General features: G+C 43.6%; 1 protein-coding gene across 2 annotated transcripts; it reads right to left on the bottom strand.

Annotated features, from left to right (window-relative positions):
- Window positions 1-33,380: 33,380 nt before the first annotated feature.
- LOC106577454 (uncharacterized) lies at window positions 33,381-51,633 on the bottom strand. Of its 2 annotated transcripts, XM_014155445.2 has the most exons (6): window positions 51,438-51,633; window positions 51,078-51,146; window positions 49,942-50,971; window positions 48,905-49,728; window positions 46,689-46,865; window positions 33,381-34,322 (listed from the first exon to the last, which is right to left on the bottom strand). In XM_014155445.2, the coding sequence occupies exons 3-6, from the start codon at window positions 50,802-50,804 to the stop codon at window positions 34,072-34,074; spliced, it is 2,115 nt and encodes a 704-aa protein (XP_014010920.2). In that variant the 5' UTR covers window positions 50,805-50,971; window positions 51,078-51,146; window positions 51,438-51,633; the 3' UTR covers window positions 33,381-34,071. The 2 variants fall into 2 exon arrangements, with proteins under 2 accessions (XP_014010920.2, XP_045557217.1); XM_045701261.1 differs by lacking the exon at window positions 51,078-51,146 and having other exon boundaries at window positions 51,438-51,611.
- Window positions 51,634-72,089: the final 20,456 nt, after the last annotated feature.

Below are 72,089 nucleotides of genomic sequence, written 5' to 3'. Positions count from 1 at the left end.
ATGCAGTAGATGGTATAGCGTACAGTATATACATATGAGATGAGTAATGTAGGGTATGTAAGCATTATATAAAGTGGCTAGTGATAAATTGATTTACATACATTTTTCCATTATTGAAGTGGCTGGAGTTGATTCAGTATGCTGGCAGCAGCCACTCAATGTTAGTGATGGCTGTTTAACAGTCTGATGGCCTTGAGATAGAAGCTGTTTTTCAGTCTCTCGGTCCCCGCTTTGATGCACCTGTACTGACCTCGCCTTCTGGATGATAGCGGAGTGAACAGGCAGTGGCTCGGGTGGTTGTTGTCCTCGATGATCTTTTTGGCCTTCCTGTGACATCGGGTGGTGTAGGTGTCCTGAAGGGCAGGTAGTTTGCACCCGGTGATGCGTTGTGCAGACCTCACTACCCTCTGGAGAGACTTACGGTTATTGGCAGAGCAGCTGCCGTACCAGGCGGTGATACAGCCCGACAGGATGCTCTTGATTGTGCATCTGTAAAAGTTTGTGAGTGTTTTTGGTGACAAGCCGAATTTCTTCAGCCTCCTGAGGTTGAAGAGGCGCTGCAGCTGCGCCTTCTTCACCACGCTGTCTATGTGGTTGGACCATTTCAGTTTGTCCGTGATGTGTACGCCGAGGAACTTAAAACTTTCCACCCTCTCCACTACTGTCCCGTCAATGTAGATAGGGGGCTGCGCCCTCTGCTGTTTCCTGAAGTTTACGATCATCTCCTTTGTTTTGTTGACATTGAGTGTGAGGTTATTTTCCTGACACCACACTCCGAGGGCCCTCACCTCCTTGTCGTCTGCAAACTTGATGATTGAGTTGGATGCGTGTATGGCCACGCAGTCGTGGGTGAACAGGGAGTACAGGAGAGGGCTGAGAACGCACCCTTGCGGGGACCCAGTGTTGAGGATCAGCAGGGTGGAGATGTTGTTACCTACCCTCACCACCTTGGGGCAGCCCGTCAGGAAGTCCAGGACCCAGTTGCACAGGGCGGTGTCAAGACCCAGGGTCTCGAGCTTAATGACGAGTTTGGAGGGTACTATGGTGTTAAATGCTGAGCTGTAATCGATGAACAGCATTCTTACATAGGTATTCCTCTTGTCCAGATGGGTTAGGGCAGTGTGCAGTGTGATGGCGATTGCGTTGTCTGTGGACCTATTGGGGTGGTAAGCAAATTGAAGTGGGTCTAGGGTGTTAGGTGATATGGTCCTTGACTAGTCTCTCAAAGCACTTCATGATGACGGAAGTGAGTGCTACAGGGCGGTAGTCTTTTAGCTCAGTTACCTTAGCTTTCTTAGGAACAGGAAAAATGGTGGCCCTCTTGAAGCATGTGGGAACAGCAGACTGGGATAAGGATTGATTGAATATGTCTGTAAACACACCAGCCAGCTGGTCTGCGCATGCTCTGAGGACGCGGCCAGGGATGCCGTCTGGGCCTGCAGCCTTACAAGGGTTAACACGTTTAAATGTTTTACTCACGTTGGCTACAGTGAAGGAGAGCCCACAGGTTTTGGTAGCTGGCCGTGTCAGTGGCACTGTATTGTCCTCAAAGCGAGCAAAAAAGTTGTTTAGTCTGTCTGGGAGCAAGGCATCGTGGTCTGCTACGGTGCTGGTTTTTCTTTTGTAGTTCGTGATTGACTGTAGACCCTCTCGTGTCTGAGCCGTTGAATTGCGACTCCACTTTGTCTCTATACTGACGCTTAGCTTGTTTGATTGCCTTGCAGAGGGAATAGCTACACTGTTTGTATTCGGTCATGTTTCCGGTCACCTTGCCCTGATTAAAAGCAGTGGTTCGTGCTTTCAGTTTTGCGCGAATGCTGCCATCAATCCACATGTTGAGAGGGTACCAAAGGTTTCCAAAGAGAGAAGTAAGACATACATTTGTGATGGGTACAGATGCACCAAGGGTAGCTTTATTATGAAAGTGAAATATTTGAAGTGCTTTTCGGACCTTTTGAAACCAGAAAGGTACTGTTGTTGACAATTCTCCATGTATTTTGCTGTTAGCACACTCGATGGCAGTCTGACTCCATTATACATGGTAATTTCCTTGGGCTACATAGTCGCTCAATCTCAGTTGCTGTGAGTTGCTCAGTTGCTGTGATCTGTCCTCTCTTCCCCTTTATCTGCACTGATTGGACAATACTTGATAGATAAAAAGGTGAAGTGCAATGAAGGAGAGGAGGCAAGGATATTTATTTGTTTTACATAATTGAGAAATAGACACTTGTTCAAATGTGTGTAAAACTCATCCTTCCTTCCTCCCCTCTTTGAGTGATTCACTGATCTGTTTGTTATTGGATTGGTGAAATCCAAGCTTCCAACCTATTGCTGTCACTTACTTGTCAGCATAGTGATTATTTAGAGTGAGGGCAAGGTTGCAATACTGTATTGCTAGACTAAGGTCTAGTCCTTATTCAACTAAGGTCTCAATACAGGCACATTGTCCACGCAGGTTTTGAAGCAAGCCAGCAGTATTTACATTAAAAGCATTGTTTGCAGATATGTAAGGTGAAAGCTCCACCCCTACACTGTTTATACCTACTGTATCTACACCCTTCATATCGGCAAACATGGAAGGGTTAGAACCAAGGGGAAGGGTTTGGGACCAAAATGGAATCTGGGTACAGGAAAAACAGGCCTTATAGTACAAAAGATTAACAATTGGCCATTAGTGTTAGTGGACTAAAAGATAGATAATTTGATATGTGTATTTTGTAGTTAGATGCGGCTGTCCAGTGTCTAGCTCTATAAGGCCAATACAAAGGGCTATCTATCTTCTGGTCCTATGTCCATGTATAGGAAAAGTAATAATTTTGGTAACTGCAAACCATGCGAAGCCAGTGATTTATGAATACAGTACCTGTTGATTATATTCACATTAACCCTAGGAGCCTCTATAAGCCACCCTTTCATCTACAAAAGGTAATGATCTGCCATGTTGTTGAACTTTGCCTACACTCCAATAAAAAAACACACGAATAGTCGATAATTCTGAAAATTGGTCATGGCTCCATAATTCACATGCCGCCATCTTGTCTATTTCAAATCTTCTCTCATTGATTGAGACAGGTGGGTGTCCACCCCAAAATGTTGCATGCCATGATGACACTCACCTGTCTGGATCAATGAGAAGATTTGAAATTGACAAGATTGCGGTGTACACATTGTTGGATTGCTTTATGGAGTAAAACATTTAATTAATTAACTTCTTTGGGGTATCCCCCCCTTCTTCTCAATTTCTGCCTAAAGACATACCCTAATCTAACTGCCTGTAGCTCAGGACCTGAAGCAAGGATATGCATATTCTTGGTATCATTTGAAAGGAAACACTCTGAATCTTGTGGAAATGTGAATTGAATGTAGGAGAATATAACACAATAGATCTGGTAGAAGAAAATACAAGGAAATAAACATACGTTTTCTGTTTTTTGCTGCATCATCTTTCAAATGACCAAGAACAGCCAAACATTCAGATAGGATGCTGGGGATGATTTGAATGAAGAACATAAGATGGCAACAATAGCTGAGCAAAGTTTTAGACAGATAACTTCAAAAATGAGTGAGATACATGACATTGAGCATGAAGTCACCCAGGTGTCCCACACAAATGTACCCAAATGTACCCAAGTGGCCAAATTGGTACAGTGATACATTTTGAAGGAAAGAACTATATACAAAATACATAAATGCCATTTTAATTTTTAAATAACATGGAACTATTTACACATTTTCTATTTACAATATTGTGAAGACCCTCAGTCCGCTACACAATATTGTGCTGCTGGTGCCATGGCCCATAGCAGTCTCTTTCTGCTGTAAAGCAGAGGCTTACTGCGCAGGTGGTGCAGGTGATGGCGCATTTCCTGTGACAAAGGGCACAACGACGCCTCCCTACTGTGCCCTTTTTGCCCTGAGGCACATTCATGCCTGCAGAGATGTATCTGGGCAGGTGAACACCACTGGTTGGAGCAGAAGTGACAGAGGTAGAGGGGACAGAAGGTGCTGCAGTGGACTTGCTGTAGCTAGCAAGCTCCTGGATGAGCAGCTCCCTGAAGGCTAGCTGTGAGATGGGGGGCTGTCCACAGCTCTTGGCCATTTCCTTCTGGAGGATGAAGGAATTCACCACAGCAATGTCAATGAAATGATAGAAAAATGTTTTGTACCATTTCATGGTCTTGTGGACAACATTGTAGTATCCTATCAGTGCATCTGACAGGTCCACACCTCCCATGCCCTTGTTGTAGTCCTTCACAGCAGCTGGAATGGGGACATTTTTTGTGGTCCATGCCCCGTGACCGTCCTTCACTCGCCTGACGACGTGATCGCCACTGAAGGACTTGTGGATACTGGAGCACATGACCACCTCTCTGGTATCCATCCACTTCACAAAGAGCAGGCCATCTTCACGAATCCATCGCATGGTACCCCGCTCAGCCCGCTTAGGCATGTCATTCACCTTTGTCTTTGGAAAGCCCACCCTGTTGGTCCGAATGGTGCCACAAGCCCACACATCCAGCTTCCTATGGTCTGCAAACAGGGTAGGGCTTGTGTAGAAGTTATCCACAAACAGTTTGTAGCCCTTCCCCAGCAGTTGAAAATCGAATAGCTCCATAACAGAATCATAACTCAGTCCATTACCGGTAGCAAAACTGTTTTTCCCCTCATAAACCCCAAAATTACAAGTGTAGGCACACACAGAAGCAGACAAAACAAACAGTTTGTAACCCCACTTGGTTGGTTTGTTCCGCATGTATTGTTTGAGGCTGATTCTGGCCTTTGAGGCTACCATCCTCTCGTCGATGGACAGGTTCTGGGCGGGCTGAAAATAGGTCTTGCAGGCCTCAACGATGTTGGGGTAGAGAAGTTTGATCTTGCAGAGCCTATCAAACCTAGGTGTGCCTCTCTTCTTGTCATTCTCCCCATCAACCTTTGGGCCACTGATGTGAAGCGCCCGTGAGATAGTCAGAAACCTTTTACAAGACATGACAGTCATGGGGAAAGGCAGTTGATAGAGAGCTGATGTCTTCCAGTAGTCCCTCAGAGTTTTCAACTTCACCAGCCCCATGTAAATGACCATTGAAAAGTAGCAGAAAAGGTCTGACATGGAAATGGGCTTCCATGCCTCTTTCTTTCCTGCCTGCTTCTTAGCCCCGTACTTATTGGTGTTCGACACCAGGGAATCAACAACTGACGAGGTGAAAAACAGTTGAAAAAGTTGAAGGGGGCTGTACTTTGCGGTCATGTCGAATTGAGGTTCTGGCTGCCTTTTGGGTCTGAAAACTGGTGGAATTGGTTCCACATCGTCTTCTAACACAGAGTGCCAACGACCCTCTGGCCCTCTGTCTGCAGGTTTCTCTCTTCCCCACCTCCGCTTCTTTGTCACTGACTTCACACCTGTAGATGGCCGGGCAGGTGTGGAGCCGGAGACAGCAGGGGTCCGGCTGGATGAACCAGCTTCAGAGGGGGATGGACACCTAGATATTGGTGGCTCATAATCAGAATCACTGCCACTGTGAACGAAAGACAAAAATCAGTAAGAATACTTTGACGTATGAGCCCTGTATCAACACGTAAAATAAACAGATATGTATTATATAGAGTACAGGGAACATAATCACTATGGTGAAGTGCTGTTCCATTCCACATTTATGTAAATTAAATTAAATATATATATATTACACACACACACACACACACACACACACACACACACACACTACAGCCAATGTGTACTTTACACATTTCATTACTGATGATATTTTTATATATTGCAAATAAAATAAGAAAATCTAAAAAAAATCTCAAATGAATAATATTTCATATTATTTATTTCAAACAATCACATTAGCACTTACCTATCCAGCATGGCATTCTCTCCATGCAGAAACATGTCTTCCACCTGGGAGTCAAAACTAGCTTCGCTGAAAGATTCATCTTCCTCTAGCAACTCGGTCTCACTCTCTATCAATTTCATCTATAATTTGGGTTAAATCTGTATACCTAGACTTTGTTTTAGATTTTCCTGATTTATTAGCCATAATTTCAATATCTAAACTTGCTGAAAATACTATTGATTATGTACTGCTATGCGTAACACTCGTGGCTCCTTCAAGTAGGATTTGCAATGGCGAATGAACCTCTTTTACGCCAGAGTTTACGACAAAGGCTGGTCTTCAAACGTATAACCATTACACATTGTCATTTACCTTAGCTCATTGGCTATCGTCCAAGCTAGATTTCAAGATGATCAGTGGTCATTGGGCCAAAATACAGTCAATCAACGATAGACCGGTCCTACCATTGGTGCGCATTGAGGTCATTGATTGCTGTCTTCAAATCGGTTTGTTTCGGTCAATACGTCCCGGGAAAAGAACCATCAAGTATAGTTGTGTTAGTAACAACCAGAGGATTGCAATGAAGTCAACCATGACTGGATAAACATTTGTTTTGTGTGTGTAATTACCACGAATGTTTCGTCCAAAGTTGAACGAGACGGAAATCACGACGCAAGCGGTTTACAAATGTTTCGTGTTAGGCTATAAAAATGGATTTTATCAAACAAAACGGACATTCACTAAGTAGTTAGGACACTTGGCATTGCCACCAGAGGAAGATCTTCAAAGGTAATTGATTATTTTATTGCTATTTCTGACTTTAGTGAGGCTAATGCTTGGTTGGAAAATGCTAGTAATGCTTGTGTGTGCGGGAGGCTGTCCTCAGATTATTATAATGTATGCTTTCGCCGCAAAGCCTTTTTAAAATCTGACACAGCGGCTGGATTATCAAGATGTTAAGCTTTTAAAAGATGTAAGATACATGTATTTACATAAATGTTTAATATTACGAATGGTGTATTTAGAATTTTAAAGCTATGCATTTTCACCGGATGTTAGCCAAGTGGGACGCTATCGTCCCACCTACCCTAGAGAGGTTAACTTGTTGTTAATCTAGCCAAGGTGTCAGATTTCAGAAAGGCTTTACGGTGAAAGCAAACCATGCGATTATCTGAGGACAGCGCCCAGCGCACAAATGCATAACAAATCATTTTCAACCAGGGAGTTGCGACACGAAAGTCAGAAATAGCGATATTAAAAATGCCTTACCTTTGAAGATCTTCTGTTGGCACTCCTAAAGGTCTCAGTTACAATACAAATGGTCATTTTATTCGATAATGTCCTTCTTTATATCCATAAAAACTCAATTTAGCTGGCGCGCTTCAGTCAATAATCCACTCGGTTTCCCTTCTTCAAAATGCATACAAAATGAATCCAAAACGTTACCAATAAACTTATACAAACAAGTCAATCAACGTTTATAATCCATCCTTAGGTACCCTAATACGCAAATAAATGATACAATTTAAGACGGAGAATCGTTATTGTCTTTACCGGAGAAAAATACCAAAGAACGCGCTCTCAGTCACGCGCTTGGAAACACTACAGCCAAAATGGGAGCCACCTAGAAAAACTACAATTTCTGGCTCATTTTTCCAAAAACCAGCCTGAACCTCTTTCTAAAGACTGTTGACATCTAGTGGAATCCCTAGGAACAGCAATCGGGCACGATTTCACCCTATTATAAAAGTGCCAGCCATTGAAATCAGTGGTGGGATGAATTTCTTTTGGGGGGGGATGGTTTGTCCTCGGGGTTTCACCTGCCATTTTAGTTCTGTTATACTCACAGACATTATTTTAACAGTTTTAGAAACGTTGGAGTGTTTTCTATCCAAATCTACCAATTATATGCATATCCTAGCTTCTGAGCCTGAGCAGCAGGCAGTTTACTTTGGGCACGCTTTTCATCCGGACATCAAAATTTCTACCCCCTATCCCAAAGAAGTTAAGAAAATGACTGTAAAAACTGTTAAATCCCCTTATATTGATGAGGAATTGAAAAATTGCATGATTGAGAGGGATGAGGCAAAAGGTATGGCAATTAAGTCTGGCAGCCCAACTCATTGGCAAATGTACTGCAAATTAAGAAATCATGTGTTGCAATTAAATAAAAACAAACTACACTATGAAACAAACAAAGATAAATTATATAAAGAATGATAGTAAAAAAGCTTAAATGAAATTTTGGGGAAAAAAGCCAACTCTACTCCTTCATTTATTGAATCAGATGGCTCATTCATCACAAAGCCCACTGATATTGCAAACTAACGACTCCTTCATTGGCAAGATAAGCAAACTTAGGGGTGACATGCCAGCAACAAACATGCCAGCTGACACTACACATCCAAGTATATCGGACCAAATTATGAAATACTAGAATTGTACTTTTGAATTCCGTAAAGTCAGTGTGGAAGAGGTGAAAAATGTAACGTTGTCTATCAACAATGACAAGCCACCAGGGTCTGACAATCAAGATGGAAAATGACTGAGGATAATAGCAGACAATATTGCCACATCTTCAATTTAAGCCTACTAGAGAGAGTGTGGCCTCAGGCCTGGAGGGAAGCTAAAGTCATTCCGCTACTCAAGAATAGTAAAGCCCCCTTTACTGGCTCAAATAGCTGACCAATCAGCCTGTTACTAACCCTAGGTAAACTTCTGGAAGAAATTGTGTTTGACCAGATACAATGCTATTTTACAGTAAACAAATTGACATCAGAATTTCAGCATGCTTATAGGGAAGGACACTCAACAAGCACAGCACTTACACAAATGACTGATGATTGGCTGAGAGAAATTGATAAAATGATTGTGGGGGCTGTCTTGTTAAACTTCAGTGCAGGTTTTGACATTATCGATCACAGTCTGCTGATGGAAAAATGTATGTGTTATGGCTTTACACCCCCTGCTATAATGTGGATAAAGAGTTACTTGTCTAACAGAACACAGAGGGTGTTCTTTAATGGAAGCCTCTCAAATATATTCCAGTTAGAGTCAGGAATTCCCCAGGGTAGCTGTTTAGGCCCCTTGCTTTTTTCAATTTTTACTAACGACATGCCACTGACTTTGAGTAAAGCCAGAGTTTCTATGTATGCGGATGACTCAACACTATACATGTCAGCTACTACAGCAACTGAAATGACTGCAACACTCAACAAAGAGCTCCAGTTCGTTTCAGAGTGTGTGGCAAGGAATAAGTTAGCCCTAAATATTTCTAAAACTAAAAGCATTGTATTTGGAACAAAACACTCACTAAACTCTAAACCTCAACTAATAAATAATGTGGAAATTGAGCAAGTTGAGATGACTAAACTGCTTGGAGTATCACTAGATTGTAAACTGTCATGGTCAAAACATATTGATGCAGTAGTAGCTAAGATGGGGAGAAGTTTGTCTATAATAAAGTGATGCTCTGCCTTCTTAACAACACTATCAACAAGGCAGGTCCTACAGGTCCTAGTTTTGTCGCACCCTGACGATTGTTCAGTCGTGTGGTCAGGTGCCACAAAAAAGGACATAGGAAAATTGCAATTGGCTCAGAACAGGGCAGCACAACTGGCCCTTGGATGTACACAGAAAGCTAATATTAATAATATGCAATTCAATCTCTCCTGGCTGGAAGTGGAGGAAAGATTGACTTCATCACTACTTTTATTTATGAGAGGTATTGACATGTTGAATGAAGCGAGCTGTCTGTCTAAACTACTGGCACACAGCTCGGACACCCATGCATACCCCACAAGACATGCCACAAGAGGTCCCTTCACAGTGCCCAAGTCCAGAACAGACTATGGGAGGCACACAGTACTACATAGAGCCATGACTACATGGAATTCTATTCCACATCAAGTAACCGATGCAAGCAGTACAATTTGATTTAAAAAACAGATTAAAAAAAACCACCTTATGGAATAGCGGGGACTGTGAAGCAACACAAACATTGGCACAGACACACACACACACACACGATAACATACGCACTATACATACACATGGATTAAGTAATGTAGATATGTGCTAGTGGTGGAGTCGGGGCCTGAGGGCACACAATGTGTAGTGAAATCTGTGAATGTACTGTAATGTTTTAAAATTGTATAAACTGCCTTAATTTTGCTGGACCCCAGGAAGATGGGGATCCATAATAAATACAAATACATGACTCTGGGACAGAGACACACGGAACTCTGACATAACCTGGGAAATATGAATAAAGGAAACCATAGGACTACATTGAAATGCAGTGCCGTCAGAAAGTATTGATACCCCTTGACTTTTTCCACATTTTGTTGTTACAGCTTTGAGATTTTGTGTGTCTTCACCTACACACAATAACCCATAACATCAAAGTGGAATTATGTTTTTAATTCAATTAATTCTAAATGAAAAGCTGAGAAAAGAAGAAACCCGTACACTGCTGTTGCTAGTATCACTACTCTTTAATAAGCTTTACATACCTTTTCAAGGTATTCGTCAGAGCTTTTGTGAGTTTATTTATTAGCACCCTTATGTAGACATAGCTCCACTCACATCCATTCAATGCATCGAATGGGGTTGGAGTCGAGGGAAAATGTTAATGCAAAAAAAAAAAATGAACTCACAAAAGCTCTGACGAAGGCTTTGAGGCCGATACGTAAAGCTTATTAAAGAGCAGAGATACTAGAAAAATCAGTGTGCAGGTTTCTTCTTTTTTCTCAGCTTTTCATTAGAATTAATTGAATTAAAAACATAATTCCACTTTGACATACTTTGACATAATTCCACTTTGACATCTTGTGCATCTGCAAAAAAAAGATAGCTCAGATGTGCGAGTGCCTTGAATACCCCTTTGAGCATGGTGAAGTTATTAATTACACTTTGGATTGTGTATCATTACACCCAGTCACTACAAAGCTACAGGCGTCTTTCCAAACTCAGTTGCTGGAGAGGAAGGAAATCGCTCAGGGATTTCACCATCAGCCCAATGGTGACTTTAAAACAGAGTTTAATGGCTGTGATAGGAGAAAATCAAGGATGGATCAACAACGTTGTAGTTACTCCATAATACTAACCTAATTGAGAGTGAAAAGAAGGAAGCCTGTACAGAATAAAATATTCCTGTTTGCAACAAGGCACTAAAGTAATACTGCAAAAAAATTGGAAAAGCAATTCACCTTTTGTCCTGAATACAAAGTGTTATGTTTTGATGTGTTGGGTTCTTAGAATATCAAATATACTTATTCATGTCACCGAGGGAGAGAGGGTAATGTATAACATTTACATTATGTTAGGATATGTTATTGTTAGCCATCAGGGATCCTATGGGAGGGATCCACTGGGAGGAGAAGAGACACAGTCTGGTACGAGTCACCATGACAGCCGTGAGTTGGGGAGGAGTGAGCACTTTGGTGCAAAGGTCAGGTCAGATGAAGTGAGGAAGAACAGATATCACTAAGGTTCTGTCTAGCAACAGAGATGCATTGGCTGTTCCGATGTGTAGGAGGAGACTCGGACCAGGAGAAAGGGTTAAATATCAGTGCTTGTGTGAACAATGTATGTGTCTAATGCAGCTGTATTGATCCTCTGGGAAGAATAAACTTGGTTTAAGCTTTCCTAGTGTCCGTCAAGTTTTTACTCTGAGAATTAGATCCTAACAGGGATAAATCCAATACATAGTGGTGGCTGCATCATGTTATTGGTATGCTTGTAATTGTTAAAGACTTGTGGGTTTTTCAGGATAAAAAAATAACTTACTGGGGCTAAGCAAAAGCTAAATCCATTTAGAAAACCTGGTTCAGTCTGCTTTCCATCAGACATTGGGAAATGAATGAACCTTTCAGCAGGACAATAACCTAAAACACAAGGCCAAATATACACTGGAGTTGCTTACCAAGACAACATAGAATGTTCTTGAGTGGCCTAGTTACAGTTTTGACTTAAATTAGCTTGAAAATCTATGGCAAGACCTGAAAAGGGCTGTCTACCAATGATCAAAAACCAACTTGACAGAGCTTGGAAGAATTAAATAAATAATGTGAAAATATTGTACAATCCAGGTATGTCAGAGACTTACCCAGAAAGACTCACAGCTGTAATCACTGCCAAATGTGATTCTAACATGTACTGTGTGAATACCTATGTACATTTCCAATACATTTGCAAAAATTTCAAAAAACATGTTTTCACTTTGCCATTATGGGGTATTGTGACTAGATAGGTGAGATTTAAAATGTAATCAATTTTGAATTCAGGCTGTGTAACAACAAAATGTGGAATAAGTCAAGGGGTATGAATACTTTCTGAAGGCACTGTAAATAAAAATGAGTCTTGCAAATGTTCATGTGCACAATAAACATTGTACCTACTCAGAGGGTAAAAAATGGTAAATCAAAATGTATCGTATTTTAAATTTAACAAGGCAAGTCAGTTAAAAACAAATTCTTACTTACAATGCCAGTCTACCGGGGATTGACTGTCTTGTTCAGGGGCAGAACGACAGATTTTTACCTTGTCAGCTCGGGGATTCGATCAAGCAACCTTTCGGTTACTGGCCCAACGCTCTAACCACTAGGCTACCTGCTGCCCCATATCAGACATGAAACAGAGATGTCTGTGTTGAAAAAAATGGTACGGGATGGAACACTAGCAATTATTATTTTTGTACTTTTTACCCCTTTTTTCGTTATATCCAATTGGTAGTTAGAGTCTTGTCCATCGGGGTATTCCTCAACTGCAGTGTACGATATACAATTTTCTAGCTCTAAGTCTCTACTTTTATCCAAAGTAAAAAATATAATTAAACATTTTGCTACATAAGACTGAATCGAGGTGGTTGTTCACATTTGAGAGAATTAAGCTTTTTGTGCATATGGAACACTTCTGGGATCTTTTCTTTCAGCTCATGAAACGAGCACTTAACATGTTGCATTTTATATTTTTGTTCAGTATATTTGTTTATGAATTAAAGTCAGTCAGTCCATGATATAGCCTAGCTGATATAGTCTGTTTACTAATTTGCCCTGATGCTTAATTAGCCTACTTGGTTGAATTCTGACTCATTTCCCGATACCATCATGTATTCTTGTAGGCTGACTGTATTAGCCTAGTTTACATTTGGTTTGCTATGTATTGCTAATTGTTCTTGTGGTAGTGTGATATGATAGTGTGATACATTCATCCTGTTGGTTTCAGACGTCCAAAAAGCCCCATAAGGGAGTGGATGTTCCACTTGCTGGCATTTTCCACCACAGGGGTTTGGCTTGTCAATGCAGGCAACTGGCCAGCTCCGAGGCAGAAGAGGTGGTATGAGCTCTTTCAGAAGGTATGTATTATGACGAGATAATGGAAAAACATGCATAGGCCTATGACATGTGAAGGTTGTGTTCATCTAGAAACCAAGCCTGTATTACTAGAAATACCTGTCATTAAATGTAGGCCTTTACTGCTAATGAACAGCAACTTTATTATAATATTTAGTCATCAAATTGTCATTGCATATTGTAACAAAGGGAGCATACAAAGTGACATCTGTGCGGCATTAGAAGTTTAAAACGGTGATAGAAAGTGCAGTGCATAATATATGTTCATTTGGATGGGGGGGATTTAAAGCTTATCAGTCTAATCGGGAGTAGGTCCTATAGCCTACAATAGAACATCACACATTCAAGTGTTTGAACCTGTAACATGGCTGCAGGAACTTCTAACGTGGCTGCATGGGATTCGTCGGATATGAAGTTGGGTGATTTCGTGGCATCCAATGGCAGTATAGGCGGTAAGGTAACACAAGGAGCCGCTTGTAGATTTTGAGCACCTCTGACACGCAAAAACAATCTCTATTGATGGTGTCAACCAACACTAATCTGATTGAATCGAGCCCTAGAATGTTCATAATTATATCAGGTAATATGCAGTACACAAGAAACTGCAACAGATGACTGATCATTTAAGATACTAATTGCATAAAACAAGGTAACGGGAGTATAATACAGTAATAAACCAATCTCATTAGAACAACACTTCTATATGTTATGATTATACTACCATAATCATTCCATTAACTCAGGTGATCTTAAATTAACCAATGTGAAATGACACTTTTGGAGACTATAGTGGTTGTTTAGAAATGTTATTTCTGGCTGAGGCAGGATTCGAACTGGGGACGTGTTCCCCTTCATCAAACACAGGAAAAAACAATTATTATTATTTTTTTTTTAAACATTTTATTCATTTAGCAGACGCTCTTATCCAGAGTGACTTACAGTAGTGAATGCATACATTTCATACATTTTTTTTTTCTCCGTACTGGTCCCCCGTGCGAATCGAACCCACAACCCTGGCGTTGCAAACACCATGCTCTACCAACTGAGCCACACAGCTAATCATAATAAATAACGAAGAACCATAAATGTTTCCTGTTTCCTTATTCTTTCTATATTTTTCCCTCCCTTTTCTTCTCCCCCCATTCTATCCTTATTAACATCCTATTGTTCCCCAGCTTTGGCATCTCCTAAGCCATGGATTGTGGGTTTGAGTCTCATCTGTGGTGGCTGAAATCAGAGTGGCGCAGTGGAAGTGTGCTGGGCCCATAACCCAGAGGTCGATGGATCGAAATCCACCTCTTCTATCCAGTTGTCTTTTATATGCGAGGTGAAAACAGGGACGAAAAAATACACTTTTCATGGGCAGGTCTCAGCCCCTTCAATGCTGAATTTCCCACAAGTTTCCCTGCTTCTGTCAGTTCATATAGTCTGACCCTATTTCGCAGAGGCCTAATGGCCTCCTAAGCCATGGATTGTCGGTTTGAGTCATAGACATTAAAACCAGTAGATAGTGGTAGCACTGACGTCATCCACATATTCCTATGGAAAACTTCTGATGGTGACAGAAGTATTTGAATTTGAAGCACGCCATATTGTAGAAAGGCAAAACATTTTATTTTTTATAAATCGGTAAGGACCATGGTGAAAGTGGCAGTAAATACAAAAGGATCATGGTCAATGTAGTCATTTTCATCCTGCCTGAGAGTCAACGATGGAGCCTCCTCTTAGCCTGCTGGCCCGTGATTGGTCTGTGTCAGCACGTGGTCCTGTGTGACGACAAATGTAGCAGTCAGAATGGATCACTATTTAATTAAATATCTTGATTTGTAGCGTAATTTTAAATAATTCACAATGGGGATCAAACTTTTGAGAGACAACATTTGAGACACCAAAATGTCTGTCAAAAACATTTGGGTTTGGCCATTCTGGCTATCGTAAATTACATAGGCTTTCTATGGCAGACCAGGGCTTCAAGCACCGCTAGGTTGCTACGCAGTAGCCGACCAGCAGAGCTCCTGACTTCATGCTCCAGACCGGACACTGTGGGTCTGGGTTGAGTCCCATCTGGGGTGGTTGAAAGCAGATTGTCCCAGCGGAAGTGTACTGGGCCCATAACCCAGCGGTTGATGGATCAAAACCATCTTATGCTGAGAAAGTTTTGCTTCAGCTAGTCCATATAAACATCCATTGAAGAATTTTGACATTATGTGACAACCTTCACTGCTATATGCCTCCTTCCTCAGGAGAAAACAACAGAAGCAGAGAGGTGGAAGTGGAAGCATGCTGGGCCCATTACCCAGAGGTTGATAGATCGAAGCTATCCAGTTGTCCTTTAGCTATGAAGTAACAAACAGGGATGAAAAAAATACACATTTTTGGGGCAGGTCTCAGCCCCTTCAATGCTGAATTTTCCACAATTTTCCCAGCTTCTGTCAGTTCATATAGTCTGACCCTACTTCAAGGAGCCCCAGTGGCCTAATGATTAATGCACTGGCCTCTTAAGCCATGGATTGTGGGTTTGAGTCCCATCTGGAGTGGCTGAAAGCAGTGGCGGAAGAGTGCTGGGTCCATAACCCAGAGGTCGCATTTCGACATTACGCACCCACCATCCCTGCCTCCTTCCTGGAAGGAAGACATGAGACGTGAACCATAGTGGATGTGCTCATAACCCAGAGGTTGATGGATCGAAATCATCCTCTGCTATCTAGTTGGTTTTTAGCTATGAAGTGCAAACAGGAATGAAAAAAAAGTATAGTTTCATGGGCAGGTCTCTGCCCATGAAGTATCCCTTGTTCTGTCAGTTCATATATGTCCCTATTTCACACAGCCCCAGTGGCTTAATGGATTGTGGGTTTGAGTCCCAGCGTGCTAGCCCATAACCCATAGGTTGATAGTTGAAATCCTTCCTCTGCTAAGAAAGTTTTGCTTCAGCTAGTCCAAATAAACATCAATTGAAGCAATTCCACATTACGCACCAAACTTCATTGTATATTTATGTAATCGCCACAGGAGTAGCCTAGGTATCACACCCACTTGGGAGAGGCTTGTGTCGTGGAGGCTGTGTAAGAGAGGAGGCTTTCAACCAGATAGGTGTGTGGTTGAGAAGCTTTCAGCAATGACACCAGAGCGATTGATATCCGTTTGCTTTCTCCGGTATCGCCAAGTAACTTGTTGACTATATCAAAACATTACCAGAGTATTTGGAATGATAAGGAAAAAAACTTGCAAACCAAACAAATAGAAGCGCACGAGACACACGGTGGAAAGTCATGCAGGTTCACCAACATATACAGTTAAAGTCGTAAGTTTACATACACCTTAGCCAAATACATTTAAACTCAGTTTTCACAATTCCTGACATTTAATCTTAGTAAAACTTCCCTGTCTTAGGTCAGTTAGGACCACCACTTTATTTTAAGATTGTGAAATGTCAGAATAATAGTAGAGAGAATTATTTATTTCAGCTTTTATTTCTTTCATCATATTCCCAGTGGGTCAGACGTTTACATACACTCAATTAGTATTTGGTAGCATTGCCTTTAAATTGTTTCGGGTAGCCTTCCACAATCTTCCCACAATAAGTTGGGTGAATTTTGGTCCATTCCTCCTGACAGAGAGCTGGTAAAACTGAGTCAAGTTTGCTCGCACACGCCTTTTCAGTTCTGCCCACACATTTTCTATAGGATTGAGGTCAGGGCTTTGTGATGGCCACTCCAATACCTTGACTTTGTTGTCCTTAAGCCATTTTGCCACAACTTTGGAAGTACGCTTGGGGTCATTGTCCATTTGACAGCACCCCCACAACATGATGCTGCCACCCCCATGCTTCACGATTGGGATGGTGTTTTTCGGCTTGCAAGCCTCCTCCTTTTTCCTCCAAACATAACGATGGTCATTATGGCCAAACAGTTCTATTTTGTTTCATCAGACCAGAGGACATTTCTCCAAAAAGTACAATCTTTGTCACCATGTGCAGTTGCAAACCGTAGTCTGGCTTTTTCATGGCGGTTTTGGAGCAGTGGCTTCTTCCTTGCTGAGCTGCCTTTCAGGTAATGTCGATATAGGACTCGTTTTACTGTGGATATAGATACTTTTGTACCTATTTCCACCAGCATCTTCACAAGGTCCTTTGCTGTTGTTCTGGGATTGATTTGCACTTTTCGCACCAAAATACGTTCATCTCTAGGGGACAGAACGCATCTCCTTCCTGAGCGGTATGACGGCTGCGTGGTCCCATGGTGTTTATACTTGCGTACGATTGTTTGTACAGATAAACGTGGTACCTTCAGGCGCTTGGAAATTGCACCCAAGGATGAACCAGACTTGTGGAGGTCTACAATTCTTTTTTTGAGGTCTTGGCTGATTTCTTTTGATTTTCCCATGATGTCAAGCAAAGAGGCACTGAGTTTGAAGGTAGGCCTTGAAATACATCCACAGGTACACCACCAATTGACTCAAATGATGTCAATTAGCCTATCAGAAGCTTCTAAAGCCATGACATCATTTCTGCAATTTTCCAAGCTGTTTAAAGGCACAGTCAACTTATATATTGTACTTCTATATGTAAACCTCTGACCCACTGGAATAGTGTTACAGTGAGTTAGTTATAAGTGAAATAATCTGTCTGTAAACAATAGTTGGAAAGATGAATTGTGTCATGCACAAAGTAGATGTCTTAACCGACTTGCCAAAACTACAGTTTGTTAAAAACTTTGTGGAGTGGTTGAAAAACGAGTTTTAATGACTCCAACTAACTGTATGTAAACTTCCGACTTCAACTGTACAGTGGGATCAGAAATGATTATTGATACCCTTGATATAGATCAGCAAAAAGGACACTAAAAAAATAATTCAAATGCTGAAAAAAAATTGGAGACTATTTTATACTAATACAATTGCTAAGAGAAAGGGATTTTCTTAAACAAGTAATAATTTTAAAAAAATCTCAAAAAGGTAGGGGTCACAATTATTGTCACCCGTTTTCAATACCTCACCTTGCGAGGATAACAGCACTGTGCCTTTTTTGAGATATTTTATGAGTTGGGGTACGCATTGGGCAGGATCTTAGACCATTCCTCCACAGAATCCTTCCAGATCCTTGATATTCTTTGCGCTTATGGACTGCCCTGATCCAATTCAAACCACAGGTTTTCAATGAGGTGTTGAAGGTACCGAACTGTCTGCCACTAGCACAGTCAGTGTAGTCAGCTCAGCTATCCCCATTCAGACCGTGTCTGTGCCTCGATCTTAGCGATCTCACTGGACTAAAGACCTCCTCCATTCCCGTCATTATTGAAAGAGATTGTGATATCTCATATCTCCAAGGCAGTCCAAGGCAGTCATAGTCAATGAACCAATCACTGATCATAAACTCGATGTGATTGGACTGACTGAAACATGGATCATGAATCAAGCCTGATGAATTTACTGTGTTAAATGAGGGCTCTACTCCTTGATACACTAGTGACCATATCCCCCGCACATCCTGCAAATGTTGCTAACCTCTATGAAAGTATTTTTTTTACATTTTATAAAAACTTTGTCTTTTAAGCTTCTATGCAGCCTACTCAATCACTTTTTATAGCTACTGTTTACAGGCCTCCTGGGCCGTGTACAGCGTTTCTCACTGAGTTCCCTGAATTCCCATCGAACCTTGTAGTCATGGCAGATAATATTTTGGTGACTTCAGTATTCACACGGAGAAGTCTATAGAATATCCCATTCCTCTCAAAATGTTTAGAAAAATCTGTTGCTGACTTCCTGAAGACAAATAATATATATGAAACGCTTCAGTATGGTTTTAGACCCCATCATAGCACTGAGACTGCACCTGTGGCATCAGACCAAGGCTCTGCATCTGTCCTTGTGCTGCATTTGGCACCATCGATCACCACATTCTTTTGGAGAGATTGAAACCCAAATTGGTTTACATGGAAAATATCTTGCCTTGTTTAGATCTTATCTGTCAGGAAGATATCAGTTCGTCTCTGTGGATAGTTTGTCCTCTGACAAATCAATTGTAAGTTCCAGTGTTCCTCAAGGTTCCGTTATAGGACCACTATTGTTTTCACTATATATTCTACCTCTCGGTGATGTCATTCGGAAACACAATGTCAACTTTCTCTGCTATGCGGACGACACACAGCTGCATATTTCGATGAAACACGGTGAAGTCCCAAAATTGCCTACCCTAGAAGTCTGTGTTTCAGACATAAGGAGGTGGATGGTGGCAAATGATTTACTTTTAAACTCTGACAAAACAGAGATGGTAGTTCTAGGTCTCAAGAACCAAAGTGATCTGCTGTTGGATCAGACAATTAATCTTGATGGTTGTACAGTCGACTGACATATAAAAATGTGAAGGACCTCGGCGTTACTCTTGACCCAGATCTCTTTTGACAAAAATATAAAGAAAATTTCAAGGACTGCTTTTTTACATCTGGCTTCCATACACTGGCTTCCTGTTAAGGCTAGGGCTGATTTCAAGGTTTTACTGCTAACCTACAAAGCATTACATGGCCTTGCTCCTACCTACCTCTCCGATTTGGTCCTGCCATACATACCTACACATACGGTACGGTCACAAGATGCAGGCCTCATTTTCCAGCAAACAGCTGGAGGCAAGGCTTTCTCCTATAGAGCTCCATTTTTATGGAATGGTCTGCCTATTCATGTGAGAGACGCAGACTCGGTCTCGACCTTTAAGCCTGTACTGAAGACTCATCTCTTCAGTAGGTCCTATGATTGAGTGTAGTCTGGCCCAGGGGTGCGAAGGTGAACGGCAAGGCACTGGAGCACCGAACCGCCCTTGTTGTCTCTGCCTGGCCAGCTCCCCTCTCCACTGGGATTCTCTACCTGTGAGTTAATAATTCTAGATTACCGGGAATGAGTCACTAGCTTACTAGTGCTCTTCAATGCCCTCCCTAGGAGGGGTATGTCACTTGAGTGGGTTGAGTCACAGACGTGATCTTCCTGTCCGGTTCTGCGCCCACCTCGGGCTCATGCGATGGAGATCTTGGTGGGCTACACTCAGCCTTGTCTTAGGGTAGTAAGTTGGTGGTCTGTGGATATCCCTCTAGTGGTGTGGGCACTGTGCTTTGGCAAAGTGGGTGGGGTTATATCCTGCCTGGTTGGTCCTGTCCGGGGGTATCCTCGGATGGATCCAAATGTTATTATGGATCCTGTATGCTATTAAGCCCCTAAATAAGATCTGGTGCAACCAATTACCTTCAGAAGTCACATAATTAGTTAAGTCTGCCTGTGTGCAATCTTAGTGTCACATGATCTCAGTATATATACACCAGTTATGAAAGGCCCAAGAGTCTGCAACACCACTAAGCAAAGAGCACCAAGCAAGCATAACCATGAAGACCAAGAAGCTCTCCAAACAGGTCAGGGACAAAGTTGTGGAGAAGTACATATCAGGGTTGGGTTATAAAAAAAATATCAGAAACTTTGAACATCCCACAGTGCACCATTAAATCCATTATTAAAAAATGGAAAGAATATGGCACCACAACAAACCTGCCAAGAGAGGGCCTCCCATCAAACTCACAGACAAGGCAAGGAGGGCATTAATCGGAGGCAACAAAGAAACCAAAGATAACCCTGAAGGAGCTGTAAACCTCCACAGCGGAGATTGGAGTGTCTGTCCATGGACCACTTTAAGCCATACACTCCACAGAGCTGGGTTTTACGGAAGAGTGGCCAGAAAAAAGCCATTGCTTCAAGAAAAAATAAGCAAACACATTTGGTGTTCGCCAAAAGGCATGTGGGAGACTCTCCAAACATATGGAAGAAGGTACTCTGGTCAGATGAGACTAAAATTGAGCTTTTTGGCCATCAAGGAAAACGCTATGTCTGGCGTAATAAACATAACACCTCTCATCACCCCGAGAATATCATCCCCACAGTGAAGCATGGTGGTGGCAGCATCATGCTGTGGGGATGTTTTTCATCGGCAAAGACTGGGAAACACGTTCAGAATTGAAGGAATGATGGATGGTGCTAAATACAGGGAAATTCTTGAGGGAAACCTGTTTCAGTCTTCTAGAGATTTGAGACTGGGACAGAGGTTCACATTCCAGCAGGACAATAACTCTAAGCATATTGCTAAAGCAACACTCAAGTGGTTTAAGGGAAAACATTTAAATGTCATGGAATGGCCTAGTCAAAGCCCAGACCTCAATCCAATTGAGAATCTGTGGTATGACTTAAAGATTGCTGTATACCAGTAGAACCCATCCAACTTGAAGGAGCTGGAGCAGTTTAGCCTTGAAGAATGGGAAAAAATCCCAGTGGCTAGATGTGCCAAGCTTATAGAGACATACCCCAAGAGACTTGCAGCTGTAATTGCTGCCAAAGGTGGCTTTACAAAGTAATAGTTATGCACGCTCAAGTAGTTTTGTCTTATTTCTTGTTTGTTTCACAATAAAACACATTTTGCATCTTCAAAGCGGTTGGTGTGTTGTGTAAATCAAATGATACAAACCCCCTTAAAAAAAAAAAAATGTTTTATTCTAGGTTGTAAGGCAACAAAATAAAATGCCAAGGGGGTGAATACTTTTTCAAACCACTAATCTCCAACCCTCAGAGCCTGGTTCCTCTCGAGGTTTCTTCCTAGGTTCCTGCCTTTCTAGGTAGTTTTTCCTAGTTACAGTGCTTCTACATCTGCATTGCTTGCTTCTGCGGTTTTAGGCTGGGTTTCTGTATAGCACTTTGTGACATCTGATGTAAAAAGGGCATTATTAATACATTTGATTGATTGTTCAAGCCTTTGGCACACAGTTCGGACACTCATCGGCATAACACAAGACATGCAACCAGAGGTCTTTTCACAGTCCCCAGAAGAGGCTGGGATACACACAGCATTAAATAGAGAATTGAACTCTGCCACCCCAAGACACTCAAGCTAGCAATAAAACCAGATTAGGAGAGACATTTTTATGCATTTTGTATTATATTATGTGATACATGGCTGGGATATGACTGTAATATGTGATTGTCTCACCTAGCTATCTTAAGATGAATGCACTAGCTTTGAGTCACTCCTAATGGGAGCGTCTTCTGAAAGGCTAAATTGTAATGTAAATGTAGTGCTATGTATGTACAGTTATGCATTTTATTTGTTGTGATGTTTCCTGTTTGGACCGCAGGACGAGTAGCTGTTGCCTCGGCAGCAGCTAATTGGGGATCCTAATACATACTAAATGGATTAGTATTTAGCCCGATAACAAAGATCTACCACCATATTTTACAGTAGTGTTAGGTTCTAAATTAACCTAATGTTCACGGACGATTAGTAAAGCTTAAACCAAGTTTATTCACCCATTAGGTCAATACAGCTGCATAAGACAAAAGACATTCACACAGGCACCTGATATTTAACCCTTTCACCTATGCTGAGTCTCCTCCTACACATCTGAACAGCCAATGCATCTCTGTTGCTAAACATAACCTTAGGGATATCGGTTCTTCCTCACTTCATCTGACCTGACCTTTGCACCAAAGTGCTCACTCCTTCCCAGACTGTCTCTTTTCCTCCCATAGGATCCCCGATGGGTAACAATAATATATCCAAACAGAATGTAAGCGTTATACAGTCCCCCCTCTCTCCCTCGGTGACATGAATAAGTATATTTCATACTTTCAGAACACAACAGTAGGTATGGGGTTATTTTCATACTGTATTACCTGTTCAACCCAGGTAAGACCTTGCTCATTTACTAAAGGCAGAAACCCAACCTAAGATGTTTAATACATTCTTAATATGATAAACACCTTGTGTGACTATGTATTCAAATAATGTATTTGTGACTTAAAGTATTAGAGCTAAGTTTTGTTTTCTTGAAACAGTTTGGAATGTTGTTCTAACACTTATTCTTATTCATTAGACTATTCTGAAATGATTATATTTTGCATTACTGTAGCTAATATAGTGCATTCGGAAAGTATTCAGACCCCTTGACTTTTTCCACATTATTACGTTACAGCCTTAAATAAAAAAAATCTTCAATCTACACACAATACCCCATAATCAAAGCGAAAACAGGTTAAGAAATGTTTGCAAATGTCTAAAAAAATATACCTTTTACAGACCCTTTGCAATGAGACTCGAAATTGAGTTGAGGAGCATCCTGTTTCCAATGATCATCCTTGAAATGTTTCTACAACTTGATTGGAGTCCACCTGTGGTAAAGAGCAGGCCGCCTGGCAAAACTGAGCAATCGGGGGAGAAGGGCCTTGGTCAGGGAGGTGACCGAGAACCTGATGGTCACTGACAGAGCTCCAGAGTTCCTCTGTGGAGATGGGAGAACCTTCCAGAATGACAACCATCTCTGCAGCACTCCACCAATCAGGGCTTTATGGTAGAGTGGCCAGATGGAAGCCACTCCTCAGTAAAAGGCACATGACAGCCCGCTTGGAGTCTGCCAAAAGGCACCTAAAGGACTCAGACCATGAGAAACAAGATTCTCTGGTCTGATGAAACCAAGATTGAACTCTTCGGCCTGAATGCCAAGTGTCACGTCTGGAACAAACCTGGCACCATCCCTACGGTGAAGCATGGTGATGGCAGCATCATGCTGTGGGGATGTTTTTCAGCGGCAGGAACTGGGAGACTAGTCAGGATTGAGGGAAAGATTAACAGAGCAATCCTTGATGAAAACGTGCTCCAGAGCGCTCAGGACCTCAGATTGGGGCGAAGGTTCACCTTCCAACAGGACAACAACCCTAAGCACACAACCAAGAAAACGCAGGAGTGGCTTCGGTACAAGTCTCTGAATGTCCTTGAGTGGCACAGCCAGAGGCCGGACTTGAAACCGATTGAACATCTCTGGAGAGTCCTGAAAATAGCTGTGAAGCGACGGCCCCCATTAAAATGACAAAGCTTGAGATTATCTGCAGAGAAGAATGGGAGAAACTCCCCAAATACAGGTGTGCCAAGCTTGTAGAGTCATACCCAAGAAGACTCGGCACTGTTATTGCTGCCAAAGATGCTTCAACAAAGTACTGTGTAAAGGGTCTTATGAAAACTTATGTAAATGTGATAAGTATATATATTTTTTAATAAATGTGCAAAACTTCTAAAAACCTGTTTTGCTTTGTCATTATGGGGTATTGTGTGTAGATTGATGCAGAGAATAAACAATTTAATCAATTGTAGAATAAGGCTGAAACTTAAAGTGGAAAAAGTCAAGGGGTCTGAATCCTTTACGAATGCACTGTATGTTTTGTGTTGCATCTGTTACCGTAGCGCAAAATCTCACTTTGCAATTGTGGTTAAGAAAACACTTCAAAATGTGATACACTTTAATAAGTAGTATTTACATTATGTACACCAAAGCACAATAAGACCTTAATAACCCCTACTATGTTAGTACGCATTTACATTTGTTACTAATAAGACCATATGATAGTTGAATAAAATCTAAATCAAATGAAAAACATGATAAACAATTTGAACAATGAGTGCCATGTTTCATACTAGTTTGACTAAGACCGGGGTACAAAGGTTCATGTGAACAAGTTCACTGGTGCATCACGGTCCAATACTTTGTTCAATACAGTTGACCATGAAAGCAATGGTTGGGGTACACGCCAGTCAGTTATCGATACCAAACATAAAAACTTTACAGTTCATAGGTGTCCCAGTCCATATGACATGTAGGCTAATTCTAGGGTGGTTCTTATGGGTTAAAACCATAATGTTTCTTCTTCCATCTTTGTAAAGACAACCTAACATTCACGTTTCGTCTTCAGCTTTCAGTGGAGGTGGATGTTAGACTTCCAAACATTCTCCAATCCTGAACTCACTCACTTTCTCAGTTCTTTCTCCGTCATGTCCCATCACATTGAAATTGGGTCTTTAAAACTCGGATACTCTTCCGCACTTCTAGGACCAATGATTCCCAATCCAGGGCCCGTATCCATAAAGCGTCAGAGTAGAAAATTGGCCTTAAGTGTCGAAAATAGAGACATTTTACTCCTACTCTTATGGGGTCGTTCCATATAATCTCAATCACTTTCTGACTGCATCCCTTTTGATTGGAATGAAACCCTCCATACAAGCTTGCCCATTGTAGAAGTGGTCAGAAAGTGATTTTTGGGACCTGAATGACAAAACATTCTGGAGATAGAGGTGTTCAAAGTTGACCCATTTTGCATACCCGACCATGAAAACATCCATGTCATCACTGAAAATGATAAATGGTTGAATTTGAAAGCTTATAAAAAGGGTTGTCAAACTAATTATTTGTATCAACATATTTTTCGAGAAATTATGTATGTTTTTACCTTTAGGTTAAAGGTAAACAAATACCTTTGTATTAAGGTATTTTTCCAGAAATTATTAGTTTGACACTTTCTGACCACTAATACCATGGGCAAGCATGTATGGAAGGCTGTATACATCTTTCAGGTAGTAACTTGATAAATGCAATTTCAATTTCAATTGTGTATCAGCTAAATGGCAGTGAACTATTCTATGAATCCTGGTTATGATTGAAATTACACCCACCCTGTATTCATAAGAATGATGTGTCTCAAACAATTTAGCGCACAACAAACACTCAGACTATGTAACATAGGAGGGTCTAAGCAACAACATGTGAAAATGAAAAAAATGAGTTTACACATTTTTAGATAATTGACATTAAAGGATAAGTTTACCCAAAATACAGAAACTCCCAAGTGATTCCATACATTCAAACTAGTTCAGTAGAGTTTGCTCTCTCCCCAGCTCTCTCGGCGGAGAAGTGAAGACAGCGTTACATATTAGTTATACAAAGTAAACAGCAATCTACAAATATGTATGACGACGAAATAATCGCTAGTGATGAAGAAAACAACGGGGGGGGGTCAATGGTGTCGTCTAACAGTATTTATTTGAGCCCGAGTATTCGGACAAAGAATTAAGGCAAATTGAACTTCAGATGGCCACCTCCGCTCTAGCCACTGAAGCCGTAGCAGTAGCTGGACCACAACCCCAACCCATCCAGAGAATCAAAACAGACTGGTGGTGCAGTTGTGGCAATTGCGCGCCAATGCCGTGAATGAGAAATGTTTGTGCTGCCGAGAATGAGAATATGTGTCTACAATTCGTACAGTAATGGAGTAACGTAATGAGGAACAGTTAGATTGCTTTTGCGACCTGATGGGTTCTGACTTCTAAACTTGAAAATACTAAATATTCTTATTCATATCACAGAGGGAGAGAGGGGAATGTAGAACATTTACATTCTGTCAGAATATGTAATTGTTGGACATCAGGGATCCTATGGGGAGGAGTGAGGAATTTGGGGCCGAGGTCAGGTCATATATATATTTTTTTTTTCACCTTTATTTAACCAGGTAGGCTAGTTGAGAAGTTCTCAATTGCAACTGCGACCTGGCCAAGATAAAGCATAGCAATTCGACACATTCAACAACACAGAGTTACACATGGAATAAACAAAACATACAGTCAATAATACAGTACAACAAAAGAAAACAAAAAGTCTATATACAGTGAGCGCAAATGAGGTAGGATAATGGAGTTAAGGCAATAAATAGGCCATGGTGGTGAAGTAATTACAAAACAGAAATTAAACACTGGAATGGCAGATGTGCAGAAGATGAATGTGCAAGTAGGGATACTGGGGTGCAAAGGAGCAAGATAAATAAATAAATACAGTATGGGGATGAGGTAGGTAGATAGATGGGCTGTTTACAGATGGGCTATGTACAGGTGCAGTGATCTGTGAGCTGCTCTGACAGCTGGTGCTTAAAGCTATTGAGGGAGATATGAGTCTCCAGCTTCAGAGATTTTTGCAGTTCGTTCCAGTCATTGGCAGCAGAGAACTGGAAGGAAAGGCGACCAAAGGAAGAATTGGCTTTGGGGGTGACCAGTGAGATATACCTGCTGGAGCGCGTGCTACGAGTGGGTGCTGCTATGGTGACCAGTGAGTTGAGATAAGGCGGGGCTTTACCTAGCAGAGACTTGTAGATAACCTGTAGCCAGTGGGTTTGGCGACGAGTATGAAGCGAGGGCCAACCAACGAGAGCGTACCGGTCGCAATGGATGGCACTGTGATAGACTGCATCCAATTTGTTGAGTAGAGTGTTTGAGGCTATTTTATAGATGACATAACCAAAGTCGAGGATCGGTAGGATGGTCAGTTTTACGAGGGTGTGTTTGGCAGCATGAGTGAAGGATGCTTTTGTTGCGATATAGGAAGCCGATTCTAGATTTAATTTTGGATTGGAGATGCTTAATGTGAGTCTGGAAGGAGAGTTTACAGTCTAACCAGACACCTAGGTATTTGTAGTTGTCCACGTATTCCAAGTCAGAGCCGTCCAGAGTAGTGATGCTGGACGGGCGAGCAGGTGCGGGCAGTGATCGATTGAACAGCATGCATTTAGTTTTACTTGCGTTTAAGAGCAGTTGGAGGCCACGGAAGGAGAGTTGTATGGCATTGAAGCTCGTCTGGAGGTTAGTTAACACAGTGTCCAAAGAGGGGCCAGAAGTATACAGAATGGTGTCGTCTGCGTAGAGGTGGATCAGAGAATCACCAGCAGCAAGAGCAACATCATTGATGTATACAGAGAAGAGAGTCGGCCCGAGAATTGAACCCTGTGGCACCCCCATAGAGACTGCCAGAAGTCCGGACAACAGGCCCTCCGATTTGACACACTGAACTCTATCACAGAAGTAGTTGGTAAACCAGGCAGGGCAATCATTTGAGAAACCAAGGCTGTCGAGTTTGCCAATAAGAATGTGGTGATTGACAGAGTCGAAAGCCTTCGCCAGGTCGATGAATGCGGCTGCACAGTAATGTCTCTTATCGATGGCGGTTATGATGTCGTTTAGGACCTTGAGCGTGGCTGAGGTGCACCCATGACCAGCCCTGAAACCAGATTGCATAGCGGAGAAGGTACGGTGGGATTCGAAATGGTCGGTAATCTGTTTGTTAACTTGGCTTTCGAAGACCTTAGAAAGACAGGGTAGAATAGATATAGGTCTGTAGCAGTTTGGGTCTAGTGTCACGTTCGGAACAGAGAGTAAAAGGAGCAGGTTTCTAGGCACGATAGCATCGATTCAAGGCATAGTGTACAGACAAAGGTAAGGTAGGATGTGAGTACATTGGAGGTAAACCTATGCATTGAGTAATGATGAGAGAGATATAGTCTCTAGAGACGTTTAAACCAGGTGATGTCATTGCATATGTAGGAGGTGGAACAACATGGTTGGTTAAGGCATATTGAGCAGGGCTAGAGGCTCTACAGAGAAATAAGACAGTAATCACTAACCAGGACAGTAATGGACGAGGCATATTGATATTAGAGAGAGGCATGCGTAGCCAAGTGAACATATGGGCCCAGTGAGTGATTGGGCTGACTGGGGACACGGCGATTCAGACAGTTAGCAGGCCGATGCGAACAAGCTAACAGTTAGCAGACCGGGGCTGGCGAGCTAGCAGACCGGGGCTGGCGAGCTAGCAGACCGGGGCTGGCGAGCTAGCAGACCGGGGCTGGCGAGCTAGCAGACCGGGGCTGGCGAGCTAGCAGTTAGCAGACCGTGGCAAACGAGCTAGCAGTTAGCAGACCGTGGCAAACGAGCTAGCAGTTAGCAGACCGTGGCAAACGAGCTAGCAGTTAGCAGACCGTGGCAAACGAGCTAGCAGTTAGCAGACCGGGGCAAACGAGCTAGCAGTTAGCAGACCGGGGCAAACGAGCTAGCAGTTAGCAGACCGGGGCTAGCAAGTTAGCCTTTGGGGAACGTCGCGATGGGGGTAAGTCTGTTTTTTTTGCCTCTTCGTGCGGTGACATTGATAGACCAGTCTTGGAATTAGTAGGGTTCCAAGTAGCTCTAGGTAGCTAGCAGGCCACGGTTAGTAGAATGGGCCTTCAGCGGACGTCGCGCCTAAGGGGCCTGTTGGAATCCTCGGGCAGATTATGTCGGTATTCCAGTCATAGAGGATCGGCAGGGTTCCGTGCCCCATACCGGCAGTAGAAGGGGTCCGGAAATTGTAGCCCAGGTGTGGGCTTCGGTGGTAGCACAGGAGCCCTGGCCCGGGCTAGCTTCAGGCTAATTGGTGCTTGCTCCGGGATGGAAACGCTAGCCAGGAGTAGTCACCCGGGATTGCGGTTAGCTAGTTGCGAAGATCCAAATTAGTTCAGAGTTTGTGGTAGAAATCCGGGGATATGGGAGAAAAAAAAAGATTTTTTTTATATATATATATATATATATATATATATATATATATATATATATATATATATATCCGTTATGCTCTGGTTTGAGTCACGTTGTTCGAACTGGCGAGAGCTTTCCGAGCTAAAGGTTAGCTGATCACCGCTAGCAATGGTTTGCTGACTGATGGCTGGTAGGTAGTTAGCTGGTTAGCTTCAGTTGAGGGATTCCAGATTCGAAGTAAATAGAAATACTTTAGAAAAAAAAACATCCATGCCACATTGGGTGAGGCGGGTTGCAGGAGAGTATTTCGAACTTGAGGTTTAGGAAAATATTTTTAAAAGATACGCGAATAAAAAGATGTAAAAATATATATACAAGGGACACGACAGGACAAAGATGTCTGACTGCTACGCCATCTTGGAAGAAAGATGAAGTGAGGAAGAACAGATATCACCAAGGTTCTGTCTAGCAACAGAGATGTATTGGCTGTTCAGATGTGTAGGAGGATACTCAACATAGCAGAAAGAGTTAAATAACAGTACTTGTGTGAATAGGTTGTTTTATGCAGCTGTTTGACCAAGTGGGTGAATAAACTTGGTTTGAGCTTTACTAAGCATCCGCGAGTTTTACTCGGTTCATTTAGAACCTAACAGACCACAGGGCTTTTGCTGCCCACATACACTCTGGTGTCCTGGAAAGTTTCTCAATTTTGGGTAAGCTTCTCCTTGAACGATAAAAATACGAACATAAAAATATACAGTGCCTTCGAAAAGTATTCAGACCCCTTGACTTTTTCCACATTTTGTTACGTTACAGCCTTAATAAAAAATGTATTAAATAAAATAAATTCCTCAATGTGTACACAATACCCCATAATGACAACCAGAAGGAAGCCACTTGTCAGTAAAATGCACATGACAGCATGCTTAGAGTTTGCCAAAAGGCACCTAAAGACTCTCAGACCATGAGAAACAAGATTCTCTGTTCTGATGAAACCAAGACCAAACTCTTTGGCCTGAATGCCAAGCGTCATGTCTGGAGGAAACCTGGCACCATTCCTACGGTGAAGCATGGTGGTGGCAGCATCATGCTGATGGGATGTTTTTCAGCGCCAGGGACTTGGAGACTAGTCAGGATAGAGGGAAAGATGAGCAGAGCAAAGTACAGAGAGATCGCTCTGGAGCAGGTTTTCATCAACGCTCAAAACCACCTTCCAACAGGACAACGACCCTAAGCACACAGCCAAGACAACGCAGTAGTGGCTTCGGGACAAGTCTCTGAATGTCCTTGAGTGGCCCCGACACTCCCCATTCAACATGACAGGCTTGTAGAGTCATACCCAAGAAGACACAACGCTGTAATCGCTGCCAAAGGTGCTTCAACAAAGTACTGCGTAAAGGGTCTGAAAACGTATGTAAATGTGATAAGTATATATATTTATTTTTATATAAACGTGCAAAGTTTCTAAAAACCTGTTTTGCTTTGTCATTATGGGGTATTGTGCGTAGATTGATGAGGGGGAAAAAACTATTTAATCCTTTTTAGAATAAGGCTGTAACTTAACAAAATGTGTAAAAAGTTGAGGGGTCTGAATACTTTCCCGAATGCACTGTATATATACAGTACCAGTCAAAAGTTGGGACACACATACTCATTGAGAGAATACCAAGAGTGTGCAAAGCTGTCATCAAGGCAACTTTGAAGAATATCAAATATACTGCTCAAAAAAATAAAGGGAACACTTAAACAACACATCCTAGATCTGAATGAAAGAAATAATCTTATTAAATACTTTTTTCTTTACATAGTTGAATGTGTTGACAACAAAATCACACAAAAATAATCAATGGAAATCCAATTTATCAACCCATGGAGGTCTGGATTTGGAGTCACACTCAAAATTAAAGTGGAAAACCACACTACAGGCTGATCCAACTTTGATGTAATGTCCTTAAAGCAAGTCAAAATGAGGCTCAGTAGTGTGTGTGGCCTCCACGTGCCTGTATGACCTCCCTACAACGCCTGGGCATGCTCCTGATGAGGTGGCGGATGGTCTCCTGAGGGATCTCCTCCGAGACCTGGACTAAAGCATCCGCCAACTCCTGGACAGTCTGTGGTGCAACGTGGCGTTGGTGGATGGAGCGAGACATGATGTCCCAGATGTGCTCAATTGGATTCAGGTCTGGGGAACGGGCAGGCCAGTCCGTAGCATCAATACCTTCCTCTTGCAGGAACTGCTGACACACTCCAGCCACATGAGGTCTAGCATTGTCTTGCATTAGGAGGAACCCAGGGCCAACCGCACCAGCATATGGTCTCACAAGGGGTCTGAGGATCTCATCTCGGTACCTAATGGCAGTCAGGCTACCTCTGGCGAGCACATGGAGGGCTGTGCGGCCCCCCAAAGAAATGCCACCCCACACCATGACTGACCCACCACCAAACTGGTCATGCTGGAGGATGTTGCAGGCAGCAGAACGTTCTCCACGGCGTCTCCAGACTCTGTCACGTCTGTCACGTGCTCAGTGTGAAGCTGCTTTCATCTGTGAAGAGCACAGGGCACCAGTGGCGAATTTGCCAATCTTGGTGTTCTCTGGCAAATGCCAAACGTCCTGCACGGTGTTGGGCTGTAAGCACAACCCCCACCTGTGGACGTCGGGCCCTCATACCACCCTCATGGAGTCTGTTTCTGACCATTTGAGCAGACACATGCACATTTGTGGCCTGCTGGAGGTCATTTTGCAGGGCTCTGGCAGTGCTTCTCCTGCTCCTCCTTGCACAAAGGCGGAGGTAGCGGTCCTGCTGCTGGGTTGTTGCCCTCTTACGGCCTCCTCCACGTCTCCTGATGTACTGGCCTGTCTCCTGGTAGCGCCTCCATGCTCTGGACACTACGCTGACAGACACAGCAAACCTTCTTGCCACAGCTCGCATTGATGTGCCATCCTGGATGAGCTGCACTACCTGAGCCACTTATGTGGGTTGTAGACTCCGTCTCATGCTACCACTAGAGTGAAAGCACTGCCAGCATTCAAAAGTGACCAAAACATCAGCCAGGAAGCATAGGAACTGAGAAGTGGTCTGTGGTCCCCACCTGCAGAACCACTCCTTTATTGGGGGTGTCTTGCTAATTGCCTATAATTTCCACCTGTTGTCTATTCCATTTGCACAACAGCATGTGAAATGTATTGTCAGTCAGTGTTGCTTCCTAAGTGAACAGTTTGATTTCACAGAAGTGTGATTGACTTGGAGTTACATTGTGTTGTTTAAGTGTTCCCTTTATTTTTTTGAGCAGTGTATATTTTGATTTGATTAACACTTTCTTGGTTACTACATGATTCCAAATATGTTATTTCATAGTTTTGATGTCTTCACCTTTATTCTACAATGTAGAAAATAGTAAAAATAAATAAAAACCCTTGAATGAGCAGGTGTCCAAACTTTTGACTGGTACTGTGTGTGTGTACATATATATATGTATATTGGAAAAAATTATCAAATAGTTTGGCAACCCTGTTTGAAAGCTTTCAAATTATATCAAACTCAACAGTTAGATTTTTCAGTCATAAAGACATGGATGTCTTACGGTAGGGGGGGAAATGCAAAATGGGTCAACTTTGCGCAACTCTATCTCCTGAATGTTTTGGCATTCAGGTTCAAAAAATCACTTTCAGACAACTTCTACCATTGACAAACATGTTTGGAAGGTTTCGTTCAAATCTAAAGGGGTGCAGAAAGTGAATTCATATGGAACGACCGTACGGGTAAAAATAAAAGCTTTGCATGAAGCCTCTTTAGTAATGAGTCGCACCTAAAATCGACATGGGGGGGTCATAATACTCTACAGACGTTTGTGAGAAGACCGACTTTCGGAATGTCTCATGGCCTGACATACACCGCTTTAGCTCTGCCACCTTTCACTGCAAATGTAGAAGGGCGACATCGTAGGATGCGGTGGATTGAGACACAGCCTATGCCAAAAACTGCTCCTTACCATAAAAAAAACAATAGACGGAATTTGATGGGTATTTTTTTATTATGCTAATTGGATTTGAAGAACCACCAGAATTGGTAAAAAAATATATATATTTCGCATGCCAACATATTAGGCAAGAATTAAGAGAAGGCTGATCGTGTCAGGCAAAAATTATGTCAAACACTACACTATTGCAACATACAGTCACGTCTGAAGCGTGCTATAGAGTTCACAGCTGGCAACGCCTCATAACAATTAATCATTTGCAACAATGTCAAAAAGCGCCATCACTATCTTTCCTTTGCAGTACCTCAAACTGTCGTGATAACAAGATAAGACATTGAGTTTGTCGGAGCAGTGACTTAACATCCTAAAACCTACTCTGAGCTAGGAGTTTTCTTACAACAGGTTTTAACAGGATTTCTCGGGCCTTTTCTGAGATGCTTTGTGGATATGGCCCCGGGTTACAGGAGACATTTCAACTAATCTCAATTAATTATCGTTTTGACTCTTGATGAAGTCAACACTGCATTACAGATAAGGACTAATATTTTACTCCTAGTCCCAGGTACGAGTCTTTAAAATGAATTCAGAGGTCAGGTTAATTCAGTAGAAAACCAGTAGACTGCACTTACTTCGCCAGGACCAGAATCAGGTCACTCCAGATCGTAGCAGTTGGTTCTCGACCTCTCCCATCTCTCACTTCCTTTCTCTCTCTCTCCCCATCCCTATCTAACAGAGTGCCCCTTGTCCTGCACTCTCCTTCCGGCCTTGTTTCTTCAGTAGCTGGATGCGGTTGTGGCAGTAAAACTTGATGGCCCTCCAGTCGCGCTGGTTGCTGACCAGAAGAGGACAGAGGTGCAAGCAGCGCTCGCAGTCTGCCTTGGCTGGCACACGCAGCTCCATGATGTTCCTCTTCAGGTGCGTCTCCACGGCGACTCGCTCCGCCTCCGACCAGGGCCGCTTCAGCACCCCACGCTTCCCTGGGAACACAGGACAGACTCATATGTATCAATTACCCAATTCCAAATCCATCCCCACAGAGCACCAAACCCCTAATCTATACAGTGCCTTCAGCAAGTATACACACCCCTTTACTTTTTCCACATTTTGTTGTGTTACAGCCTGAATGTAAAATTGATTAGTTAGATTTTTTGTCACTGGCCTAAACACAACACCACATATGTCAAAGCAGATTTAATTATTATTAAAAAAATAATAATAATACGTTTACAAATTAATTACAAATGAAAAGCTTAAATGACTTGCGTTAATAAGTATTCAACCACTTTGTTATGGCAAGCCTAAATAAGTTCAGGAGTACAAATGTGTCTAACAAGTCACATAATAAGTTGCATGGACTCACTCTGTGTGCAGTAAAGAAATCTAATCTTATCGGTCGCATACACATTTAGCAGATGTTCCCTGTGGCTCAGTTCGTAGAGCATGGTGTTTGCAACGTCAGGGTTGTGGGTTCGATTCCCACGGGGGCCAGTACAAAAAATTAATTTAAAAAAGAAAAAAATGCATGAAATGAAATGTATGAAATGTATGCATTCACTACTGTAAGTCGCTCTGGATAAGAGCGTCTGCTAAATGACTAAAATGTAAAATGTAAAAATCGAAATGTTATTGCAGGTGTAGCGATATGATTGTGTTCCTATCTCCAACAGTGCAGGAATATCTAACAATATACACAAAAAAAATTATAAAATCTATTCTAATAATACATTCTATATACAGTTGAAGTCTGAAGATACATACACCTTAGCGAAATAATTTTAAACTCAGTTCACAATTCCTGACATTAATCCTTGTAAAACGGTCATTAAGACACTAACAGCTTACAGACGACAGGCAATTAAGGTCACAGTTATGAAAACTTAGGACATTAAAGAGGCCTTTCTACTGACTCTGAACGTTCCTTAGGCATGCTGCAAGGAGGCATGAGGACTGCAGATGTGGCCAGGGCAATAAATTGCAATGTTCGTACTGTGAGACGCCTAAGACAGAGCTACAGGGAGACAGGACGGACAGCTGATCGTCCTCGCAGTGGCAGACCACGTGTAACAACACCTGCACAGGATCGGTATATCCGAACATCACACCTGCGGGACAAGTACAGAAAGGCAACAACAACTGCCCGCAATAGGCTGAGAGAGGCTGGACTGAGGGCTTGTGGGCCTGTTGTAAGGCAAGTCCTCACCAAACATCACCGGCAATGGGCACAAACCCACCAAACGCTGGACCAGACAGGACTGGCAAAAAGTGCTCTTCACTGACGAGTCAAGGTTTTGTCTCACCAGGGGTGATGGTCGGATTCGCGTTTATCTTCGAAGGAATGAAGGTTACACCAAGGCCTGTACTCTGGAGAGGGATCGATTTGGAGGTGGAGGGTCCATCATGGTCTGGGGCGGTGTGTCACAGCATCATCGGACTGAGCTTGTTGTCATTGCAGGCAATCAACACTGTGTGTTACAGGGAAGACATCCTCCTCCCTCATGTGGTACCCTTCCTGCAGGCTCATCCTGACATGACCCTCCAGCATGACAATGCCACCAGCCTTACTGCCACCAGCCACACTGCTAGTTCTGTGCGTGATTTCCTGCAAGACAGGAATGTCAGTGTTCTGCCATGGCCAGAAAAGAGCCCGGATCTCAATCCCATTGAGCACGTCTGGGACCTGTTGAGCACGTCTGGGACCTGTTGGATCGGAGGATGAGGGCTAGGGCCATTCCCCCCCAGAAATGTCAGGGAGCTTGCAGGTGCCTTGGTGGAAGAGTGGGGTAACATATCACAGCAAGAACTGGAAAATCTGAAGCAGTCCATGAGGAGGAGATGCACTGCAGTACTTAATGCAGCTGGTGGCCACACCAGATACTGACTGTTATTTTAGATTTTGACCCCCCCCCCCCCTTTGCTCAGGGACACATTATTCAATTTCTGTTAGTCACGTGTCTGTGGATCTTGTTCAGTTTGTCTCAGTTGTTAAATCTGATCTTCATACAAATATTTACACATGTTAAGTTTGCTGAAAATAAACAGTTGACAATGAGAGGTTACGTTTTTTTGCTGATATATAATATACACACACATTCTGTTTTTGGGAAAGTATTCAGACCCCTCCACTTTTTTCACATTATGAAGCGTTAGACTTATTCTAAAATGTAATTGTTCGTTTTTGTCCCCTCAATCTAGTCACAATACACCATAATGACAATGCAAAAATGTTTTGTTAATATATTTATTATAAAAAAATGAAATATTACATAAGTATTCAGACCCTTTACTCAGTACTTTGTTGAAGCACCTTTGGCAGCGATTATAGCATCGAGTCTTCTTGGGTATGACGCTACAGCTTGGCACATCTGTATTTGGGGAGTTTCTCCCATCCTTCACTGCAGATCCTCTTAAGCTCTGTCATGTTGGATGGGGAGCGTTGCTGCACAGCTATTTTCAGGTCTCTGCCGAGATGTTAGATCAGGTTCAAGTCTATGCTCTGTCTGGGCCAGTCAAGGCCATTCAGAGACTTGTCCCGAAGCCAGGGGTCGTAGTCCTGTTGGAAGGTGAAGCTGCACCCCAGTTTGGTGGTCCTGAGCGCTCTGGAGCAGGTTTAAAATCAAGGATCGCTCTGTACTTTCCTCCGTTCATCTTTGCCTCGATCCTGACAGGTCTCCCAGTCCCTGCCACTGAAAAACATCCCCACAGCATGATGCTGCGATGATACCACCATTCTTCATTGTAGGGATAGTGCCAGGTTTCCTCCAGACTTGACGCTTGGCATTCAGGCCTAAGAGTTCAATTTTGGTTTGATCAGACCAGAGAATCTTGTTTCTCATGGTCTGAGAGTCTTTAGGTGCCTTTTATGCTGCAATAGTTTGTGTCGGGGGCTAGGGTCAGTCTGTTATATCTGGAGTATTTTTTCTGTCTTATCCGGTGTCCTGTGTGAATTTAAGTATGCTCTCTCTTTCTCTCGGAGGACCTGAGCCCTAGGACCATGCCTCAGGACTACCTGGCATGATGACTCCTTGCTGTCCCCAGTCCACCTGGCCATGCTGCTGCTCCAGTTTCAACTGTTCTGCCTGCGGCTATGGAACTCTGACCTGTTCACCGTACATGCTACCTGTCCCAGACCTGCTGTTTTCAACTCTCTAGAGACAGCAGGAGCGGTAGAGATACTCTCAATGATCGGCTATGAAAAGCCAACTGACATTTACTCGAGGTGCTGACTTGTTGCACCCTCGACAACTACTGTGATTATTATTTGACCATGCTGGTCATTTATGAACATTTGAGCATCTTGGCCATGTTCTCTTATAATAATCTCCACCCAGCACAGCCAGAAGAGGACTGGCCACCCCTCATAGCCTGGTTCCTCTCTAGGTTTCTTCCTAGGTTTTGGCCTTTCTAGGGAGTTTTTCCTAGCCCCCGTGCTTCTACACCTGCATTGCTTGTTGTTTGGGGTTTTAGGCTGGGTTTCTATACAGCACTGAGATATCAGCTGATGTAAGGGCTACATAAATACATTTGATTTTTGGCAAACTACAAGCGGGCTGTCATGTGCCTTTTACTGAGGAGTGGCTTCCATCCAGTGGAGTGCTGCAGAGATGGTTGTCCTTCTGGAAGGTTCTCCCATCTCCACAGAGGAACTCTAGAGCTCTGTCAGAGTGACCATCAGGTTCTTGGTCACCTACCTGACCAAAGCCCTTCTCCGCCAATTGCTCAGTTTGGCTGGGCGGCCAGCTTTAGGAAGTCTTTGTGATTCCAAACTTTTTCCATTTAAGAATGATGGAGGCCATTGTGTTCTTGGGGACCTTAAATACTGCAGAAATTATTTGGTACCCTTCCCCAGATACGTGCTTCGACACAATCCTGTCTCAGAGCTCTACGGACAATTCCTTCGACCTCATGGCTTGGTTTTTGCGCTAAACATACACTGTCAACTGTGGGACCTTATATAGACAGGTGTGTGGCTTTCCAAATCATGTCCAATCAATTGAATTTACCACAGGTGGACTCCAAAGAAGTTGTAAAAACATCAAGGATGATCAATGTAAACAGGATGCACCTGAGCTCAATATTGAGTCTCATAGTCAAGGGTCTGAATATTTATGTAAATACATTTCTAAAAACCTGTTTTCGCTTTGCCATTATGAGGTAGTGTGTGTAGATTGCTGAAGAATGTTTTATTTAATACATTTCAGAATAAGGCTGTAACGTAACAAAATTAGGGAAAAGTCAAGGGGTCTGAATACAATATGGACAGTATATGGATATAATATGTAGTATATCTGAAGAATAGTGTATGTACAGCAATAGTTAAATAGGGTAGGCTTTGACTAGAATACAGTATATACACATATGGAACGGGTAAAACAGTATGCAAACATTAAAATGACCAGTGTTCCATGACTATGTACATAGGGCAGCTGCCTCTAAAGTGCATGGTAGAGTAACCGGGTGGTAGCCCGCTAGTGACCGTGACTAAACTTCAGGGCAGGGTACTGGGCGGAGGCTGGCTAGTGGTGACTATTTAACAGTCTGATGGCCTTGATGTAGAAGCTAGTTTTTCAGTCTTTCGGTCCCAGTTTTGATGCACCTATACTGACCTCGCCTTCTAGATGGTAGCGGGGTGAACAGGCCGTGGCTCAGGTGGTTGTCCTTGATGATCTTCTTTGCCTTCCTATGACACCGGGTGCTGTAGATGTCCTGGAGGGCAGTGCATCCCTGGTGATGCATTGGGAAGACCGCACCACCCACTGGAGAGCCCAGCGGTTGCGGACAGTGCAGTTGCCATACCACGCGGTGATAAAGCCCGACAGAAAGCTCTCAACGGTGCATCTGTAAAAGTTTGTGAGGGTCTTAGGGGCCAAGCTGAATTTCTTCAGCCTGCTGAGGTTGAAGAGGCGCTGTTGCGCCGCCATCACCACAGTATCTGTGTGGGTGGAGCATTTGTCAGTGATGTGTACGCCGAGGAGCTTGAAGCTTTTCACCTTCTCCACTGTGGCCCGTCGATGTGGATGGGGGCGTGCTCCATCTGTTGAAGTCCACGATCAACTCCTTCATTTTGTTGGCATTGAGAGACGTTATTTTCCTGTCACCACTTCGCCAGGGCCCTCACCTCCTCCCTGTAGGATTTCTCGTAGTCGTTTGTAATCAGGACTACCACTGCTGTGTTGTCTGCAAACTTGATGATCGAGTTGGAGACAACCGTGGCCATGTAGTTATGGGTGAACGGAGTAGACGGGGCTGAGCATGTGGGGCCCCAGTGTTGAGGATCAGCGAAGTGGAGATGTTGTTTCCTACCTTCACAACCTGGGGGCAGCCCGTCAGGAACTCCAGGACTCAGTTGCACAGAGAGTTGTTCAGAACCATAACCTTAATAATGAGCTTGGAGGGTACTATGGTGTTGAAGGCTGAGCTGTAGTCAAAGAACAGCATTCTTATAGGTATTCCTCTTGTCCAGATGGGATAGGGCAGTGTGCAGTGCGATGGTGACATCGGTGGATCTATTGGGGTGGTATGCAAATTGCAGTGGGTCTAGGGCCGGGTAAGGTGGAGGTGATATGATCTGAGCTTCTCAAAGCACATAATGATGACAGAGGTGAGTGCTACAGGGCGATAGTAATTTTGTTCAGTTACCTTCACTTTCTTGGAACAGGAACAATGGTGGACATCTTGAAGCAAGTGTGGATAACAGAGAGGCAGTGGTAGAAAACGTACTCAATTGTCCTAATTGAGTAAAAGTAAAGATACCTTAATAGAAATTGACTCAAGTAAAAGTCAACCAGTAAAATACTACTTGACTAAAAGTATTTGGTTTTAAATATACTTAAGTATCAACAGTACCGTAATTTCCGGACTATTAAGCGCATCCATATAAGCCGCACCCACTGAATTAAAAAATAAATATTATTTTGAACATAAATAAGCCGCACGTCTATAAGCCGCAGGTGCCTATCGGTACATTGAAACAAATGAACTTTAACGAAACACGGCTTGTAACAAAAATAAATAGGCTTTAACGAAACACGGCTTGTAACAAAAAAAAAAAATTAGCAGTAAGCTTTAGTTGTCTTTTTGCAGAGTCAATTCCTCACGCTGCTGTTTCCAACGTCTTATCATCGACTCATTAAGAACAAGCTCCCGTGCAGCAGCTCTATTTCCTTTTCCAACAGCCAGATCAATCGCCTTCAACTTGAAAGCTGCATCATATGCATTTCTCCGTGTCTTTGCCATGACAAAATAACTTTGCCGTGACAAAATAACTACCGTAATGATGGGAAGTTTGAGAGCGCTCGATTTAATCTAAACAGTAAACAAAAAAGTTGTTTGACCTTAACCCGTTCGGCAATTTCATTGGTCTAATGAAAGCTTCATGCCGCCAAAAAACTGAGCATGTCACAGAATGTGTTTTTTTTGGAGAAAAAAAATTGAAAGCGGGAAAAATCCATATATTAGCCGCGTCATTGTTTAAGCCGCGAGGTTCAAAGCCTGGGAAAAAAGTTGCGGCTTATAGTCCGGAATTTACGGTAAATGGAATTGCTAAAATGTACTTAAGTATCAAAAGTATAAAACATTACACATTCCTTATATTAAGCAAATCAGATGGCAGAATTTTCTTGTTTTTCTATTGACGGATAGCCAGGGGCACACTCCAAAACAGACATTTACAAACTAAGCATTTGTGTTTAGTGAGTCAGCCAGATCAGAGGCAGTAGGGATGACCAGGGATGTTCTCTTGATAAGTGTGTGAATTAGACAATTTTCCTGTCAAAATGTAACGAGTACTTTTGGGTGTCAGGGAAAATGTATGGAGTGAAATGTACATTATTTTCTTTAGGAATGTAGTTAAGTAAAAGTTGGCAAAAATATAAATAGTAAAGTAAAGTACAGATACCCCAAAAAACAACTTAAGTAGTACTTTACTCCACTGCAGACAGGGATAGGGAGAGATTGAATATGTCCGTAAACACTCCTGCCAACTGGTCTGCGCATGCACTGAGGACGCGGCTAGGGAATCTGTCTGGTCTGGCAGCCTTGCGAGGGTTAACACGCTTAAATGTCCTACTCACGTCGGCCACGGAGAACGAGAGCTAATAGCCCACGTCAGCAGCACTTTGTTTTCCTCGAAGCGGGCGAATAAGGTGTTTAGCTTGTCCGGGAGCAAGACATCTGTGTCCGCAACGTGACGGATTTTTCCTTTATAATCTGTAATTGTCTGAAGTCCCTGCCACATACTCACGACTAAGCCGTTGAATTGCGACTCCACTTTGTCTCTGTACTGATGTTATACCAGTTTCATTGCCTATCGAAGGGCATAACTGGACTGTTGGTACTCAACCATATTCCCAGTCACCTTGCCGTAGTTAAATGCAGTGGTTTGAGCTTTCAGTTGTGTGCAAATGCTGCCATCTATCCACGGTTTTTGGTTTGGATAGGTTTTCATAGTCACAGTGGGCACAACATCCCCTATACACTTCCTGATGAACTCAGTCACGGTGTCAGTGTATACGTCAATGTTATTCTCAGAGGCATCCCAGTCCACGTGATCAAAACAATCTTGAAGCATGGATTCCAATTTGTCAGACCACCGTTGAACAGTCCTTACTACGGGTACTTCCTGTTTGAGGTTCTGCCTAATAGTGTTTAACATGATTTTTGAATGACTACCTCATCTCTGTACCCCACACATACAGATAATTGTAAGGTACCTCAGTCAAACATTGAATTCAACCACAAAGACCTGGGAGGTTTTCCAATGCCTTGCAAAGAAGGGCACCTATTGGTAGATGGGTCAAAATAAAAAAAGCAGACATTGAATACCCCTTTGAGCTTGGTGAAGTTAACTACACTTTGGATGGAGTATCAATACACACAGTCACTACAAAGATACAGGCGTCCTTCATAACTCAGTTGCCAGAGAGGAAGGAAAATGCTCAGGGATTTCACCATGAGGCCAAGGGTGACTTTAAAACAGTTAGTGTTTAATGGCTGTGATGGGAGAAAAACTGAGGACGGATCAACAACAGTGTAGTTACTCTACAATACTAACATAATTGACAGAATGAAAAGGAAGCCTGTACAGAATAAAAATATTCCAAAACATGCATCCTGTTTACAACAAGGCACTAAAGTAATATTGCAAAGAATGTGTCAAAACAATTTACTTTTTGTACTGAATACAAAGGGGTATGTTTGGGGCAAATCCAACACACCACATTACTGAGTACCACTCTCCATATTTTCAAATATAGTGTTGGCTGCATCATGTTATGGGTATGCTTGTACTCATTAAGGACTTGAGAGTTCTTAAAAAAAAAATAAAAAAAAATACATGGAATTGAGCTAAGCACAGGCAAAATCCTAGAGGAAAAGCTGGTTCAGTCTGCTTTCCACCAGAAAGTAGGAGATTAAAATAATCTAAAACAAGGCAAAATCAACAATGAAATGTCAATAAATATAACAAAATGTCTAAAAACATGTTTTCACTCATGGGGTATTGTGTATCGATGGGGGAGATTTTGAATTCAGGCTGTAACAACAAAAATGTGGAATACGTCAAGGGGTATGAATAGTGTATATATATATTTTTTTTTTTTTGGGGGGGGGGGGGAGAAGGCCCATATCCACAAAGCATATCTGAAAAGGTCCTGGGAATCCTGTTAAAAAAGGGTTTGAAGACAACAAAAAACTCCCAGCTTAGAGTAGGTTTTAGGATGATAAGACATTTCCCAGACAAACCCTGGAGTGCCAGGAGCAAATGAAAAGGTGCAGCTCAGCTGGTAATCACAACAGTTCGAGGCACCTCAAAGGAAAGAAAGTTATGACGCTCATTGACATTGTAGCAAATGATGGGGAATAACCAATCGCAATGAGGCATTGCCAGTTGTGAACTCTGTAGCACACTACAGACAATTCTAGTGAATGTGACTGTACATCTTAATGTTGTAATGGTAAAATATTTCATATACAGTAATATCGCCTGACGAACAATTTTCTTAAATCACATAATACAGTGCCTTCGGAAAGTATTCAGACCCCTTGACTTTTACCACAATTTGTTACGTTACAGCCTTATTCTAAAACAGATTAAAAAAAATTAAAAAATCCTCAATCCACACACAATGACAAAGAAAAAAGTTTGGGTAAATATTGCTAATTTATATATATTTTTTAAATGACACCTTATTTACATAAGTATTCAGACCCTTTGCTATGAGACTCAATATTGAGCTCAGGTGCATCCTGTTGATGGTGACTATTGATCATCCTTGAGACATTTCTACAACTTGATTGGAGTCCACCTGTGGTAAATTCAATTGATTGGACATGATTTGGAAGGGCACACACCTCTCTATATAAGCTCCCACAGTTGACAGTGCATGTCAGAGCAAAAACCAAGCCATGATGTCGAAGGAATTGTCCGTAGAGCTCCGAGACAGGATTGTGTCGAGGCACAGATCTGGGAAAGGGTACCAAAACATTTCTGCAGCATTGAAGGTCCCCAAGAACACAGTGGCCTCCATCATTCCAAAATGGAAGTTTGGAAACACCATGACTCCTCCAAGAGCTGGTCTCACCAGCCAAACTGAGCAATCGGGGGAGAAGGACTTTGGCCAGGGAGGTCACCAAGAATCTGCTGGTCACTCTGACAAAGCTCCAGAGTTCCTCTTTGGAGATGGGAGAACCTTCCAGAAGGACAACCATCTCTGCAGCACTCCACCAATGAGGCCTTTATGGTAGAGTGGCCAGACGGAAGCCACTCCTCAGTAAAAGGCACATGACAGCCAGCTTGGAGTCTGCCAAAAGGTACCTAAAGGACTCTCAGACCATGAGAAACAAGATTCCCTGGTCTGATGAAACCAAGATTGGACTCTTTGGCCGGAATGCTAAGTGTCACATCTGAAGGAAACCTGGCACCATCCCTACGGTGAAGCATGGTGGTGGCAGCATCATGTGGTGGGGATGTTTTTCAGCGGCAGGGACTGGGAGACTAGTCAGGATAGAGGGAAAGGTGAACAGAGCAAAGTACAGAGAGATCCTTGATGAAAACCTGCTCCAGAGCGCTCAGGACCTCAGACTGGGGCGAAGGCTCACCTTCCAACAGGACAAATGACCCTAAGCACACAGCCAAGACAAAGCAGGAGTGGCTTCAGGACAATTCTATGAATGTCCCAGCCAGAGCCCGGACTTGATCGAAACATCTCTGAAGAGACCTGAAAATAGCTGTGCAATGACGCTCCCCATCCAACCTGACAGAGCTTGAGAGGATCTGCAGAGAGGAATGAGAGAAACTCCCCAAATACAGGTGTGCCAAGCTTGTAAAGTCACACCCAAGAAGACTCAATGCTGTAATCGCTGCCAAAGGTGCTTCAACAAAGTATTGAGTAAAGGGTCTGAATAGTTACGTAAATGTGTTTTCAGTTTTTTTTAATAAATTAGCCAAATTTGCTAAAAAATACATTTCTTTGTCATTATGGGGTATTGTGTTTAGGTTGATGAGGGGGGGAACTATTTAATACATTTTAGAATAAAGGCTGTAAAGTAACAAAATGTGGAAAAAGTCAAGGGGTCTGAATACTTTCCGAATGCACTGTATGTTGGCATGCATGAAACAATTTATGGTCGTTAAAAGCTGAATTCTGACAATATTACTGTTATATCAACCCACTAGTCACTCCCATTTAACAACTAAATCGCTTTGGCACAGTCGGCCTCAAGTCACTTGACGATAATGTTGCAAACAACGCTGCATACAATGTTTGAAAGGTCTCTCATTTTCATCAAACACAAACAAAGTTAACATAAGTTCTTGATGCCTTCAAATGCCCAACTTACAGACATGCCCGATCTCTGCATTTTTTTAACAATGTGATATTGCTCTCCAATAATACAATGTAGGTAATTCAATAAACCAATAGAAAAACATCTTTATTTGTTAGCTCATTTGTTATAAGTATTTAGGCATATCATGTGAATTAAGCCTTGTGAAATTATTGTGAAAGGCACAAGAGACACTGCTGCATGTTATATGATATGAATTATATGATCAATCCATAAATTATCGAAACATTTTTTTAACAACTCCATAGAAATCGCTTGTGGCGCAGGAACCACTGATTCCCTGCATTTTTCTATTATCAAGACAGCTGCTGGTAACTCTTAACTGGTTAGGGAAGCTCATGAGGTGTCCTAAATATCTGTCAAATGTGTGTGACTTCTGACTAAAGAGGTTCATGCACAGCTTTTATGATGAAAAATATTCAACAATATCTTTTTCCTGACAAACTATTGACGATAACGAGACGCCCTGGGGGAAAAAAACGATAACTATTACAAATTACTTTTCATTTTAGTGTACAAAAATGTGACCAGATGAGAATTCCATGTGACATTTAATTTGACATGCAGCTCCTTCTCAATTGTTTTGTCCAACCATAAGCATGCATGCAAAATATTTTATGCAATCCTCTAATTGGCAGAATTTACATCTTTCAGTTGCGTGGTCTGATTGAGCTGATCTGCCCGGCTCTCCCACACAGCTCCCAGGCGGTCACTTCAGTCATTCATCAATCTTTTGAACTGATGCAAAGCCAGGACACTTCACTTGTAACTAACCTCAATTATGTTTACTCTCTCACTTTCATGTGGGCTATTTTTGCTTTGAACACAATGTGCTCTATTATTCATTAATCTGTGTTGCCACTCTCGCACCACGGTCCTCAAATGAGTTGCAGTTAACTTTTTCCAATTGGAAAAACATATGAAAAACAATATTAGGAGTGAAGTAATACTCGGAAAGCTCCCCTTTTCAAGGAAACCACTGTTATTTCCCCCCTTCGTGGTTATGATGGGAAGAAAATCAGAGCTGTAAATTGTTTAACCTGTAGCCAAGGCTTTATAGCCTATATGCTTAATTATGTCTGGCATTACCATCTGCCACAATATCAATGTTGCCAGCTAAGGTATAAGAGGGAATAGTAGGCCTAGTTGGACAAGGCACATGATGGAAGTTAGAGGTTGCCTAAACATTCATTATTTACACTATTATGTGACCAAAACGGCTGTGACTAAAACAAGACAAAAATTGTCCAGAGTTTTAGTCGACTGAAAACAAAAACTAACGAAGGATGAAATGACTAAAATGTGACTAAGATTTCTAGATTTAAAAAGATCAATAGGTGTTAGGAAGTAATCGAGTCGCTTGTCGAATCCCTTGTTGATCAAACTTGTCTGACGCTAGCACACACTGGCTCACAAAAATAGGCTATTGTTCAAAACAATTCACCAAAATATGCATTAATACATAAAGCATTGGGTAGGCCGAAAAATACAACGGTACATACCGGACTTGGGCTGGATGCTTCTCCTTTTGTGGGCACCAGGGAGTGGAGGGTTGACAGAGAGAGGGGGTCCTTTTTTCTTGTGGGGGGGTCGACCTGGTCGCTTCTTCACCACCTCCACCTTCTCTGCCTCCCCGTCCGAGTCACCTGAGAAGGAGTCTGCAGAGTTACCCGACATCACTGTTGGATAAGGATAGAAGAGGGAGAGGGCACATATGTCAACAGGAATATAACATACAACATGCTTTGTTCATTCACCAACACCTGCTTTACAAAAAAGAAAAAAATAATTGTCCTCTCACTGTCAACTGCATTCATTTTCAGCAAACTTAACAACTGTAAATATTTGTATAAACATAGCAAGAGTCAACAACTGAGACATAAACTGAACAAGTTCCACAGACTTGCTGTGAGATGTTACCCCACTCTTCCACCAAGCCACCTGCAAGCTCCCGGACATTTCTGGGGGGAATGGCCCTAGCCCTCACCCTCCAATCCAACAGGTCCCAGACTTGCTCAATGGGATTGAGATCCGAGCTCTTTGCTGGCCATGGCAGAACACTGACATTCCTGTCTTGCGGGAAATCACGCAAAGAACGAGCAGTGTGGCTGGTGGTATTGCCATGCTAGAGGGTCATATCAGGATGAGCCTGCAGGAAGGGTACCACATGAGGGAGGCGGATGTCTTCCCTGTAACGCACAGCGTTGAGATTGCCTGTAATGACAACAAGCTCCGTCCGATGATGCTGTGACACACCGCCCCAGACCATGATCGACCCTCCACCTCCAAATCGATCCTGCTCCAGGGTACAGCCCTCAGTGTAACGCTCATTGCTTCGACAATAAACGTGAATCCGACCATCACCCCTGGTGAGACAAAACCTTGACTCGTCAGTGAAGAGCACTTTTGCCAGTCCTGTCTGGTCCAGCGACGGTGGGTTTGTGCCCATAAGCGACATTGTTGCCGGTGATGTCTGGTGAGGACCTGCCTTACAACAGGCCCACAAGCCCTCAGTCCAGCCTCTCAGCCTATTGCGGACAGTCTGGGCACTGATGGAGGGATTGTGCGTTCCTGGTGTAACTTGGGCAGTTGTTGTTGCCATCCTGTGCCTGTCCCGCAGGTGTGATCTTCGGATGTACCGATCTGTGCAGGTGTTGTTGTTACACGTGGTCTGCCACTGTGAGGAAGATCAACTGTCCGTCCTGTCTCCCTGTAGCGCCGTCTTAGGCGTCTCACAGTACGGACATTGCAATTTATTGCCCTGGCCACATCTGCAGTCCTCATGCCTCCTTGCAGCATGCCTAGGGCACGTTCATAGAGATGAGCAGGGACCCTGGGCATCTTTCTTTTGGTGTTTTTCCAGAGTCAGAAAGGCCTCTTTAGTGTCCTAAGTTTTCATAACTGTGACCTTAATTGCCTACTGTCTGTAAGCTGTTAGTGTCTTAACGACCGTTCCACAGGTGCATGTTCATTAATTGTTTATGGGTCATTGAACAAGCATTGGAAACAGTGTTTAAACCCTTTACAATGAAGATCTGTGAAGTTATTTGGATTTTTACGAATTATCTTTGAAAGACAGGGTCCTGAAAAAGGGACATTTCTTTTTTTGCTGAGTTTACAATGTAAAGAACTTGGAGACTCAGGGAAACGTTTTCTTCTGGAATTTACACACTTGTAATGAGCAAACAGCAACATATCACATAGTCCGTTAACAATGTCTGATGAGGACAGATTGTTGTACTGCAGGCAATGGAATCGCAAGGTGCAGTATTCAGAGCTCCCATCTATTTAAAATGTTATGATTAGTTTGCTCACAGCTGTGTCATAGCGAGAGAAGAGTCACCCTTGTGTCACCTCCCTCAGTGTAAAGCCTCCCTTATTACTGCTTTATTAACAACTTACACAAGTAAACATACCCCTAGTGAGCATGACAAGCATACTCATATTAAACAAAGCTATCAATTACTCTACTGCTGATCCATCTCAGAACCTCGTTTCCTCCTCTCCTCCATCATCACAATGAGAGAAAATTGGGGAAATTAATAGTTCACACCTAAATGCAATTCAACTTTTCTCTTGTATTCCCTCCTGAAGGTAACTGGTGCAAACCCTTCATGAACAGAAACTTTCTTTTTTTAGGGATGGCGTTCTGTCATGAATTCGAAGTGAGTGCTAGTTTCGTCATAACAGAGCCAAGTTCCCGGCAGTGTCTCCTTACCATCAAGCTCCAGACAAATGTGCTGCAGGCTCATACCCCTGAACAGCATGCCCTGCCGCTCCCCATAAAGCACCACCCTGCCCACATGTCCCATCAACGCAGGGTCTCGGCCTATCGTGGTGCAGCTCTGGGTTACGTGGTACTCCCGCTGCAGGAAGTCTTCCAGGCGCTTGCCAGCCGCCCCGCCCGGCAGGCCCTGCCCCTCACCTTCCTCCAGGAGCAGTAACTGGGTAAGGATGGCCACCTGCCGGCGCACTCGCGTTTGGGTCAGAACTCCGGGGTTCTTGGCGCCGCTGGCACGTGCCAGGTTGCGCAGCAGGTCGGTGCCCCGGAGCGGGGTGGCGGGCGAATGGAAGGGCCGGGAGAAGACGTAGGGGCTGTGGGGGTCCACGCCCACATTGGCAGAGGTCTGAAGGAGCAGCTCCATGCAGGGCTCGCAGTGCGGGGGCAGGATGAGGGGCTGGATACGCCCCCGCTTACCCAGCACACCTGCCCGGGGGAGGTGGCAAAGTACCTGGCGCTCGAAGGGGGAGAGGATGGCCTCTAGGCCAGTGGGGGGGTCGTTGGCCAAGTTAGCCTGGGTCGGGCTCGGTGTGGTGGTGCGATTGTGGTAGTCCTGGGTGGTGAGCTTGGCCACTTCGCACTCACGATGCCGGTTGTAGAGGATAAGTAGCGCCAGGCTGGAGTGGCAAAGTAGGCGCCAGGCCTCGGCCGAACTGGGGGAGCGAGATAGGGACAAGAAGGAAGAGTGCTGCTGCCGGCGGAGGAAGAGCACCAGGCAGGAGAGGGAGGATAGGAGAGGGGGCATGTGATGTCTGTGAGAGCTAGAAAAAGGAGAGAGGCAGAGAGAGAGGGAGAGAGAAAGTAAAAACAATAACATGTCAAAAAGTAATATTTTTACTTTATCACAATAATGATAGATTTGCAGAATATGCTGTCATTTCTCAAGCAGTTTTGATTCAGAACTTCATATTTCACATTTCATTTAGGCCCGACTTTCTTTCCAATGCAGCAGAACCATATTATCCATCACATACCTAGCCATCTTGGCACTCTTATTCTCAGGACTCTCCCCTTCCCCAGCTCCACACAGCTCCAGTTCCTCACCCGGCTCTTCTTCCTCCGGCTCGGGGGTAGAACGTGGAGGGATCGCTTCCTCCTTGCTCCTGAAGCACCCCTCTGTTTTCTGCTGCTCCTCCTTTGCTCTCTTCGGCCTGTGGCCCCTCCTGGCTGGTGTGGGCAGACTTTTAACCGGTGCCACTGCAGGGGCGAAGCATTGCTTTGGCGTCTGCACCGATAAGTTGGAGCCTTTCTTGGCCACGGCCGACTGTGCAGACAGTGAGAGCGAAAAGGAGACCGCCGCCGAGGAACTTCGAGTGGCCGGCGCATCCCTCTCTCTCTCCCTGGAGAAATGAGGGGGAGGGGCGGGAGCGGAGGATGAGGAGGGCTGGGGGGAGGCGAAGGTGTGGCCATGAGAGGAGGTGGTGGAGGAGGAGTGAGGATGGGAGGAGGTAGAGGAGGAGTGTGTGTGGCGTGTGGCTAGATCCATGGCCGCCCTGACCTTTGGCTGGTTGGCATGGTGTTTCTCCAGGTGGCGCGCCAGCGAACGGTAGTGGCGGCCGCAGTAGGAACAGTGCTGCCGTCGGCTGACCGTAGCCCCGCTGGAGCTGCCAATGTTTATGTTGATGTTGTTGTTGATATTGGTGGTGGGGGGCACTAGGGTCATGGCGGGCTGAGACTGGTTCTGGGCAGGGGAGGCGGCCAGTCGGGAGGACGACAACAAGCAGGGGTGGCCGGGTCCCGCTCTGGGGTTAGCGGCGCTGTTCTTCTTGGTGGTGACCGTGACAGCTATCTTGCGCTTCTTTCGGCGACGGAGCATACGGCCCCTCAGCTCCTCCATCTCTCTTCTTCATAGTCATCATCATCGTCGTCGTCTTCCTCCTCATCTTCTTCTCGGTCCGAGTCGCTGGGCTCAGAGTGGGTGAGCGGGGAGGAGGAAGGGGAGAGGGACCAGGAGGGGGTGAGGTAGTCAGAGAGAGACAGAGGGTGGGGGCCGGGCTCTTCCTCCTGTTTGGAGACAAACCCCAAAACAAGACAAAAGAGACTTTGTAAATACCCTCTGTAAACAATAGATTAAATGAACTTGAGGTAGGGTCACGACCGTTTTGATTACCTTCTTAATGTTATTGTCTGGGTTAAAGCTGCAGTCAAACCCTCGCGAAGACACAGAGCTATGGAATCCCTAGAATATTCATAACACAACCAACAGGCTTCAATATGGATTCAGAGCATTATTATCTGAGTGCCACAACAATTACACTGGGCATTGCAATGTTTTTTCTTAGAACAAGGAGACAACATGAATACAACTAGTAATGCCTACAGATGAACAACGTCAATTTTGATGTGTATAAGGTTGCTGTTAGTCAGACGCCATGACCTCTAACAACACTCATTCCCCAAGTATATTTAAGAATGGCTGAAATGGGTTTGCGATGAGGAAAGCTGGTGATGTTATCAGCAAGTCAATCACCATGGCGTTCTCTCCCCAGTCCGTCAGGCTGTAGTCCACCGTGATCTCCTCCCCTTTGGTGATGTCGTGGATCGCTATAACGACCAGTCGCACCTGGCTTCCACAGTGCACTTCTCGGATTCTGCAGTTGGGCGGGGGGTGGAAGAGCACTGGCCCCCGGACCCCACTCGCCCCCTCCTCACCCAGCTCCGACACGCTGTACAGAGAAACACAGTAACGTTACATTGGATTGGTCGTCACCAAGCCTGGTCCTGGAGAGATACACGGTGTGCCGCCTTTTGCTCTACTCCAGCACTGACACACCGGATTTTACTGATCAAGGTCTTGGTGAGGTGTGGGCTATTCTACGGTAACGGATTTGCGCTTTGACTCAGTTTTTTTACTTAAAAAATGTATGCCAAACAAAAAATATTGATTTCAAAAGTTGAACAAACCATATAATGCTATGCAAAAGGACAAATTGTGACAATTTCCACTGAACATTTTTCTAAAACGAATTTAGTGGAAGAATTGTGCAGGTGCAAACTTTAATAATGGAATTAATGTAAAATCTCCTTCAGGTTTATGCGACCACATTTCCAAAAACTCCTAAATATCTGCTCCGAATTAAAATATGTAAGCTATTTTTTGGATCTCCATTAGCTGCTGCCAAGCCATCACACCAATACATATCCACAGCACAAAATGTACCATACCACCATACAACAATATTAAAACGTACAGTGTGTGGGCTAGCGTGTGTGTATCCTGTGCTGTACTCAGTACTGTATTGTACTGCTAGCCGAAAATCTCATTCCAAAATCATGGGCATTAATATGGAGTCGGTCCCCCCTTTGATGCTATAACAGCCTCCGCTGTTCTGGGAAGGCTTGCCACTAGATGTTGGAACATTTCTGCGGGGACTTGCTTCCATTCAACCACAAGAGCATTAGTGAGGTCAGGCACTAATGTTGGGCAAATAGGCCTGGCTCGCAGTCAGCGTTCCAATTCATCTATAGGTGGTTGAAGGGGTTGAGGCCAGTCAAGATCTTCCACACTGATCACGACAAAGCATTTCTGTACTGACCTTGCTATGTGCACGAGGGCAGTGTCATGCTGAAACAGGAAAGGGACTTCCCCAAACTGTTGCCACGAAGTTGGAAGCACAGAATCATGTAGAATGTCATTGTATGCTGTGGTGTTAAGATTTTCATTCATTGGAACGAAGGGACCTAGCCCGAACAATAGACAAATAGCTCCAGACCATTATTTCTCCTCCACCAAACTTTACATATGGCACTATACATTCGGACAAGTAGCGTTCTCCTGGCATCAGCCAAACCCAGAGTTGTTTGTCGGACTGCTGGATGGTGAAGCATGATTCATCACTCCAGAGAATGTATTTCCACCCTTTCCAGAGTCCAACGGCGGCGAGCTTTACACCACTCCAGCCGATGCTTGGCATTGTGCATGATCTTAGGCTTGTGTAAGGATGCTCGGCCATGGAAAAAACTATTTCATTAAGCTTTTGTGGTGACGTTGCTTCCAGAGGCAGTGTGGAACTCGGTAGTGAGTTTTGCAACCGAGAACAAAAATGTTTACGCACTACGTGCTTCAGCACTCGCCGGTCTCGTTCTATGAGATTGTGTGGCCTACCACCTTGCAGCTGAGGACATTGTTGCTCCGAGCCATTTCCACTTCACAATAACAGCACTTACAGTTGACTGCGGCAGCTCTGGCAGGGCAGAAATTTTACGAACTGACTTGTTGGAAAGGTGGCATCCATTGACGGTGACACATTGAAAGTCACTGAGCTCTTCAGTATGGCCATTCTACTGCGAATGTGTGTCTATGGAGATTGCATGGCTGTGTGCTCTATTTTATAATCTTTCAATAAGCAAAAATATTGGATATATTATTGAAGCTGGTGTACAAAACCGAAAGTAAAAGATGCAAAAATGTAACTTAACACGATGCCTAGAAATAGCGCGCATAGAAAATATCTACAGCATCTCAGACCTGCATTCAATGAGAACAACAAATCTATAACTCACATTTCTATGTGAATTTGGTTGGGTCGGCAAAAAATACATTTTGCAGCGTTAATCCCTTTTAATGCAGAAAAAGTAAAGGAGTGTGAATAATTTCTGAAGGCACTGTAATAAATCCAATGTGAAATTTGATAACTATAGTATCTATAACTAGCACTGAAAAACTTAACCCATTATTCTATCTAAAAATCTCTCCCTAATTTCTGAATCATGCTTGTAATGTCTGTAGGCTACAGTAGCCTATGCTTCGGAGGTGGGATGAGCAGGTAGCCTACAGAAAGATTTTCAGCTGGCAGGCAGACACTGGAATACGTTTGAGTGACATATTGAGGGCTTTGCATAGGTGCCTTGTAATGTTTTTTGTGGAACTGAAGAAAAAAAAAAAGAGTCCCGGAACGTAAAATAACGATATTAACCAGTTCCCATGCTTTTAAAATAACAGTACACTTTCGTTCCCGGTTCTGTTCCTAAAACCCAACCCCTGGTTATGTGTAACCCAAGTATGCCTACTAGGCTAGGTGTACTGTGTAGCCTAGGCCTACTTATGTATGTGTTTATGTTTGTAAATTTTTTTACCATTTATTTATACTGAACAAAATTATAAGACGCAACATGTAGTGTTGTTCCCATGTTTCATGAAGCCGAAAAAAAGTCCCCGAAACGTTCAATACACACAAAAAGCTTCTCTCAGGAAGCGGCGCAGGTCCTAATCCAGGCACTTGTCATCTCCTGTCTGGATTACTGCAACTCGCTGTTGGCGGGGCTCCCTGCCTGTGCCATTAAACCCCTACAACTCATCCAGAACGCCGCAGCCCATCTGGTGTTCAACCTTCCCAAGTTCTCTCACGTCACCCCGCTCCTCCGCACACTCCACTGGCTTCCAGTTGAAGCTCGCATCTGCTACAAGACCATGGTGCTTGCTTACGGAGCTGTGAGGGGAACGGCACCTCCGTACCTTCAGGCTCTGATCAGTCCCTACACCCAAAGAAGGGCACTGCGTTCATCCACCTCTGGCCTGCTCGCCTCCCTACCTCTAAGGAAGCACAGTTCCCGCTCAGCCCAGTCAAAACTGTTCGCTGCTCTGGCACCCCAATGGTGGAACAAGCTCCCTCACGACGCCAGGACAGCGGAGTCAATCACCACCTTCCGGAGACACCTGAAACCCCACCTCTTTAAGGAATACCTGGGATAGGATTAAGTAATCCTTCTAACCCTTTAATGTTAATTTCTCTACCATTAGCCGAAGTAGAGAACTTTGGCAGTACCTCCAACCGGCCTCACAACGTGTAACCACACCAGCCCAGGACCTCCAATTCCGTCTTCTTCACCAGCGGGATCGTCTGAGGCCAGCCACCGGACAGCTGACGAAACTGTGGGTTTGCACAATCGAAGGATTTCTGCATAAACTGTCAGAAACCGTCTCAGGGAAGTTCTTCTGCGTGCTCGTCGTCCTCACCAGGATCTTGATCTGACTGCAGTACAGGGTCGTTAACCGACTTCAGTGGGCAAATGCTCACCTTCGATGGCCACTGGCACGCTGAAGTGTGCTCTTCACAGATGAATGCCGGTTTCAACTGTACTGGGTAGATTGTGTCGTGTGGGCGAGCAATTTGCTGATGTCAACGTTGTGAACACAGTGCCCCATTGTGGCGGTGAGGTTATAGTATGTGCAGGCATAAGCTACGGGCAATTAATACAATTGCACTTTATTGATGGCAATTGAATGTGGGGGCTTTCGATACAGTGACAAGATCCTGAGATCCTGATCCCATTGTCACGCCATTCACCCACCGCCATCACCTGATGTTTCAGCATGATAATGCACGGCTCCTGTCGAATGGATTTGTACACAATTCCTGGAAGCTGAAAATGTCCCAGTTCTTCCATGGCCTGCATACTCACCAGACATGTCACCCATTGAGCATGTGTGGTATGCTCTGGATTGACATGTAAAACAGTGTGTTGCAGTTCACGCCAATATTCAGCAACTACGCACAGCCATTGAAGGAGTGGGACAAAATTCCACAATAAACAGCCTGGTCAACAGTGTCCGAAGGAGATGTGTCGCGCTGCATGAGGCAAATGGTGACCACACCAGAAACTGACCGGTTTTCTGATCCACTTTTTTTTTTGTGACCAACAGATGCATATCTGTATTCCCAGTCATGTGAAATTCATAGATTATGGCCTAATAAATGTATTTCAATTGACTAATTTCCTTACACGAAATGTAAACTCAGTAAAATCTTTGAAATTGTTGCATGTTGCCTTTATATTTTCAGGACCAAAATGAGGTTTTCAAACTGTGTCATACTCACGATTTTAAATGCATTATCCACGTGTGGTTGTTTGAGTTTTTTTTTAATCGTCAAATAAATCAAAACAAAAAATGCAACTACAAAAAAAATGGAATTGCATCAACATTTCATTGAGCAATTTCTAGATAAGATCAGAAACATTGAATTTATTTCTCATCAAGCTTGATATCCTCTACCTCTCATTATGAGACTTTAGCTGTCTGTTTCAGAAGAACACATTTTTTAAAGTGTAATTGAGTAATCCTATTGTCTCTCTCACCAGAGCTGGGAGGGGTCAGCAAGGTAGTAAGGGCTTCCGGGTGGAGGCAGTCTGTCCTCCGCTCCCTCTGGGTACTCCCCACCACCTAGGAGAGTTACACACAGGTAATAACAACAGCACACATTTAACCCAATGTATACAGTGCCTTGCGAAAGTATTCCCCCCCCTGGCATTTATACTATTTTGTTACCTTACAACCTGGAATTAAAATGGATTTTGGGGGGGTTTGTATCATTTGATTTACACAAAATGCCTACCACTTAGAAGATGCTAAATATTTTTTTATTGCGAAACAAACAAGAAATAAGACAAAAAAACAGAAAACTTCAGTGTGCGTAACTATTCACCCCCCCCCCCCAAAAGTCAATACTTTGCAGAGGCACCTTTTGCAGCAATTACAGCTGCAAGTCTCTTGGGGTATGTCTCTATAAGCTTGGCACATCTAGCCACTGGGATTGTTGCCCATTATTCAAGGAAAAACTGCTCCAGCTCCTTCAAGCTGGATGGGTTCTGCTGCTGTACAGCAATCTTTAAATCATACCACAGATCCTCAATTGGATTGAGGTCTGGGCTTTGCCTAAGCCATTCCAAGACATTCAAATATTTTCCCTTAAACAACGCGAGTGTTGCTTTAGCAGTATGCTTAGGGTCATTGTCCTGCTGGTAGGTGAACCTCTGTCTCAGTCTCAAATCTCTAGAAGACTGAAACAGGTTTCCCTCAAGAATTTCCCTGTATTTAGCACCATCCATCATTCCTTCAATTCTGACCAGTTTCCCAGTTCTTGCCGATGAAAAACATCTCCACAGCATGATGCTGCTACCGCCATGCTTCACTGTGGGCACAGTGTTCCCAGGGTGATGAGTGGTGTTGGGTTTCCACCAGACATAGTGTTTTCCTTTTTGGTGTATGGTCCTATGGACACATACACCAATCTCCGCTGTGGAGCTTTGCAGCTCCTTCAGGATTATCTTTGGTCTATTTATTGCCTCTCTGATTAATGCCCTCCTTGCCTGGCACGTGAGTTTTGGTGGGTGGCCCTCTCTTGGCAGGTTGTGGTGCCATATTATTTCCATTTTTTAATAATGGATTTTATGGTGCTCCATGGGATGTTCAACATTTAGGATATTTTTTTATAACCCAACCCTGATCTGTACTACTCCACAACTTTTTCCCTGACTTGATTGGAAAGCTTCTTGGTCTTCATGGTGCCGCTTGCTTGGTGGTGTTACAGATTCTGGGGCCTTTCAGAACAGGTGTATCATCTGACAGATCATGTCACACTTAAATAAAGTCCACCTGTGTGCAATCTAACTAATTATGTGACTTCTGAAGGTAATAGGTTACACCAGATCTTATTTAGGGGCTTCATAGCTAAGGGGATGAATACATATGCACGCACCACTTTTCCGTTTTTTATTTTAGAGAAGTAATTTTTTTCATTTCACTTCACCAATATCTCCATAATATGTATGTAATACTATAATATTATATGTCTATTACATGCCCATAATATGTAATATAATATGTCCATTACATGAAATCCAAATAAAAATCAATTTAAATTACAGGTTGTAATGCAACAAAATAGGAAAAAACGCCAAGGGGGTTGAATACTTTTGCAAGGCACTGTACTTGCACATACATTTTTGCTCACCCATCTACACACAACACCCCATAATGACAAAGTGAAAACATGTTTAGACATTTTTGCACATTCATTGAAAATGAAATAAAGAAATATGTAATTTACCTAAGCATTGACATGCAGAGTCAGTACTTTGTAAAAGCACCTTTGGCAGTGATTACAGCAGCGTGTCTTTCTGGTTAAGTCTCAAATATTATTTTTTATTTATTTAAATGTAACCTTTATTTAACTAGGCAAGTCAGTTAAGAAGAATTTGTTCTTTACAATGACGGCCTACCCTGGCCAAACCTGGACGGCGCTGGGCCAATTGTGCACCGCCCTACGGGACTCCCAATCACGGCCGGATGTGATACAGTCTGGATTCGAACTAGGGACTGTAGTGACGTCTCTTGCACTGAGATGCACTGCTTTACACCGCTGTGCCACTCGGGAGCCCCCTCTAAGGGTGTTCCATACCTGGATTTTGCAACATTTGGCCATTGATCTTTTCAAAATTCTTTAAGCTCTGTCAAATTGGTTGTTGATAATTGCTAGACAACCATTGTTCAGGTCTTGCCATAGATTTACGAGTAGATTTAAGTCAAAACTAACTTGGCCACTCAGGAACATTCACTGCCTTTATTGGTAAGCAACTCCAGTGTAGATTTAGCCTTATGTTTAAGGTTATTGTCTTGCTGAAAGGAACCAGGTTTTCCTCTAGGATTTTGTCTGTGCTGAGCTCCATTCCGTTTGTTTCTATCCTGAAAAACTCCCCAGTCCTAGTGATGCATCCACCACTATCCTTGAAAATATGGGGAGCGGTACTCAGTAATGTGTTGTATTGGATTTGCCCCAAACAAAACACTTCGTAATCAGGACAAAAAGTTAAATTGCTTTGACACATTTTTTTTTGCAGTATTACAGTAGAGCCTTGTTGTAAACAGGATGCATGTTTTGGAATATTTTTATTCTGTACAGGCTTCCTTCTATTCACTCTGTCAATTAGGTTAGTATTGCGGAGTAACTACAAAGTTGATGCATCCTCAGTTTTTCTCCCATCACAGCCATGAAACACTAACTGTTTTAAAGCCACCAATGGCCTGATGGTGAAATCCCTGAGTGGTTTCCTTCCTCTCCGGAAACTGTGTTAGGAAGGACGCCTGTATCTTTGTAGTGATTGGGTGTATTGATACCATCCAAAGTGTAATTAATAACTTCACCATGCTAATTAATAACTTCACCATGCTCAAAGGGATATTCAATGTCTGCTTTCTTTTAACCATCTATCAATAGGTGCCCTTCTTTGCAAAGCATTGGAAAACCTCCCAGGTCTTTTTGGTTGAATCTGTGTTTGAAATTCACTGCAACACTAAGGGACCTTACAGATAATTATGTGTGGGGTACAGAGATGAGGTAGTCATTCAAAAATCATGTTAAACACTATTGTTGCAACTTGTGACTTGTTAAGCAAATTTCTAATCCTGAACTTATTTAGGCTTGTCATAACATAGGGGTTGAATACTTACTGACTCAAGATATTCCAGCTTCACATTTGTTTTATGAGTTTGTAAAAACTTCAAAAACATAATTCCAGTTTGACATTATGGGGTACTGTGTGTAGGCCAGTAACAAAGTCATACTGTAATACAACATTTAGAAAAAGTCTAGGGGTGCGAATACTTTCTCATGGCACATGATAGGGTGTCTGTCTGTGCGTGTGTCTGTGCGTGTGTCTGTGCGTGCGTGCGCGGTCTTCCCTATGGCTCAGTTGGTAGAGCATGGTGTTTGCAACGCCAGCATGGTGTGTGCAACGCCAGGGTTGTGGGTTCGATTCCCACGGGGGGCCAGTACAAAAAATATAAAAATATAAAAAAATAAAGAAATAAAGAATTTCTTTTTAAAAATGCATGAAATGAAATGTATGCATTCACTACTGTAAGTCGCTCTGGATAAGAGCGTCTGCTAAATGACTAAAATGTAATGTAAATGTGTTTACCAGGACTGTAGCTGTGTTCAGACAGACTTTCCTCCTCTTCATCCTCGGTCACGTAGGCCCGGTCACACACCTTCACAGGTGTACCCTTCCTTTTTCTCTCACACACCCGACTACAAAACACACGCAGGGTTCCTTTAGCCCTTGTCCATGACTCTCAGTTCCATTACACATAAGAGTCATAGGACAAAGGAGTCTTCTGTACGTGGGAGTTTTGTTAAGTGCCCAAACGCTCAGTCTGAATATTAACATGCATCGCTTGCGGTACAGGTTTTGGGAGCATAAGGACCTTATCTTTCATATCAGCGAGAAATAATAAATAAAAGGTTGCATTGATCACACCTTTATAGGGTTACCGTTCCCATATCGCCATTACAGCGAGTGTTTATGGCAGACAGATGGAAGACAGAGGGACCACCTGTGCTAATTATCTACGTAGCATGCACCGAACACCTGTGTGTAACTGAAAAAGGTCCCCAGAAACGTGTCGTCACTGAAAAATACTGTCGGACGCAACTGTGATAAAGCCGGTTAAAACAGTGTACAGTAAGTGTATATTTTGCATTTGTGAAATTACTTTTGATGTGATATAAAATGGGCTTTGTTTCTAGAACTGTATCGCAATTTAGAATCCATTCACGTTTAGCTTGAGTATTTGGCTGCCAGAGAAAGTCTACCTCTGAAGATATCGTATAAGGTCCTTGGACCTTAAGGAGTAACTTAAGAGTACATCTTGGGCTAGGGTTCCCTTCAGATTAAGAACATTTCAGCTTAAAAATGTACTGCATAGAGCAGACAGATTTATGTTGTGCATGACAATAATTACATTTCTAGATAGAGGTAGCGTTCTCCTGGCATCCGCCAAACCCAGATTCGTCCGTCGGACTGCCAGATGGTGAAGCGGGATTCATCACTCCAGAGAATGCATTTCCACTGCTCCAGCGTCCAATGGCTGCGAGCTTTACACCACTCCAGCCGACACATGGCATTGCGCATGGTGATCTTAGGCTTGTGTGCGGCTTCTCGGGCATGGAAAACCATTTAATGAAACTCCCAACGAAAAGTTATTGTGCTGATGTTGCTTCCAGAAGCAGTTTGGAACTCGGTAGTAAGTGTTGCAACCGAGGACAGATGATTTTTATGTGCTACATGCTTCAGCGGTCCCGTACTGTGAGCTTGTGCGGCCTACCACTTCACCGCTGAGCCGTTGTTGCTCCTAGACATTTCTACTTCACAATAACAGTACTTAGAGTTGACCGGGGCAGCTCTAGCAGGACAGATATTGTATTAACTGTCTTGTTGGAAAGGTGGAATCCTATGACGGTGCCACATTGAAAGTAACTGAGCTCCTCAGTACCAGCCATTCTACTGCCAATGTTTGTCTATGGAGATTGCATGGCTGTGTGCTCGATTTAATACACCTGTCAGCAACAGGTGTGGCTGAAATAGCCGAATCCACTAATTTGAAGGGGTGTTCACATACTTTTGGCCATGTAAAGTAACTTGCATTTACATCTGCCACATTATGAATAGGCAATTTCTTGCTATCAAACAACCCCAATAAAGGTCTACAGCCACTCGTAGTAAGGCATTGTCTACTACCATATTGAATAATTTAATCACAATGTTATTCTAATATTGTTTCTAAAGTTAAATTCAAACAGCAACAAAATAGATATGGCATTAACAATTGGGGTGACAAGACAGATGTTAAAATTATATTGGTACTATCAACAAATTGAATCAAATCCATAAATAATCTAAATGATCTGATAAAGACACTTTATAGCTTTATAAAATAAACATTTGACAAACCCTAATAGCAGACCTATATAAAATGCGCCCCACTCCACACACCTGAGATACCTTTGCATCCCTCATTCGCTCTCTCTAATACAGTAGACCACAAGTCAGTCAGATCATCAACACAGTGAAAATGATGCCTACATTTATTTAACTGGGGCTTTTCCCCCCAACATCAGTTTAAGTAAAGATGATCTAGCTAGCTACCAAAACATCTGGTATACAGGTGTGGTTCTAATGAAATATTCACAAATAATGAATCATATATGAATAATGTATCTCGCTAGTTAGCAAACGTTAGTTATCATAATCAAGTAAGGCATATCCTAAATGCAATTAAATCTAGATAGCTAGTCAGTTAGCGAAGACTACTGTTCTGCCGATATAACTAACATAACGCGTTAGCTGGCCGGACAAGCTAAAATGGCTAGCTGGCTGTCTGGCTGGCTATTGAAATAACAGACAACGCATTACAGCTGGCTAGCTTCCAAACGAAAGAGAAAACTCATACGGCTTAATCAGCGTTAAGAGAAGTGGGTGACCGTAATTGTGGATGCTTGCACATACTAAACTAGTTAGCGATCCCGAAGCGAAAAAGCACTTCTGCTGTGTTTCATTTTTGTCAGCAGAATCATCACGCGGATGGAAGCCTGGAACTAAACAAACACACGCTCAGGCAGGGCTTGCGTTCTACTTCACTTTCGAACAAAGTAACGTTAGCAAGTGATCAGATACACAACAAAAATGTATTTCCCAATAAGCTATTTATCTCACCCCCGGGGCGGCGGCGGTGGCGGCGGCGGCTTGCTCCCATCCCCGTCACTGTCGAGGGTCGGTGGCTCCCGGTAGTCAAAAGGCGACTGTACGTTCTCCGCCATTAGGACTGCTGTGGTAGATTGCCCAACGCGCATGTGCGAGTATGCAGAGGTTTATATATGGCAAAATGGGGGTAGAATAGCACAATTACAATGGGTAGGCCTGTACTTTTTTTCTCCAATTTCTTTAATAAAAGGTATGCCTATGGCATACTGTCTTGAATTGACAGACAAATCTATGGATATAGCAGCCCATAGCCTAATTTCGTCTGTCAAACTTAAATAGGAAGAAATAGGCTCCAACACAAGCCCACTTGTTGTTAGTAAAGTCTAATGAAAATGAAGACTGTTGAAATGAATTATGCCTACTTTCAGCACCATGAACTGGTTACTATAGGACGTCAATAAATTCCCAATAATTCAATTATTGATTTGTTATACTGATGTAAAGCCTTGTCAATTCGTAATCACATCCCTTCTTTTTGTTAGGTTAATATTTAAGAAAATAAAATGGATTCGATAATGCTACAGAAAAAGCTGTAAAATACCCAGAAAAGACGTGAATCCGATACATATGAGGATATGTTTCATTTCTTTGGTTGAGCAACAACCTTCTATAGCGGAGGCGACAAAACATAGGCTTTGCTTGGGAAGTAATCTAATTCTGTCACTATCAATTGATTGAGCTTTCACTTTGATTCATAAACTTAGATTTCCAGGTCATATTTACATTTGGGCTTTGTAGTCAGACCACAACAACCGACGAGTTCCACATTGCTGGGGGCTAGCTGAGAACAAGGAAGAACGCCAGCAGCTTTAAGTCTCAACCCTTCCTCTTCACTGATTTGTGCATGACATAGAGCCTGAGTCCAACATTCCATTCAACGTTAACTGGCCACTAACTATTACTGGGGCACTAACTAGTACTGGTGCATAAATACATTGACCCAGAGTGTGAGCAGTTCCTCAAGCTCCTGAGCGGTTTCTCAGGCAGGGCAGGCCCCAAGTCGACAAGCAAGATTGGCACGGATAAAGCTTAGGCCAATTGTTACTCTCCTTTCACAGAAGGAGTACCTCGTATGGGGGAAGTGCCAAACGGTGCTCGTGTTTCATCTGGGAGCACTGTCATTGTTGAGCCCACCTCCGCATGCTCAGCCCTTAAGGACATTCTGTTAGGGAAAGTTCTAACGCCCATGTGGGGAGATCGCTGGGTCCCAAAGAAAGTCCTGAACGCATCACTGAACCCGGTCACACTAAGCCGAAACGCCAAGCTAGTGGATGTCGCCCCTTGCCTAGCAGTGGAGAACCTGCCCGTCACTCAGGGGCTGCAATGCTGACCCTACACAGCTGTTGAAGGACTATGGTTAGAGCGATGTGAATATCGAGACGTGAAGTATCTGCTGATTGGAAAGCTAAGCTGGCCGAGATCTTAGTGAAGTACCAAGATGTCTTCTTGAAGGACATGCTGGAATGAGGAGAGGCGAGGGACTTTGTGCACCGCATCCACCTTTCCGACGACAGCCGCGTCCCTCAGCCGCAGTAAAGCTAACTACCCTGCACACAGACTGGAGTTCCTTGCCCTCAAGTGGTCTGTGTCTGACAAGTTTAGTCATTGGCTAAAGGTCACAAGTTCAGTGTGGACTGAAGCTTGATGCATGTGAGCAAGCTTGATGCATGTGAGCAGCGCTAGGTCTCCAAGTTTGCACCATACTGCTTCGAGATCATTCAGGTTCCCTTTGAACGTGCTGGTTGTGGCCGAAGCTCTGAGCAAGGACCCGTTCGTGAAGCTACTGAGTCATTGACTCGTCTGAGACATATTTGGAGCTGCTTAGGAACGTGTGTGTTGTGGAAGATGGATGTGTGTAGGATGCATTCTGCTTGATGTGTCAGCCGCAAGTCCTAGATAACTCCTCCCTGCGTGTGTCAGCGGATGTGTCCTTGTCTGAGGATGATGTGTCAGCTTTCCTCTCCTCTCATGAAGATTGGGAGTCTGCTTCTTGTCAGAAAGCTGCTTTGTTTGTGGACCACATGAGCACGTTAGCCCCAGATGGCCAAGAAACACTCCCCACCTTGTCCATAGAAGAGCTCAAGTCCCACCAACAACATGATGCCGCCATCTCCAGAGTGATCCACTATGTTGAGAGGAACTGCAGATCATCCAAACGTGAGCGTCACAATGAGAACCAGCTTGCTCTAAAGATTCTGAAGCAATGGGAGAAACTCACACTGCTGAATGATATCCTGTACAGTTTCTAAAGATCTGCTGACAAGGAGCAACGTCCTGCCTGAGACTCAGAGGAAGGAGGCTTTGTCTGGTATTGATGACCTGTTTGGTCACCAGGGTCAGCCACGCACCCTCTCCCTCGCCCGTCAGAGGTTTTTCTGGCACGACATGTAGAAAGACATCCGCAACTATACTGAACAAAAATATAAACACAACAAGTCTAGGTCCTATGCTTCATGAGCTGAAATAAAAGATAAATAAAAGATAGTGAGCATTTCTCCTTTACCAAGATAATCCATCCACCTGACAGGTGTGGCATATCAAGAAGCTGATTAAACAGCATGATCATTACACAGGTACACCTTGTGCTGGGGACAATAAAATGCCACTCTAACGTGCAGTTTTGTCACACAACATAATACCACAGATGTCTCAAGTTTTGAGGGAGCGTGCAGTTGGCATGGTGACTGCAGGAATGTCCACCAGAGCTGTTGCTAGAGAATGGAATGTTCATTTAGCTACCATAAGCCGCCTCCAACGTCATTTTAGAGAATTTGACAGTACGTCCAACCGGCCTCACAACTGCAGACCAGGTGTAACCACGCCAGTACAGAACCCCCTCATTCGGCTTGTTCACCTGCAGGATAGTCTGAGACCAGCCCACTCGGACAGCTGATAAAACTGAGGAGTATTTCTGTCTGTTATAAAGCCCTTTTGTGGGGAAAAAATAATTCTGATTGGCTGGGCCTGGCTCCCCAGTGGGTGGAGCTGGCTCCCAAGTGACTCCACCCATCGCTGCACCCCTGCCCAGTCATTTGAAATCCATAGATTACTGACTAATTCATTTATTTCAATTGACTGATTTCCTTATATGAACTGTAACTCAGGAAAATCGTAGACATTTTTGCATGTTGCGTTTATATTTTTGTTCAGTATACACTACCGTTCAAAAGTTTGGGGTCACTTAGAAATGTGAGGCTGAAAACTGAGTCTCAGGACAACAGTTTTCAGCTGTGCTTACATAATCGCAAAAGGGTTTTCTAATGATCAATTAGCCTTTTAATATGATAAACTTGGATTAGCTAACACAATGTGCCATTGGAACACAGGAGTGACGGTTGCTGATAATAGGGCTCTGTACGCCTAAGTAGATATAAAAAAAATGTCTACACTGTATTTCTGATCAACTTGATGTTATTTTAATGGACAAAAAAATTGCTTTTCTTTAAAAAAAATGACATTTCTAAGTGACCTCAAACTTTTGAACGGTAGTGTCGGTCAAAACCTGTCAAAGGTGTGTCCTAAGCAAGACCCCAGAGGTCGCAGCAAGAGCCCCACTGGAGAGCATCAAGACCGCTGCCCCACTGGAGAGCATCAAGACCACTGCCCCACTGGAACTTGTATGCATCGACTTCTGGTCTGCTGAAGACAACAGGAACAATTCTTTGAATTTCCTAGTGATTAATGATTACTTCACCAAGTTGGCACCAAAGAAGCTTTGGTACAACTTCTTCTGTGTCCACTCGGATCAGGGAGCGAAATTCCAAAGTGAACTCATCGCCGAACTCCTGGAGTTGGCCAGTGTCGAGAAGTGTTGAACCTCCCCCTATGGGGAACGATTCAACAGGACACTCGGAAACATGCTGAGATCCTTGACCCCAAAGTCAAAACAGAAGTGGCCCCAGATGATCCAGAACATGATCTTTGTGTACAGTTGTACTGCTCACTGGCTTCAAACCCTTCTACTTGATGTTTGGTAGAGTACTTAGGCTGCCTGTTGACCTGTTGTTCAAGAACGTCTTCCATGACCAGACTGTCTATGGCTACGAAGTCTATCTGAAGTCTCTGTTGAGCGACCTCCAGTCTGCCATGCTCCAAGCTCAGAAGAACTCTGCAGTGGAACAGAGACACCAGTCTGACCTGTACAACAAGTAAGTTAGGGGCCAGTCTCGTTCCATTGGTGACCAAGTTCTAGGAAGGAATGCAGAGGAAAACACAAGCTCGCTGACAAGTGGGGATCAGATGTGTACACTGTCATGGCTTCAAAGCCTGCACTCAACATCTACAAGATCTGGGGTCGTGCTGGAAATGAGAGGGTGGTGCACAGAAACCTTCTGCTCCCAGTAAACCTCCTCCCCTTGGATGACACACAGGATGTGTCTGATCCCAGCTTCCAGAGTGACAACAGTATGATGAGTGACACCAATGTGACGGATGTGCCTGAGACTGAAGCTTCTGGATTGGAGTTCAACAGTGCAGCAGCTGAACCTTCCATGGAGGATGCTAGATGAATGTGCTGAGGATAGCACTACTTCCTGGATCCAAGAACAGTCTTGGGCTGAAGACACTGATGAAGACACTGGCAGCCTCAACCCACAAATGAACATTCATTCAGATGAGCTTCCAGTGGCTGGTGCCCCTATATCCCCCTCCCTTATCCATGCCACTAAATGCCCCCACCCCAGGAAAACTCAAAAAGGGCCCCAATGCAGGCAATCCCCCCACTTCTAGGTTTGGGAGGGTTATCAAGCCAGTGTGTAGACTGATAGAGTCTATGGTACAACAAATTGTAGACACTAAATTACATTGATAGGACAGAGTCCCCCGTTATTCATAAGGAAATCAACTTAGATGTTGATAAGTTTTAGTTCACAACAGTAGCAGAAGTAATGGTCTATGTCCGTGTGATGTAAAAGGCACCTCATTTTTCCATAGGGCGCTCTGATATCTGATCAATCTCTATTCTCTCTTAACCAGTGGTGAAAAAAGTACCCAAATGTCATACTTCAGTAAAAGTAAAGATACCTTAACAGAAAATGACTCATGTAAAAGTGAAAGTCACCCAGTAAAATACTACTTGAGTAAAAGTTAAAAAGTATTTGGTGTTAAATATACTTACGTATCAAAAGTAAATGTAGTTGCTAAAATATACTTACATATCAAAAGAAAAAGTGTAAATAATTTCAAATTCTTTATATAAATTGTATTTTTATGTATTTTATTTAACCTTTATTTAACTAGGCAAGTCAGTTAAGAACAAATTCTTATTTACAATGACGGCCTACCAAAAAGCAAAAGGCATCCTGCAGGGACGGGGGCTGGGATTAAACATAAAAATTAATTAAATAAAAATATATGACAAAACACATCACAACAAGAGAGACAACACTGCACTACATAAAGAGAGTCCTAAGATAACAACATAGCATGGCAACAACATATGACAACACAACATGGTAGCAACATAACATGACAACAACATGGTAGCAACACAACATGGCAGCAGTACAACATGGAAGCAGCACAAAACAGGCTATAAACGTTATTGGGCACAGACAACAGCACAAAGGGCAAGAAGGTAGAGACAACAATACATCACGCAAAGCAGCCACAACTGTCAGTAAGAGTGTTCATGATTGAGTCTTTGAATGAAGAGATTGAGATAAAACTGTCCAGTTTGAGTGTTTGTTGCAGCTTGTTCCAGTCGCAAGCTGCAGCGAACTGAAAAGACGAGCGACCAAGGGATGTGTGTGCTTTGGGGACCTTTAACAGAATGTGACTGCCAGAACGGGTGTTGTATGAGAGCTGCAGTAGATATCTCAGATAGGGGGGAGGGGGGAGTGAGGCCTAAGAGGGTTTTATAAATAAGCATGCAACCAGTGGGTCTTGCGACGGGTATACAGAGATGACCAGTTTACAGAGGAGTATAGATTGCAGTGATGTGTTCTATAAGGAGCAATGGTGGCAAATCTGATGGCCAAATGGTAAAGAACATCTAGCCGCTCGAGAGCACCCTTACCTGACAATCTATAAATTACGTCTTCGTAATCTGAATCAGGTTTAGTTTGGCAGCTGGGGTGAAAGAGAAGCGATTACGATAGAGGAAACAAGTCTAGATTTAACTTTAGCCTGCAGATTTGATATGTGCTGAGAGAAGGACAGTGTACCGTCTAGCCATACTCCCAAGTTGTATGAGGTGACTACCTCAAGCTCCAAACCCTCAGAGGTAGTTATCACATCTGTGGGGAGAGGGGCAGTCCTTCTTACCAAACCACATGACCTTTGTTTTGGAGGTGTTCAGAACAAGGTTAAGGGCAGAGAAAGCTTGTTGGACACTAAGAAAACTTTGTTGTAGAGTATTTAACACAAAATCCGGGGATGGGCCAGCTGATTATAAGACTGTATCATCTGCATATAAATGGATGAGAGAGCTTCCTATGTTGTTGATGTAAATTGAGAAGTGCGTGGGGCCTAAGATCGAGCCTTGGGGTACACCCTTAATGACAGGTAGTGGCTGAGACAGCAGATGTTCTGACTTTATACACTGCACTCTTTGAGAGAGGTAGTTAGCAAACCAGGCCAAAGACCTCTCAGAGACACCAATGCTCCTTAGCCAGCTCACAAGAATTGAATGGTCTACCGTGTCAAAAGCCTTGGTCAAGTCAATAAAAATAGCAGCACAACATTGCTTAGAATCAAGGGCAATGGTGACATCATTGAGGACCTTTAAAATTGCAGTGACACATCCATAACCTGAGCGGAAACCAGATTGCATTTTCCAACACTTTGATAGATGGGGCAAAATAGAAATAGGCCTATTGTCACGCTCGTCGTTAGAAATGGCGGACCAAAACGCAGCAGGTATGTGTATACTCATCTTCTTTAATTACGGAAAAGAAGGAAAAAAAACAAACAAACACGTATACAAAAATAACAAAACGATGAACGACAAAATAACAGTCTTGAAGGCAACACAGCAATCCAAGAACAATCTCCCACAAATACAAGACAAACACACCCAACTAATATAGGACTTCCAATCAAAGGCAACACCAAACAGCTGCCTTCAATTGGAAGTCCACCCAAATTAACTCAACATAGAAACACACTCACTAGACTACACATAGAAATACATAAACATAGACCATAACTCAAAACCCGGAAATAATAAATCAAACACCCTCCTAACTGACACACCACCCTGAACCACATAAAACAAATACCCTCTGCCACGTCCTGACCAAACTACCATAACAATTAACCCTTATACTGGCCAGGACGTGACACCTATAACAGTTAGGATCAGTTTGATCTCCCCCTTTAAATAAAGGATGAACTGTGGCTGCCTTCCAAGCAATGGGAACCTCCCCAGAGAGGAGAGACAGGTTAAAAAGGTCAGAGATAGGCTTGGCGATGATAGGGGCAGCAACAGAAATGGTCTAAACCATCTGACCAAGATGTTTTTTGGGGGTTAAGTTTAAGGAGCTCCTTTAGCACCTCGGACTCAGTGACCGCCTGCAGGGTGAAACTTTGTAGCAGGGAAGGGAAAAAGAGGGAGGAAAGCAGCAGTTTAGCGGAATGCCAGTGAGCCCCCATAATGCTTTGCTCTTTAAAGTACTGTACTTTAATATAGAATTACAGTAGCTTACTGTGAAAGTTGTGGTGTAAATTTACAGCAATTTGTTAGTGTAATCGACCCCCCAAAAAATGAAGGCAGTAATACATAATATAATAACATTTTTAAACATTCTAATACATTTTACAACAGATTTCACAATATGTTAAATGTGTGCCCTCCGGCCATTACTCTACTACAACACACAATCCAGGTATAAGTGTGTGTATAGTGTGTATGTTGTGTGTGTCTGTATGTGTGTGTGACTCGTCACAGTCCTCGCTATTCCATAAGGTGTATTTTTATCTGTTTTTTAAATCTGATTTTATTGCTTGCATAAGTTACTTGATGTGGAATAGAGTTCCATGTACCCATAGCTCTATGTAGTACTGTGCGCCTCCCATTGTCTGTTCTGGACTTGGACACTGTGAAGAGACCTCTGGTGGCATGTCTTGTGGGGTATGCATGGGTATCTGTGCTGTGTGCTAGTTGTCTAAACAGTCAGCTCGGTGCATTCAACATGTTAATACTTCTTACAAAAACAAGTAGTGATGAAGTCAATCTCTCCTCTACTTTGAGCCACGAGAGATTGACATGTATATGATCAATGTATGCTCTATGTGTACATTTAAGGGCCAGCCATGCTGTCCTGTTCTGGGCCAGTTGTAATTTTTTCAAGTCCCTCTTTGTGGCACCTGACCACACGACTGGGCAGTAGTCCAGGTATGAAAAACTAGGGCCTGTAGGACCTGCCTTGTTGATTTTGTTGTTAACCTGTTGGGGATAGGGGGCAGTATTGACACGGCTGGATAAAAAACGTACCCGATTTAATCTGGTTACTACTCCTGCCCAGTAACTAGAATATGCATATAATTATTGGCTTTGGATAGAAAACACACTAAAGTTTCTAAAACTGTTGTCACGGGCTGGCTCGAGGAACAACAGGAGAGGTAGAGTCAGGCGCAGGAGACAGAGAGAGTTCGTGACCACACTTCTTTATTGGAAGCACTGTACGTGGTCGACAAAGTATAGGGGCGCAGCCCTGAAAGATTCTGCGGTGGTGTACACAAACAAAATAAACCACTGGCAGAAGGAAAAAAACTCAGTACACGTTCTTTTCGAACACAAAAAACCCGGACAAGCAACACAATCACGTACAACCACATACATCCTACGCTAACCTAAATAACCCCCCCCTTACTAATGACTAACCCAAAACAGGTGCGTGCCTACCTAGACCTAACCAAACGAAAGTGAAACAAAAAGGGATCGATGGTAGCTAGTAGGCCGGCGACGACGACCGCCGAGCTCCTCCCGGCCGAGGAGGGGCGCCACCATCCATCACTGTCGTGACAGTACTCCCCCCCTGACGCGCGGCTCCCGCAGCGCGCCGACGCCGGCCTCGAGGACGCCCCGGAGGGCGAGGCGCACGGCGATCCGGATGGAGGCTGTGGAACTCCCGGATGAGCGCTGGGTCCAGTATGTCCTCCACCGGTACCCAGCACCTCTCCTCCGGGCCGTACCCCTCCCAGTCCACGAGGTACTGCAGGCCCCTCGCCCGGCGTCTGGAGTCCAAGATGGACCGGACTGTGTACGCCGGGGGCCCCCCGATGTCCAGGGGGGGTGGAGGGACCTCCCGTACCTCATTTTCCTGCAGCGGACCAGCTACCACCGGCCTGAGGAGAGACACATGAAACGAGGGGTTAATGCGATAATAAGAAGAAAGTTGTAATCTGTAACACACCTCGTTTATTCTCCTCAGGACTTTAAATGGTGCCACAAACCGCAGACCCAGCTTCCGGCAGGGCAGGCGGAGGGGCAGGTTCCGGGTCGAGAGCCAGACTCTCTCCCCTGGGGTGAACACGGGGGCCTCGCTGCGGTGCCGGTCAGCGCTCGCTTTTTGTCGCTCCCTGGTTCGTTCCAGGGATTCCTGCACAGCGTTCCAGGTCTCCCTTGAGCGCTGAACCCATTCCTCCACCGCAGGGGCCTCCGTATGGCTCTGATGCCATGGCCCCAGGACCGGCTGATAACCCAACACACATTGGAATGGTGATATGTTGGTGGAGGAGTGGCGCAAAGAGTTCTGAGCCATTTCGGCCCATGGCACGAACCTTGCCCACTCCCCTGGCCGGTCCTGGCAGTAGGACCGCAGGAACCTGCCCACCTCCTGGTTTACCCTTTCCACCTGCC

Source organism: Salmo salar, chromosome ssa18 (assembly GCF_905237065.1).
Source record: "Salmo salar chromosome ssa18, Ssal_v3.1, whole genome shotgun sequence".
NCBI lineage: Eukaryota > Metazoa > Chordata > Actinopteri > Salmoniformes > Salmonidae > Salmo > Salmo salar.
The sequence above is the reverse complement of the archived record's forward strand: the minus strand, read 5'-3'. Positions and strand labels throughout refer to the sequence as shown.

What these genes read in the sequence shown, in the direction of transcription:
- LOC106577454 (XM_014155445.2), bottom strand. Translation starts at nt 50,804, where the DNA reads ATGGAGGAGCTGAGGGGCCGTATGCTCCGTCGCCGAAAGAAGCGCAAG. An exon ending in CATTTGTCTGGAGCTTGATG is followed by an intron (nt 46,866 to 48,904) that starts GTAAGGAGACAC and finishes CTTATCCAACAG; the next exon opens with TGATGTCGGGTAACTCTGCA. An exon ending in AAGCATCCAGCCCAAGTCCG is followed by an intron (nt 34,323 to 46,688) that starts GTATGTACCGTT and finishes CTGTGTTCCCAG; the next exon opens with GGAAGCGTGGGGTGCTGAAG.